Genomic DNA, 65151 nt, shown 5'->3' with positions numbered 1-65151 from the left:
GGGAGGAAGGAAAGGAAGGAAGGTAGGGGGGGAGGAAGGGAAGAAAGAAGGAAGGAAGGAAGAAGAAAGGGGGATGGAGGAAGGAAAGAAGGAAGGGAGGAGAGAAGGAGGGAGGGAGGAAGGAAGAGAGGAGAGAAGGAAGGGAGGGAGGAAGAACAGATGGAAGTAAGGAAAGGAAGGAAGGTAGGACGGAGGAAGGAAAGAAGGAAGGGAGGAGAGAAGGAGGGAGGGAGGAAGGACAGATGGAAGGAAGGAAAGGAAGGAAGGACGGAGGAAATAAGGAACGAGGGAGGGAGAAAGGAAAAGAGGAAGGGAAGAAAGAAGGCAGGGAGGAAGGAAAGGAAGGAAGGAAGGAAGTTGCCAAATATAATTACTTGCCCAATAAAGGGTTAAATGCCGCCGATAATAAAAAAAGAAAAAAGAAAAAAAGAAAAAAAGAAAAGTTGGATCTGATCTAATCGGCTCTTATCAAAGCTGAAGTGGTCGAGTTTGCATGTTAATGGTTTCAAATGACAACAGAGAGTCATTGATAGCATGGATGAGGGTTCACAGCCCACTTCACAAAGCTCCTCAGGTACAGACGGTAAAATATAATAAATACTACAAACATGTAGGAGAAGAAGAAGAAGTCTGTACTTTAACAACCTCTTCTTTCTTTCCTCCCTCCCTCCCTCCTTACTCCTTCCTTCCTTCCTTCCTTCCTTCCTTCCTCCTATCCTTCCTTGACCTGAGGACAACAAGAGGATTAAATGTGCATCTTGTTCACTGATCACTTTTTTAATTTTAACATAAAACTCCTTTCCTTCCTTCCTTACTTCCTTCCTCTTTTCCGTCCTTCCTTCCTTCCTCTTTTCCTCCCTCCCTCCTTACTCCTTTCCTTCCTTCCTTCTTTCTTTCCTCCCTCTCTTCCTTCCTTCCTACCTTCCTTACTCCTTCCCTTCCTCTTTTCCTCTCTCCCTCCTTACTCCTTTCCTTCCTTCCTCCCTTCCTTCTCTCCTTACTTCCTTCCTCTTTTCCGTCCTTCTTTCCTTCCTTCCTCTTTTCCTCCGTCCTTCCTTCTTTCTTTCCTCCCTCTCTTCCTTCTTTCCTCCCTCTCTTCCTTCCTTCCTCCTTCCCTTCCTTCTCTTCCTTCTCTCCTTCCTTCCTCTTTTCCTCCCTCCCTCCTTACTCCTTTCCTTCCTTCCTCTTTTCCTCCCTCCCTCCCTCCTTACTCCTTTCCTTCCTTCCACTTTTCCTCCCTCCCTCCTTACTCCTTTCCTTCCTTCCTTCCTTCCTCTTTTCCTCCCTCCCTCCTTACTCCTTTCCTTCCTTCCTACCTTCTTTCTCTCCTTACTTCCTTCCTCTTTTCTGTCCTTCTTTCCTTCCTTCCTCTTTTCCTCCCTCCCTCCTTACTCCTTTCCTTCCTTCCTTCCTTCTTTCTTTCCTCCCTCTCTTCCTTCCTTCCTCCTTCCTTCTCTCCTTCCTTCCTCTTTTCCTCCCTCCCTCCTTACTCCTTTCTTTCTTTCCTTCCTTCCTTCTTCACGTCAGACTTCTCCTCTCATGTCTGATCCTCATGCAGCTGCAGTAATAATCAGATCATCCGTCTCCGTGGTTACATTCTCAACTTTTCATCTATTCGCAGATGAATAAATGAAAATCCAGCAAATCTCTTTTACATCCTCTACAGCTTGTGAGCTAAAAGCAATTAAAGGCGAGTCCATAGGGGTCAAATTGACCCCTTTTGACTGTTCCTTCCTTCCTTCCTTCCTTCCTTCCATCTCTCCTTCCTTCCTTCCTTCCTCTTTTCCTCCCTCCCTCCCTCCTTACTCCTTTCCTTTCTTCCTACCTTCCTTCTGTCCTTACTTCCTTCCTCTTTTCCGTCCTTCCTTCTTTCTTCTTTCCTTCCTTCCTTCCTTCCTTCCTACCTTCCTTCTGTGCTTACTTCCTTCCTCTTTTCCGTCCTTCCTTCCTTCCTTCCTTCTCTCCTTCCTTCCTTCCTTCCTCTTTTCCTCCCTCCCTCCTTACTCCTTTCCTTCCTTCCTTCCTCTTTTCCTCCCTCCCTCCTTACTCCTTTCCTTCCTTCCTACCTTCTTTCTCTCCTTACTTCCTTCCTCTTTTCCGTCCTTCTTTCCTTCCTTCCTCTTTTCCTCCCTCCCTCCTTACTCCTTTCCTTCCTTCCTTCCTTCTTTCTTTCCTCCCTCTCTTCCTTCCTTCTCTCCTTCCTCCCTCTTTTCCTCCCTCCCTCCCTCCTTACTCCTTTCTTTCCTTCCTCCTGACCTTCCTTGACCTGAGGACAACAAGAGGATTAAATGTGCATCCTTCCTTCCTTCCTTCCTTCCTTCCTTCCTTCCATACATCTCTCCTTCCTTCCTTACTCTTTTCCTCCCTCCCTCCCTCCTTACTCCTTTCCTTCCTTCCTCTTTTCCGTCCTTCCTTCCTTCCTTCCTCTTTTCCTCCCTCCCTCCTTACTCCTTCCCTTCCTCCTTCCCTTCTCTCCTTCCTTCCTCTTTTCCTCCCTCCCTCCTTCCCCCTTCCCTTCTCTCCTTCCTTCCTTCCTCTTTTCCTCCCTCCCTCCTTACTCCTTTCTTTCTTTCCTTCCTTCCTCTTTCCTTCCTCCTGTCCTTCCTTGACCTGAGGACAACAGGAGGATTAAATGTGCATCCTTCCTTCCTTCCATCTCTCCTTCCTTCCTTCCTCTTTTCCTCCCTCCCTCTTTACTCCTTTCCTTCCTTCTCTCCTTCCTTCCTTCCTCTTTTCCGTCCTTCTTTCCTTCCTTACTATTTTCCTCCCTCCCTCCTTCCTCCTTCCCTTCTCTCCTTCCTTCCTCTTTTCCTCCCTCCCTCCTTACTTACTCCTTTCTTTCTTTCCTTCCTTCCTTCATTCCTCTTTTCCTCCCTCTCTTCCTTCCTTCCTCTTTTTCTCCTTCCCTCCTTACTCCTTTCTTTCTTTCTTTCTTTCTTTCCTTCCTCAACTTTTCATCTATTCGCAGATGAATAAATGAAAATCCAGCAAATCTCTTTTACATCCTCTACAGCTTGTGAGCTAAAAGCAATTAAAGCCGAGTCCCGACGTGACGGCTTGACACTTTACGCGGCTGCTCTGTCAGACTTTGGTAAAACAGGCCTGAGAATCTGCTCCGTAATTGGTTTGAACTATTTTTAGGTCTTGGGTCTGAGAGAAGCAGACGAGAACGTTCCTTTAATTAAGAGTTAGACTGAAAAAATGACTCGTGAAAATCCATCAGAGGTGAAGAAAGAGAGAGAGAGGAGAGAGAACACTCAACTTCCTCTAATTTAATTCACCCACAGTTTCTCTCTTTCCTTCTTTCCTCCCTTCCTTCCTCCATCCCCCTTTCTTCCTTCCTTCCTTCCCTCCCTCCTTCTCTCTTTCTTTCCTTCCTCTCTCTTTCCTCCCTGCCTTCTTTCCTTCCTCCGACCATCCTTTCCTTCCTTCTTCCTCCCTTCCTTCCTTGACTTGAGGACAACAGGAGGGTTAATTTGATGCAACACATAACTGGGATACTCTGAAAAAGCTCATTCATACTAGTAATACAATATTACTGTAAAAAAACATAGTTTAAACATAACTAAACAATTTCGTTGAAGCTTTTCTTGCCCACTTGGGAAAAGAAAAGCTGTTAAAATATACTTAAAGTCAGTCCAATGTTCTCCTTTTATCTCTGGTTTGCTCTCCACCGCCTTCAAAGAAACACTTCTGCTTCTTTAGCTTTTTGAAGCTGAGACAGTTTATCCAGAAAACAGCTGAAACATGTAAAAAATGTGCTGCAAAACCAAAACTAAGAGTTAAAAAGTGCAAATTCTATAAAGGCCTTGTGTTGTATGAAACCCATTTCATACAACACAAGCCCTTTTGAGTCTTCAGTATTAAATAATTCTTTCATTAACCCTCCTGTTGTCCTTGAGTCAAGGAAGGAAGTTAGGGAGGGAGGAAGATGGAAGGAAATTTCAAATGATACCCTAACCCTCCAAGCCGCTATATGACATGTAAGTATAAACTAACACTTCAAACAAAATAAACTAACTTAAAACCAACAAACAGGAAGTAAACTCTTACCTTATTTGTGTCGGTCGAGCTGAAGAAGAAGAAGAAGAAGTTCTTCACTGAAAGACGTTTGACTCTCCAGAACAGATCATCGTTAGAAATGAGGCTCGGCTCCGATGGACAAACAGCCCAAAGAAGAAGCTTGAAGCCTTTTTAAAGCTTTTCTAACAGAAGCAGCACTCAGATTCAGAGACTGTGGTTATTTGGGGAGGGGGGGGGGTAGGGTTGGGGGTTGGAGGGGGCAGGCACCTTTAGCCCCTTCGGTTCAGGTATTATTGGCTATCAGGTGACATCACAGCAGCTTATCATGGTTTGGTTCCTGTGCCATGGCTTGACCCACACAGTGGTCTTTGTCCTGGGACTGGGAGATGGGGGGGGGTTTAGGGGGGTGGGGGGGGGTTTATGACCTGGGGGGGTCAACCTGGTCTTATCTGATCCTCACAGGAGTTCAGATCAATGACTAGCAGCAGGTAAAGGAAGGAAGGGGGGGAAGGAGGAGAGGAGGAGGAGGAGGGATCGATGGGTCAGTGAAGCAGAGGAGCAATGGGTTTAATGACGGGGGGCTCTGATAGTGATAGTGGGGTATTGTTTGGGACAGGTGCATCTGTTGGTGTGGGAGGGGGCTTGAGGGGGGGGGGTTTATGTCTAATGTCATGTTGCACACGGGAAATGGATACAATTTCTGCTGTAACAAATTTGGTGGAAATGTAATGCAATTTCGGACATCCACAGGTGCATATCGATAAAATCAACTCAGAGGTTCTTTCTCTTCTTTCTGATGTTGTTCAGTTTAGTTTAGGTGTGTGTGTGTGTGTGTGGGGGGGGGCTAGAGATGTTTATGTCTAATGTCATGTTGCAACCAGGACAGAAAGCCTGCTGTAACAAGTTTGGTGAAAATCTAATATAATTTGTTCTGTTTGAGGGTGTTTGAAGAAGAAGAAGAACACTTCAGGAATAACTAATAAAAATCAATGTTTTAAAAAAAAAAAAAGAAAAAAGATTTGTGACATCACAACTGGTTTGGAGCCAATCGTGATCCAGTATGCAGTTTACACAAGTGTGATGTGGAAACCTTTACAAACAGTGAGAATGGACTTTACCGTTTTTAACCCTCCTGTTGTCCTCAAGTAAAGGAAGAAAGCGAGAAGGAAGGAAAGGAGGAAAGAAAGGAAGGAAGGAGGGGAGGAAGGAAGGAAAGAAGGAAGGAAGGAAAGAAGGAAGGAAGAGTCAAAACAGACAGGATCAATTTGACGACAGGAAGCTTAAAGCAGCTTTAGAGACGTATCGGGAGCAGTTCGGAAAATTAACCTGATTTTTATTGAACTGACAAGAAACAGAAAAGACGACTGATTTGGAGACTTAAATATGATTTTCATAAATAAACAGATTCAATTCTTTCACAGGTCTTCTTCTGTGGTGTTTAGTTTTAACAGTCTTCTTCTTCTGTGGTGTTCAGTATTAACAGTCTTCTTCTTCTTGGCTCTAATTTACTACATCATATTATAACTTATAGTGACGGATATTAAAACATGAAGGGAGGATTAAAGACTTCCTTCCTTCCTTCATTCCTTCTTCCTCCCTTCCTTCCTTAAAAACTGGAAATCATCTGATATATTTCCTTCCTTCCTTCCTCCTTTCCTTCCTTCCTTCCTTCCTTCTTCCTCCTTTCCTTCCTTCATTCCCTCCTCCTTTCCTTCCTTCTTCCTCCCTTCCTTCCTTAAAAACTGGAAATCATCAGATATATTTCCACTCAGCTTTAGTTCGTGGAGAGTTTGTGCGTCACACTCGGTCACTTCCTGCAAGATGACGATGATGATGATGATGATGATGATGATGGTGATGATGATGATGATGAAGAGCTCTTGGTGTCTTCCACTCTGGTCACAGTTTATTGCACATCCTCGTCAGGCATCTCTGTTTCAGATCTGTGGAGGAAGGTAGATCACAAACCAGGTAACTGAGACTGCAGACTGATTAACTTGCTGATTTTTCACTTTTAACCCTCTTCCTTCCTTCCTTCCCTCCTTCCTTCTACCTTCCTTCCTTCCCTCCTCCTTTCCTTCCTTCTTCCTCCCTTCCTGGTATTGTCCTCCGGGTCAACTTGACCCTTTCTTCCTTCCTTCCTTCCCCCTAACTCATTCTTTCCTTCCCTCTGCCCTTCTTTCCTTCCTCCTTCCTTCTTCCTCCTTTGCTTCCTCCTTTTCTTCCTTCTTCCTTCCTCCCCCCCCCCTTTCCTTCCTTCTTCCTTCCCCCTTTCTTTCCTTCATTCCCTCCTCTCTTTCATTCCTTTCCTTCCACTTTCAGACCCCCTTGAAAAAGAGATGGTCCATTAATACAAAAAAAATTGGACCTTTCATTTTTCATTTGAACTCTTTTATTCCTCCTGCTGCAACTTTTTAAAAGCTACATTTTACCGTTCACTGACTCCAAACTGTGTCAGCCGCCAGTCAAATCCATGTCTCAGCTGTCGACTGTCACCTTGTTTTTTAATCTAAAGTCTTTTTCAGAAATATTAATCAGTGGCTTCACTCGACGCTCGCCTGCTCCCAGTATATGTTGAACTGCACACCTTTCCTTCCTTGTTCCTCCCTCCTTTCCTTCCTTCCTTCCTTCTTCCTCCCTTCCTCCTTTCCTTCCTTCCCCCTTTCTTCCTTCCTTCCTTCATTCCCTTCCTTCTTCCTCCTTTCCTCCCTTCCTTCCTTCATTCCCTCCTCCTTTCCTCCCTTCCTTCCTTCATTCCCTTCTCCTTTCTTTCCTTCCTTCCTTCTTCCTCCTTTGTTTCCTCCTTTCCTTCCTCCCTCCCTCTCTCCTTTCCTTCCTTCCTTCCTTCATTCCCTCCTCCCTTCCTTCCTTCCTTCTCTCCTCCTTTCTCCCCTCTTTCCTCCTTCCTTCCCTTCTTCCTTCATTCCCTCCTCCTTTCCTTCCTTCCTTCCTTCTTTCCCTCCTCCTTTCCTCCCTTCCTTCCTTCATTCCCTCCTCCTTTCCTCCCTCCTTTCCTTCCTTCCTTCCTTCATTCCCTCCTCCCTCCCTTCCATCCTCCCTTCCTTCATTCCCTCCTCCTTTCCTTCCAGCTGTCGACTGTCACCTTTTTTTTTTAATCTAAAGTCTTTTTCAGAAATATTAATCAGTGGCTTCACTCGACGCTCGCCTGCTCCCAGTGTATGTTGAACTGCAGGTAACCATAGCAACAGGGCCCGATGCTCCAGGCTGTGTTGTAATCTCTGTAAACAGATATCTGCATATGAATGGAGGATCTGTGGGCAAAGGACAAGATTCTGCTTCCTGTTTCTGTTCCGGTGATTTTGATTGAAACAAGCTTTTGGTGGCGTGAAGAGAAACAAGTCAACGAGTACTGATGTTGGTTTCGGTTGGTTTTAAAGCTAAAGGTTTAAAGTGTCTCAAATCACATACTTCTCTTAGTACATTGTGTACTTACTTGTGTAGTGTGCAAATTTCGACAGGTTAGTATTGCTTCAAATCAAACACGGCTGTTGCGTATTTACCGGAAATGACAATTAGCTAGTTAGCATTAGCGTTAGCATTTGCGGTAACCCAATAAACCTACTGATGGCTTATATGTGACAACAGTATAGTGCAGAGGTGTCAAACCCATCTTCATTCAAGGGCCACATACAGACCAATTTGATCTGATGTGGGCCGGATCATTGAAGAGAAGGAAGGAAGGAAGGAAGGAAGGAAGGAAGGAAGAGGAGAGAAGACGGTAAGGAAAGATGGAAGGAAGGAAGGAAGGAAGGAAGGGAGGAAGGACCTTTTAACCTGTCAAATGTTTTTTTAACCTTCCTGTCGTCCTCCCGGGTCAAATTGACCCATCTGTTTTGACTGCTCCTTCTTTCCTCCCATCCTCCTACCTTCCTTCTTTTGTCCGTCCTTCCTACCTTCCTCCCTCCCTTCCATCTTTCCTCCCTCCCTCCTTTCCTTCCTTCGTCCGTCCTTCCTCCCTTCCTTCCTCCCTTCCATCTTTCCTCCCTCCCTCCTTTCCTTCCTTCTTCCTCCCTTCCATCCTTCCTTCCTTCTTCCTCCCTTCCATCATTCCTCCCTCCTTTCCTTCCTTCCTTCTTCCTCCCTTCCATCTTTCCTCCCTCCCTCCTTTCCTTCCTTCTTCCATCCTCCCTTCCTCCCTCCTTTCCTTCCTTCCTTGACTCGAGGACAACAGGAGGGTTAATCAAACTTTTATCTTTAATCTAAAAAGAAACAAACAAGCATGACAGCAGAATCCATTTTTACCCACAAAGCTGAGCCTCATCTTGAAATGACCTAATTACAAAACTAAGTGTGAAGAAAACAGAGAGGTGTTGTTGAGAGGGAGGACAGAACAGCTTGTTTCTGCTCCAGAGATCTGACCGTTAGTGAAGTCGGCAGCCCGACGCCGATACTGAACAACCTCCTGCACTGTGCTGCTGAATCCTCCCATGACTTATTATTTCTTTTCTTTGCCTGTGTGATGAAATGTGATGTTTGAAATGTGAACGCTGCAGATGATGAACGAGGGAGTTACAAACGAGTCTGGCAGATAAAACATGAGACTAGACACGTTTGGATGTTGTAGGAGTTCCTTCCTTCCTCCCTCCTTTCCTTCCTTCCCTCCTTCCTTCCTTTCTTTCCTTCCTTCTTCCTTTCCCTCCTTCGTCCCTTCCTTCCTCCTTTCCTTCCTTCTTCCTTTCCCTCCTTCGTCCCTTCCTTCCTCCTTTCCTTCCTTCTTCCTTTCCCTCCTTCGTCCCTTCCTTCCCCCTTTCCTTCCTTCTTTCCATTCTTTCTTCCTCCCTCCTTCTCTCTTGCTTTCCTTCCTCTTTCTTTCCTACCTTCCATCTTTCCTTCCTCCCTCCCTCCTTCTTTCCTTCCCTCCTTCCTTTCCTTCCTCCCCCCTACCTTCCTCCCTTCCCTTCTTCCTCTGTCCTTCTTTCCTTCCTCTTTTCCTTTCTCCCTCCTTCCTTTCCTGCCTTCTTCCTTTCCTTCGTCCCTTCCTTCCCCCTTTCCATCCTTCCCTCCTCCCTCCCTCCCTTCCCCCCTTCCTTCCTTCATTCCTTCCTTCCTTCTTCCTCCCTTCCATCCTTGACTCGAGGACAACAGGAGGGTTAATAAAGTTACCTTAACTTTAACAAGAAGTAGTCAGTAATTAAAAAAAAGGCTCATGACTAATTAAAAAACAGAAGTTGAATATTGAGCAGAGACTCAAAGTTGCCTTTTCATTCAGGTACTCTACTTCCTGTTCTCTAATTGCTTTCAAGGGTTTTTTTTTTTTTAATCTAAGTCAGTTTCAATTCAAATCCCGTTAAAAACTGAGTCTAAAAATACACACAAAGAGCTAATTAGAGCCGGAGGGAGGGCTGCTATGACACGGTGTGAGACCTCTCTCCGGCCCGGCGGCGGGGATGGTTGGCGTGTCAGAAGCTGTGAGAGAGAGGCGGCTCTCTGGGCGACCTCTCGAGCCTATTAGCTCGGAGGATTCATGGCTGCAGCTCGGAGGCTCCTGCTGAGCCGCGGCTCTAATGAGCTCTGATGCCGACTCCCAGGCAAACATGGCTGACACGTCCCCATCGGTACAGGTGAAGGATGAAGTGTGAAACCCCAATTATTTCTGACTCACACACACACACTCACAACTGTGTTTGTTGTGTTTAGAAGCAAACCGACATGACTTCCACTTTAAAGTTATGTTTGATTTTTTTTTTTGAAGCACTGAACAACAAATCCACTTGTGTGCTAACGCTGTCAAATGTGTGAATTAGCTGCTTCATAATTACTTTACCCGAGGAATATTTTGTTTTCTGTCCAATTTATTTCCCATTTAGTCTGATTCTCTGCAGACTCTCTCTTAAAGGAGACTTAATGCACTTCATTTCAAGCTCTGTATTTTCATTTTTTGGACTCCTTATTTATCTTCCACTCAGGAAACTTCACACTAGAAAACACTGATATGTCAAATATCACCAGAAAAAGGCTTCAATGCAAAACATTCATACATTTTCGGGGGGAATAGTGGACATATTCTGCACATCTCCAGCTCTATATTAATATTCTGGGTCTCTACTGGAATATCTCTGTATGAGCTTAAGTATCAGCTTAAAAACATATCAAGAGTGAAGGGTTTTATGTCTCAAACAGACCAGGAGAAGTTGATTCATGCTTTCATCTCAAGTAGACTCGACTACTGTAACGGTCTTCTGACTGGACTCCCACAAAAAAGCATTAAACAGCTGCAGCTCATTCAGAACGCTGCAGCTCGAGTTTTAACGAGAACAAAGAGATCAGAGCACATTACTCCAGTTGTCAAGTCTTTACACTGGCTCCCAGTCAGTTATAAAGTCTTTACACTGGCTCCCAGTCAGCTATAGAATAGATTTTAAATATATAAAATAATGTCAACGATGCATGAATAAGCATCAAAAACAAACTGGATGTCCTAATTAGCATTCCAAATATTTTAAAACTTTACTTGGCTGGCTCCCAGTCAGCTATAGAATAGATTTTAAAGTTCTGCTACTGGTCTACAAATCACTGAATGGTTTAGGTCCAGAATACATGAATGACATGTTAGTAGAATATAAACCCAGTAGAGCTCTGAGATCTACTGACTCAGGTCAGATAGTTGAGCCCAGAGCTCTGAGATCTACTGACTCAGGTCAGATAGTTGAGCCCAGAGCTCTGAGATCTACTGACTCAGGTCAGATAGTTGAGCCCAGAGCTCTGAGATCTACTGACTCAGGTCAGATAGTTGAGCCCAGAGCTCTGAGATCTACTGACTCAGGTCAGATAGTTGAGCCCAGAGTTCAAACTAAACATGGTGAAGCAGCTTTTACACAACTGGAACAAACTACCAGCAGAACTGAAATCATTTTTAAATCCAGGTTAAAAACACTTCTCTTCTCCTGTGCTTATGATTGAGCTCTTTTAACCTTCGTGTCGTCCTGCCGGATCAAATTGACCCCTTCTGTTTTGACTGTTCCTTCTTTCCGTCCTTCCTTCCCCCATCCCTTCCTTTCTCCCTTCCTTCTTTCCTCTGTCCTTCCTTACTCCCTTCCTCTTTTCCTTTCTCCCTCCCTCCCTCCTTCCTTCTTTCCTCCCTCCCTCCCTCCTTCCCTCCTATCTTCCTTCCTTCCTTCTTTCCTCCTTACTTCCTTTCCTTCCTCCCTTCCTTTTAGGTTAGGCCAACTGTTGCCTTACATTTAAGTTAATTACTGATCCAACTCTCTTCTATAACTTACATAAACACCATTTTAAATAATTAAATGTTTTTGGTTTTCCTTTATATTATTAAATTGTACAAGTTTCTAACTATGTCCATGTAAGTATTGTCATATAAGAGTAGGCTTAAAACTTTCCTTTGTGATAAAGCTTATAGTTAGGGCTCTTTGAGCTCTTAACTTATGCTGCCATAGGCTTAGATTGCTGGGGGACCCCCATGATGCACTGAGCTCCTCTCTCCTCCTCCCTCTCTCTCTCTCTCTATCCATCCATCTATATCCATTAACATTCATGTTCTATTAATGCATTCAATAAGCTAAACTTCTTCCCCGGAGTTGTCTTTCTGGTTTCTGGTGTCTGGCTCTGCTTTCTGGTCTCACAGGTAATCTGGGCCTGTAGACGTCCAGATGACAGATTCCAGTCCCGGACCTTCTAGCTTCATTGTTGATTTTCATTGTGTTTCTCTCCTCTATCCTTCCTCTCTCTCTCCTATCCTTCCTCTCTCTCTCCTATCCTTCCTCTCTCTCCTCTATCCTTCCTCTCTCTCTCCTATCCTTCCTCTCTCTCCTCTCCTCTCTCTCTCTCCTCTATCCTTCCTCTCTCTCCTCTCAGCCCCAACCGGTCGAGGCAGATGTTCTCCCACTGTCTGGTCTGTCTGGTTCTGAGGGTTCTTCCTGTTAAAAGGGAGTTTTTTCTCTCCACTGTGTCTCATGTGGGAATGTTGGGTCTCTTTAAAGTTAAAACCTGAAGAGTTCGGTTTAGAACCTATTATTAATATTATGTTGTTTTTATCAGTCAAGGATAAACCTTACCTGGCTATAGTTGAGGCTTAAACAAATAACAACCTATAAATTAATGTTAAATAGTGAAGCTCATAAACTGAGAGCTGTACAGTTTATAACACACTTAAGGTCTGAATGGCTGTGATGTTTTTTTAGTTTTTTTTTTTTCCAGCGGATCATCTCTGAGCCGGCAGCCCGAGGCGACTCTGAGGGAAGCTCATCGATCTGTGAAGCCTCAATAAAGCTTTCACTTCAAAAACCCACGGAGAGACTCCAGCGTGAGCCGAGCCGAGCGGCTGATGTGGATTTGCTCTGACAGCGCGTTCAGAGTGGCTAAAGTTCTTCACCTCCAACCGCCATCGATCGGCCGCTTCACTTCCTCTACGGTAACACTTACTTCTGGAGAAGGAGATTCTTCTGACCCGCCGGCAAACCTCAGACGTGTGTTTCTCTTACCAGAGGTGGAAGGAAGGAAGAAGGAAGGAAGGAAGAAGGAAGAAAGGAGGAAGGAACAAAGGGAGGAAAGAAGAAGGAAGGAAAGAGGGCGGAATGAGGGAAACAGGGAAGGAAGGAAAGGAAGGAGGAAGGAACGAAGGAAGGGAGGAAGAAGGAAGGAAAGAGGGAAGGAAGGAAAGGAAGGAAGGAAGGAAGGAGGAAGGAACGAAGGGAGGAAAGAAGAAGGAAGAAAGGAGGAAGGAACAAAGGGAGGAAAGAAGAAGGAAGGAAAGAGGGCGGAATGAGGGAAGGAAAGAGGGAAGGAAGGAAAGAGGGCTGAATGAGGGAAGGAAAGAGGGAAGGAAGGAAAGGAAGGAGGAAGGAACGAAGGAAGGGAGGAAGAAGGAAGGAAAGAGGGAAGGAAGGAAAGGATGGAAGGAAGAAGGAGGAAGAAAAGGATGGAAGGAAGAAGGAGGAAGAAAAGGAGGGAAGAAGGAGGAAGGAAAGGATGGAAGGAAGACGGAGGAAGGAAAGGAGGGAAGAAGGAGGAAGGAAGGGAGGAAGAAGGAAGGAAAGAGGGAGGAAGGAGGGAAAGAGGGAAGGAAGGAAAGGAAGGAACACTTACTTCTGGAGAAGGAGATTCTTCTGACTCGTCGGCAAACCTCAAACGTGTGTTTCTCGTACCAGAGGTGGCTGTCGTCACAGTATCTGAAAAAAAAACACCATAGAAGAAGAAGAAGAGAATTACAGTCAACAGCTGACATCACATCAACTCAACCTCTGTTTTCATCTTTGACTCAACTTTCTTTCCTTCCTTTCCTCCCTTCATTCCCTCTTCCTTCCTTTCCTTCCTGTCTTCATTCCCTCTTCCTTCCTTTCCTTCCTTCTTCCTCCCTTCCTTCTTCCTTCTGAAGAAGGAAGGAAAGAGGGAGGAAGGGGGGAAAGAGGGAAGGAAGGAAAGGAAGGAGGAAGGAAGAAGGAAGGAAAGGAAGGAGGAAGGAGGGAAAGAGGGAAGGAAGGAAAGGAAGGAGGAAGGAAGAAGGAAGGAAAGGAGGGAGGAAGGAGGGAAAGAGGGAAGGAAGGAAAGGTCTATGCAACGATTTACTGATATATGAATGTTTCTCCCTTCCTTCTCTCCTCTGTCCTTTCCTTCCTTCCTCCCTTCCACTCCCCGCCCTCCCTCCTTCTTTCCTTCCTTCCTTTCTTCCTTCCCTCCTTCTTTCCTTCCTTCCTTCCCTCCTTCGTTCCTTCCGTCCTTTCTTCTTTCCTTCCTTCCTTTTCTCCTTTCTTCTTCCTCCCTTCCTTCCTTCCCCCTTTCTTTCCTTCCTTCCTCCCTCCCTTCTTTCCTTCCTTCCTCCCTCCTCCTTTCCTTCTTTCTTCCTCCCTTCCCTCCTTCCTCCCACCTTCTTTCCTTCCCTCCTTCTTCCTTCCTTCTTTCCTTCCCTCCTTCCTGTCCTTCTCCCTTCCTTCCCTCCTTTCTTCCTTCCCTCCTTCCTTCTTTCCCTCCCTCCTTCTGTCCTTCCCTCCTTTCTTCATTCCCTCCTTCTTTCCATCCCTCCTTCCTTTCTTTCTTCTTTCCTTCCCTCCTTCTTTCCTTCCTTCCTTTCTTTCTTCCTTCCTTCCTTCCTTCTTTCCTTTCTTCCTTCCTGCCCTTCTCCCTCCCTTCCTTCTCTTCTCTGTCCCTCTTTCCTCCCTTCCTTCCTTCCTTCCTTCCTTCCTTCCTTCCTTCCTTCCTTCCTTCCCTCCTTCCTTTCTTTCCTGCCCTTCTCTCTTCCTTCTCTCCTCTTATATGACTTCTAAATGAATCCTAATGTAGAGAACATCACATATGAACCTTTTCATGCGGGTCTTGTAGCTGAAGGGTCTGCAGAGACACTGAGAGAAGAACTTGCAGAGCTCGAGGACGCACGGCTGCAGCTTGTGAGCTCCGACCGTCGTCGTGCTGCCGGAGACGTCGTCGTACGTCAGCTCCTGTCGTCTCCAAGGGCAACCTCTCAACACACACACACACCGTTAAACTAAAGTAATGAACAAGTTAATCACACAGGTTAAACTTCCTGTCGTCCTCCCGGGTCAAACTGACCCCGCCTGGTTTAACTGTTCCTTCTTTCCTTCCTTCCTTCCTCCCTCCCTTCCTTACTTCCTTACTTCTTTCCTTCTCCTTTACTTCCTTCCTTCCTTCCTCCCTCCCTCTCTCCCTTCTTTCCTTCCCTCCTTCCTTCCTCCCTCCCTCCCTTCTTTCCTTCCCTCCTTCCTCCCTCCCTCCCTCCCTTCCTTCTGTCCTTCCTTCCTCCTCCTTTCCTTCTTCCTTCCTTCCTCCCTCCCACCCTTCCTTCCTACCCTCCTTCCTTCCTTCCCTCCGTCCTTCCTCCCTCCTTTCCTTCTTTCTTCCTTCCTTCCTTCCTTCCTCCTTTCCTTCTTTCTTCCTTCCTTCCTCCCTCATTTAATTCCTTCTTCCTCCCTTCTTTCCTTCCCCTCTTCCTCCCTCCCTCCCTTCCTTCCTTCCTCCCTCATTTAATTCCTTCTTTCCTCCCTCCCTTCATTCCTCCCTCCCTCCCTTGACTCGAGGACAACAGATCACTCAGGTTGGTTCATATGTAAAATAAGAACACAAAGACTTAAAATAATTAACCTTTAAAAGCTCACGGAGGTGACGTGGAGAGTAAATCTGTCAAATAGTCTCATTGTATTATTTGTATGGCGTCGTTTCACTATTTAAATTTAAATCCTCCATTTACAGGAATCACTGGTGCTGATGCATGATAATCATAATTAATGCATTGCAGGTACACAGGTCCCCTAATTACCATAAAAATACATATTCAAATGTGAATGTTAATTAGATGCTTCTCTACTTTCTGCAGTTATTTGAAATCCTTAACAGGTTTTATTCAGAGCAGAGAAGCTGTGAAGGGAACTAATTTCTTCTTCCTAAACTTTAAAAGCAAATTAAAACTATAAAGATGGTTAGGGAGGGAGGGAGGGAGGGAGGGAGGGAGGGAGGGAGGGAGGGAGGAAAGGAGGAAGAAGGAAGTAAAGGAGGGAGGGAGGAAGGAAAGGAAGGGAGGAAGAAGGAAGGAAGGGAGGAAGAAGGAAGAAGGAAGGAAGGGAGGAAGAAAGGGAGGAAGAAGGAAGGAAAGGAGGGAGGAAAGGAGGAGGGAAAGGAAGGGAGGAAGAAGGAAGGAAGGGGGAAGAAGGAAGGAAAGGAGGGAGAAAGGGAGGAAGAAGGAAGGAAAGGTGGGAGGAAAGGAGGAAGGAAAGGAGGGAGGGAGGAAGGAAAGGAGGAAGGAAGAGAGGAAGAAGAAAGTAAAGGAGGGAGGGAGGAAGGAAAGGAAGGGAGGGAGGAAGAAGGAAGGGAGGAAGGAAAGGAAGGACTTTCCTTAACAGGTTTTATTCAGAGCAGAGAAGCTGTGAAGGGAACTAATTTCTTCTTCCTAAACTTTAAAAGCAAATTAAAACTATAAAGATGGTTAGTCTTCATCTTCATCTTCCTCGCTGGTTTATTTCTTTCTCTTTAAATGATTAATTAGTGTCAGTCAGGCGGGATTACAGTAGAAGAAACAGAATAAACTGATTGTGTGTTTTTGTAGAAGATGTTTGCTGTGTCATAAAGGTTTTTAAATTATATATTAACCCTCCTGTTGTCCTCTAGTAGGAGGAAAGAAGGGAGGAAGAAGGAAGGAGGGAGGGAGGAAGGAAAAGAGGGAGGGATAGAGGAAGGAAAGGAGGAAGGGAGGGAGGAAGGAAGGGAGGAAGAAGGGAGGAAAGGAGGGAGGGATAGAGGAAGGAAAGGAGGAAGGAAGGGAGGAAGAAGGAAGGAAGGAGAGAGGGAGGGAGGAAGGAAGGAAGGAAAGGAAGGGAGGAAAGAAGGAAGGAAGGGAGGAAGAAGAAAGTAAAGGAGGGAGGGAGGAAGGAAAGGAAGGCAGGAAGAAGGAAGGAAGGAAAGAAGGACAGAGGAAAGAAAGCAGGGAGGAAGGAAGGAAAGAAGGACAGAGGAAAGAAGGAAGGGAGGAAGGAAAGGAAGGACTTTCCTTAACAGGTTTTATTCAGAGCAGAGAAGCTGTGAAGGGAACTAATTTCTTCTTCCTAAACTTTAAAAGCAAATTAAAACTAAAAAGATGGTTAGGGAGGGAAGGAGGGAGGGAGGGAGGGAGGGAGGAAAGGAGGAAGAAGGAAGTAAAGGAGGGAGGGAGGAAGGAAAGGAAGGGAGGAAGAAGGAAGGAAGGGAGAAAGAAGGAAGGAGGAAAGAAGGAAGGAGGGAGGTAGAAAAGAAAAGAGGAAGGGAGGAAGAAGAAAGTAAAGGGGGGGGGAGGAAGGAACGGAGGAAGGAAAGGAAGGACTTTCCTTAACAGGTTTTATTCAGAGCAGAGAAGCTGTGAAGGGAACTAATTTCTTCTTCCTAAACTTTAAAAGCAAATTAAAACAAAAAGATGGTTAGGGAGGGAGGGAGGGAGGGAGGGAGGGAGAGAGGGAGGGAGGGAGGAAAGGAGGAAGAAGGAAGTAAAGGAGGGAGGGAGGAAGGAAAGGAGGGAGAAAGGGAGAAAGGAAAGAGGCCTTCCATCCTTCCTCCCTCCTTCCTTCTTCCTCCCTCCCTCCTACATTCCTTCCTTTCTTCTTTCCTCCATCCTTCCTTCCTCCCTCCTTCCTTCCTATCCTTCCTCCCTCCTTTCTTTCCCTTCCTACCTCCTTTCCTTCCTTCCTTCCTTGAGTCTAGGACAACAGGAGGGTTAAGGTGACATAAATAGCCTCTTAGCTGCTAATATGAAGTGTGGCAATACTGAGGTCAAAGGTCACATCCATGCATCATACAATAAGTCCATAAATAGACGTGATGATGTAGATAATTACGTTACTGTACGATAAGCTTATACGTCTGTTTTGAAACTTTATTTTAACCCTTAAACAGACAACGTGCACCAGGAGATACAGACTCTTTAACCTTGTTGTCCTCCCGGGTCCTTCCTCTGTCCTTCCTTCCTTCATCTGTCCTTCCTCTGTCCTTCCTTCCTTCCTTCCTTCCTCTGTCCTTCCTTCATCTGTCCTTCCTTCCTTCCTCAGATCTAAGTTCAGCTGTTAGGGTAAATGTTCCCTCCTTCTGTCCTTTCTTCCTTCCTTCATCTGTCCTTCCTTTCTTTCTTCCTTCCTTCCTCCTTCCCTCCCTCCCTTCCTTCTTCCTCCCTCCTTCCTTTCCTTCCTTCTTCCTCCCTCCTTTCCTTCCTTCTTCCCTCCTTTCCTTCCTATCTTCCTTCCTTCCTCCCTCCTTCCTTTCCTTCCTTCTTCCTCCCTTGCTTCCCTTCCTTCCTCCTTTCCTTCCTTCTTCCCTCCTTTCCTTCCTTCCTTCCTTCCTTACTTTAGGTGCAAATGACATAACTAGTAAGGGCTGTTTAAGGGTTAAGAAGACTAAATGACTTTGACTTGTCAGAGACTCAGAAGGCCATTTATGTTTATATTAACGTTACCTCCTGGTGTTTATATGTGTGTGTTTCTTCATGTATTATGTATTTAAATTTGCATGAAATGTGTCATATGTGATCATTTCTCATGCATGTTTGTTTGTGAGGACAGGAGGACAGGAGGACAGGTGGTTAACGCATAAATCACTTCGAAAACTCGCATCTATTTTCCAATTTTAACACAAATTAAACAAAAAAGCTGCAAAAATCCAGACAGGAAATGAACTGCAGACATGCTGTGTGTGTGTGTGTGTGTGTGCGACAATGAATCAAAGCTTTTTATCCCTGGTGAGAGTCTGTGTGTGTGTGTGTGTGTGTGTGTGTGTGTGTGTGTGTGTGTGTGTGCAGCTGGGCGACAAACGCTCATTTTACTGCAAACTAATGACTCTGTGACAAATTGCCCAGGATGCTCTGGCCTTCTGTTTGTTGCTAGGCAGAACTCAGTGGGGGGAGCAGCAGCTGTCATCCACTGAGACATTACTGCCATCTACTGGTCAGACTGGGAACTGCAGCCATATGTTACCTCAGTGTCTTTACTGGTGGCTCTTTATTCTGTCACTTTCATGTCAATTTAATGTAATTGGGTTAGGGTTAGGGTTATATTTTTAATCATATTTGACACATTAACTCAACAGGACTTTGATTTTTACATATTATTTTTATTTTTTTATTGTAACTAATATCATAATGACGTTTCTAAGTAGGTTGCATTCACACTGCTCTAAATTTAAGCCTTACATAATATCTATTACCTCTCCAGCTGTGAACCACACGCAGCTTCTATTGTTGTTTGTGTTTTGTCACCTCGAGTCTCGCTGATCATGTGACACACACAGATACTTGTCCTCAATTTGCTTTTAACCTTTGCAGCTTAAACCCATCAAAGCTTTAACATGGAAGAGAGGGGGTGGGGGGGAGGAGGGCTGTGCCTGCGTTACCATGGTTACCATATCAGCCTCCTTTAGCATCAAATTCTCCTCTTAGTGTTTCTCTGTGTTGAGCTGTGGTGGAAGTATAGTAACAAAAAGACTTTGGGACTAAAAACACTGTAACGTTGAAACATAGAAGGTGAAGATTTGACTCATTTGGACGTTGAAGCTTCATATTAGCTTCAGATTAAACTTTTAAAGTACCCATCAAGTACCAGTACCAATCCAAGTCCCCTTAAGAGCAGACGGTCACACTGAGCCTGATTGCATCCTGATACACAACACAGGACAACTAGAGCTGGATATTGTTTAAAAAGTTACGATACCAGTACCAATCCAAGAACCCTTAAAGTGATCCTGATACCAGCTGAGTCCTTCATTAGATTCCCATTAACACATGTAGGTCTCTGTCTTTCATCGTGTGTAACAGTGTGTAGTGTAGACTCACTTTAGAGCGTTTAGGAGGCATCTTGGCTGCTAAGCGCGCTCTAACTCAAATTCACCACGACTTCACCACCACAGACGGGTCGTAGCTGCTGTGGCAGAGGACCAATCACATGATGCATTAACCTCCCCTTCGTCCTCATATGTGGACGTTACATTTTGGGTTAGCTGAACCTTATTCTTACTTTGACCTGTAGTCTTGTTTGTGGCATTTATGCTTAATAACATCTGTAGTTTGATACAAATTACACTAATTTAAGCTAAAACAAGCTATGGCACTGGCACCTTTTCCATTACAAAGAAGTATCTACTCAACGTGGGCAGGGTCGTCATAGCACGGCTCCGCGAAACTGCGGTGACTTCGTTTTATACGCGACACAAACACATAAACAATGGAGGACATGAAAGCGATGGTGTACTTGCTGCTGTATGAGGCTTTCTGTCACACACAAAGCAACAAAATTGAGCCGTATGACTGTAACGATGTTGCCGGTATTTAAAAATGCTGGGCTTGATTCTTGTCTGGGACGGCTCATGACTCTTCCAGTGAAGACTCTCTGACCAATCAGCGGCCGGCAGTCTGTTGACGTCACATTTAGTATCGGCTCGGCTCGCTTGGAACCTCAGCAGAGCAGGTACTAAAAAAGTACCAGCTACCAGGTACTATCCCTAGTGGAAACGCAAAAAAAAAAGGGTCGAGGTGAGCCGAGTCGTGCTGGAACTGTGTATTGGAAAAGCGCCATTAGAGGGAGGGGAGTCATGGGGGGACAAAACCTGAACTTCCACAACAATCTACAGTGCTGTTTACTGACGAAAATCCCACTTTTCATGCCGTGTTAATTTATAATGTACCAGCCGATGTTTTACCTGCTTTCTCTGCTTCCACAGACTTGCTGGGTGTTGTAGGTCTTCTTGTGACCCTCTCAGCCACCGTAGTTCCCACAGGTGACCGGCTGGTCGGATGAACCGTGGAGGTCCTGTGTTGCGTTGTTGTTGTTCTCGGCCGTTGTGCAGCTGTGATCGGCGGGGTCGGACTAATCGCTGGTGGGATCGTTACAGGTTTGGTCGTACTATCTGGAACCGACACAGTGGTGACTTGCAGGGTTGTGGTTGGTGGCGTTGATGTCGTGGGAAGAGTTGTTGGTTTTTCTGTAGATTGTGACATCACTGGTGTGGTTTCTCTTTGGGTCGTTGCTCTTTGTGTCGTCATTTGTTGCGTTGACGATCTTTGCGTCGTTTGCGTAGTTGCTCCTTGGGTTGTTGCTCTTTGCATCGTCATATGTTGTGTCGTCAATCTTTGTGACATCACTGGTGTGGTTTCTCTTTGGGTTGTTGCTCTTTGCGTCATCATTTGTTGGGTTGTCGCTCTTTGTGTCGTTTGGGTTCTTGCTCCTTGGGTTGTCATGTGTTGTATCGTCTCTCTTTGTGTCGTCATGTGTTGTATCGTCTCTCTTTGTGTCGTTGTTGGTTGTATCGTCTCTCCTCTTTGCGTCGTCGCTTTCTGCGTCGTCCGCGGTCTCTCTGCTGTAGTTTGACTCGTGTAGTTTCTTACAACGGTCGTAGTAGTTTGAGGAGCTGTTGTCTGCGGCGGTGCGGCGGTGATCGTCGCTTCATCCGCAGCTGTCGGTGAAACTGAAGAATCAAAAATAGACAAAAAAGAAAGTTTGATTCACTGCCTGCGATAAAGCGGAGGTGGTGATAGAAGTAGTCAACTGTCTGAAAATGTAAAAATCCTCTCCACACTTTTATTATAATAATCTTGGTAGATACCTCATTGACTGATACATGTCTAAATGTATATAACTGATCATTTTTGTATATTTTTTAACCTTTTTAACCTGCTTTTAAATGTTGCAGATTATTATGAACATTTCAGGTGAGCTCATTTTGAGTTTGAACTCCAAATCAAGTGATTTAGATCATCTGGATAAATGGTAAATGGTAAATGGACTGTACTTATATAGCTCCTTTCTAGTCTTTACAACCACTCAGAGCGCTTTACATCACGTTATTCACCCATTCACACACATTCATACACTGATGGCAGGAGCTACCACGCAGGGTGTCAACCTGCAACCTTCTAACTTTTCTGATCAACCACTTCATTTCAGTTATTTTCATTATCCATTAATCTATTGCTTATTGATTAATCAAGATTAATGAGCTGCTAACTGTTTCACAAATATGACATTCCCAAATGTCAGAGGACTAAAGAAACCAGAAAATATTCACATTTGAGATGCTGGAATCAAAGAATTTGGAAACTGTCTTCTTATTATTAACCCTCCTGTTGTCCTTGAGTCAAGGAAGGAAAGGAGGGAGGAAGGAAGGAGGGAAGGAAGAAAGGAAGGAAAGGAGGGAGGAAGGAAGGGAGGAAGGAAAGGAAAGGAAAAAAGGAAGGACAGAGGAAGGACAGGAAAAGAAAAAAGGAAGGACGGAGGAAAGAAGGAAGGAAGGTAGAAGGGAGGGAGGAAAGAAGGAAGGAGGGAGGGAGGAAAGGAAAAGAGGAAGGTGGGGGGAGGAAAGAAAGAGAAAAGGAAGGAAGAAAGGGGGATGGAGGAAGGAAGGGAGGAAAGTGAGAGGAAGGAAAGAAAGAGAGAAGGAGGGAGGAAGGACAGACAGAAGGAAAGAAGGGAGGAAAGAAGGAACAGTCAAAACAGACGGGGTCAATTTGACCCGGGAGGACGACAGGAAGGTTAAAGAGATTAATCTAATGGTAGACAACTTATAAATTAATCAACCAGTCCTTGCTGCTCTACTTTGTAGCACAGTGTTATTGTAATTTATAGAAATCAAGGATAAAACTGTGCAAATAAGCAGAATTATCCTCCTTCAAATCTCTCAAGTCTCTTCTTTCTTTATAACACAAGAAAGAAAACTGCTTTAATTCACATTTCTCCTCCCTGTTTTTTTAATGACTCAGTACTATTTATAAACTTCTACAACTTTCACGAAATCATTCTGGATAAAATTAGGTGTTAATTCTTTGCACATATCAGATTTAACATAGAAAGTCGGAGCTTCAACAGACTGAATCAAAAACGAGCCGCGGCCCTCCTGCTGAGACTCACCATGTGCGGTAGAATGAACTCTGCTGGTTAACATGGAGCTCATCCCAGATGGCGAGATGTGACTCAGATTCGTGGGCAGTTGGTGCCATTCTGATGTAGAAATAGATAATATAGTAATTAAAAGGCTCTTAGTGATGAAAACAGATACTCACATATTTGCTTTTATACAAACTTTTTACTCACCGAGAGGAAGTCTGATCGAGGAGACGTTAGCTACGGAAAAAGAAGAACATGTTTAGTGAGGCAAAATAACGGGATCATCCCTATGTTCCCCGGGTCCTATGTTCCCCTCTTTGTATGTGACCAGGGAACATAGGGATGATCCCGTCTACAGTTAGCCAGTAAGCTGTGTTAGCTGCCGAGTTAGCAGCCGAGTTAGCAGATGAGTTAGCCGCCAAGCTAGCAGCCGAATTAGCCGCCGAGCTAGCAGCCGAATTAGCCGCCGAGCTAACAGCAGAGTTAGCCGCGATCGGGGAACATAGGCCTTGGGGAACATAGGACCTGGGGAACATAGGTACGCTCCCCAAAATAACTATAAATTAATAACTATGGGTAGAAATAAAGAGACAATCAAAATATAAAAAACATTAAAAAATAAACCCATACCACTGTGCAGCTGGAAACATAATAGGTGATTTAAAAGATGTCACTGATTCAGCCTTTTATTAGTGTGACATCAGAAAAAACAAAAATAAAATAAAAGTTGAAGATACTGAAAAACTGTTATATTGGACATCTGTCTTCCCTTCCTTCCTTCCTTCCTTCTTGTCTTCTCTTCCTTCCATCTGTCTTTGCTCCCTTCCTTCCTTCCATCCATCTGTCTTCCCTTCCTTCCTTCCTTCCTTCCTTCTTTTCCTTCCTTTTTGTCTTCTCTTCTCTTCCTTCCATCTGTCCTTGCTTCCTTCCTTCCTTCCATCCATCTGTCTTCCCTTCCTTCCTTCCTTCCTTCCTTCTTTTCCTTCCTTCTTCTCTTCTCTTCCTTCCATCTGTCCTTGCTCCCTTCCTTCCTTCCATCCATCTGTCTGTCTTCCCTTCCTTCCTTCCTTCTTGTCTTCTCTTCCTTCCATCTGTCCTTGCACCCTTCCATCCATCTGTCTTCCATTCCTTCCTTCCTTCCTTCTTTTCCTTCCTTCCTTCCTTCCTTCCTTCCTTCTTTTCCTTGCTTCTGTCTGTGCTCATTTCCTTCCTTCCTTCCTTCCACATTGTGGCAAAAAAAGATGCTTTAATCCTCAAATAGCTTATAAAAGCATGAGGCCCACTGACTATGGGAGGAAGAAGTAATGCCGGCACACTGTTTTCTTTACACCACCTGCAGCATTTTGTGTGTCTCAGCTGGTTAAGACATAATCTTTATAAATATGGCATCCTGGAGTCTAAATATGACACAAGACATCTGTGCTTTTGAGTGTGAAATACTGCAGAAATCAGATAAATAAACCCTTCAGACACTCAGTTTATCACAAAGTGGTTTTCATATAAAATAAATAGTGAAATACTGCCATCTAGTGGTGAGACTGCATACTTTCCTTTCTGCCTTATAGAGCAGAGGTGTCAAACTCATTTTCATTCAAGGGCCACATACAGAACAATTTGATCTCATTTGGACCAAACCATTAAAAGGAAGGAAGGAAGGAAGGAAGGAAGGAAGGAAGGAAGGAAGGAAGGAAGGAAAAGAAGGAGGAGAAGAAAGAGAATACAGGAAGGAAAGCTGGAAGGAAGGAAGAAAGGGAGCAAGGACAGATGGAAGGAAGAGAAGACAAGAAGTAAGGAAAAGAAGGAAGGAAAAGAAGGAAGGAAGGGAGGGGAAGACAGATGGAAGGAAGGAAGGGAGCATGGACAGATGGAAGGAAGAGAAAACAAGAAGGAAGGAAGGGAAGACAGATGGATGGAAGGGAGCAAGGACAGATGGAAGGAAGAGAAGACAAGAAGGAAGGAAGGGAAGACAGATGGATGGAAGGAAGGAAGGGAGCAAAGACAGATGGATGGAAGGAAGGAAGGGACCAAGGACAGATGGAAGGAAGAGAAGACAAGAAGGAAGGAAAAGAAGGAAGGAAGGAAGGGAAGACAGATGGATGGAAGGATGGAAGGAAGGAAGGGAGCAAGGACAGATGGAAGGAAGAGAAGACAGGAAGGAAGGAAGGAAGGAAGGAAGGAAAGAAAGAAAGGAGCATGGACAGATGGAAGGAAGAGAAGAGAAGAGAAGAAGGAAGGAAAAGAAGGAAGGAAGGAAGGAAGGAAGGGAAGACAGATGGATGGAAGGATGCAAGGGAACAAGGACAGATGGAAGGAAGAGAAGACAAGAAGGAAGGAAAAGAAGGAAGGAAGGAAGGAAGGGAAGACAGATGGATGGAAGGATGGAAGGAAGGAAGGGAGCAAGGACAGATGGAAGGAAGAGAAGACAGGAAGGAAGGAAGGAAGGAAGGAAGGAAATGAGCATGGACAGATGGAAGGAAGAGAAGAGAAGACAAGAAGGAAGGAAAAGAAGGAAGGAAGGAAGGAAGGAAGGAAGGAAGGAAGGAAGGAAAAGAGGAAGAAGGAAACTGGGCCGGATTGGACCTCTCCTCGGGCCGGTTCTGGCCCACGGGCCGCATGTTGTTGTATTGTTTAAGAATAAATACTGTGTGTGTGTGTGTGTGTGTGTGTGTGTGTGTGTGTGTGTGTGTGTGTAACTGCTGTAAACAGACCTGTGTGTGGACCTTCAACGATGGTCTGGTTGAAGAGCGGAGTGACGGAGCCGACCTCCCACAGCTCCGGCAGCTCTCTGCCTGGACAAAACACACACACACACACACACACACACACACACACAGACACACACACACACACACTTCAGCATCATCATCATCACACAACTACACACAATTATACACAGAAGAAAAGAGGTAGTGCATCTTTCTATAATTATACTCTGAAATGATGGAATAGTCTACCTAAAGCAGGGAGGTCAAACATGCGGCCCGTGGGCCAGAACCGGCCCACCGAGGGGTCCAATCCGGCCCCCTTTCCTTCCTGTGTTCCTTTCCTTCCTTCCTACCTTCCTTTTTTCCCTCTGTCCTTCCTTCCTCCCTTTCTTCCTTCCTCCCTTTCATCCTTCTGTCCTTCCTTCCTCCCTTTCTTCCTTCTGTCCTTCCTTCCTTTCTTTTTTACTTCCTCCCTTTCATCCTTCTGTCTGTCCTTCCTACCTTTCTTCCCTCCTTCCTTTTGTCTGTCTTTCTTTCCTTCCCTCCATCTTTTTAATGATCCAGCCCACATTAGTGTCTTTTTCTAGTGTCTCTTTTTTAAAAACTCTTTTCACTAAATGTTTTGTCCATACAATATTCTACAGTTTACTGTAATGTAGCATACCTTCTGCATCTTAGCTTAAAAGATGAATAAAATGATTATTTGATTATTAAAATAGTTGCAGATTCATTTTCTATCAATTGAAAAATTCATGAATTGATGATTTGTTTTAGTTCTATATTGAAATTGTTATATTGCTTTTTCATCAAATTGCATCACAGATAACAAAATTAAAGTCAATATGAGAACTTTTGCATTTAAAAAAAAGACCAGCAAATTAATAGAATAAAAATAAAAACTAGCTAAATTAAATGTATAAACTTAAACAGTTCAGTTTCATCTGAAAAATACACAAAATGACAAAAACAATGACGATATTAAAACTTAAATTAAATCAGAAGAAAACTGAAATATTAATCATTTTATTAAATATTGCAACATTCATTTAACTTACACAGCTTTCATCACTGACGCAGGTTTTCATAATATTTTAGACCAATGATCCAGTGAGCTCTACTTACCCATCTTACCTGCCATCACACAGATGTAGATACAGGCCGAGTTGTTCTTCTGGCTTACTGACATAAAGAAAACAAGACAATATACCATCAGGAGAACATCACATATAAAGACAGGCCTCGAAATGTGTAAAGTGAATTCAGACATTATCTTCTAAACACATTAAATAGGTCATAAATGTATTTCTAAAAAAGGTGTAAAAAGCATTTCAACCATTTAGATTTGAATTGTGGAGCTAGGCTTCACAAACTGTGTTTCAACATTTCTGTGTTCAGGATTTAGTGATTAGCATAAACCCTCCCCTGCTGCTGTAGAGGTATAAATACATTCAGCACACACTACTACTACTACTACAGTTAGCCAGTTAGCTGAGTTAGCCGCCAAGCTAGCCGCTAAGCTAGCAGCTGAGCTAGCCACCGAGTTAGCCGTCGAGCTAGCAGCTGAGCTAGCAGCTAAGCTAGCGGCAGAAAGCTCTCAGACGTAGCATCCATGTTTCTGGTAGAGGTGGTGACTTTGATTGACAGGTGACACTTGGTAGGGGGCGGGGCTTCAGCGGACTCGGTGGCCACGCCCACAGCGTTTGGGAGCAGAGAAAGTGGTTTTGGTTTGGTTTGGTTTTTTTTTAATCATTCAAATTTGGCAGGGTGGTTAACAACACACTTTTCTGTGGTATGTCAAACTCAGAACACATATTTATTCTTACTTTACACAGACTTTAACACCCACCTGATAATATGGAGGAAGATTTAAAGAGCTCATGTAGATAACTTGTTGAGTTTCCCATCACGTCCAACAGGATGGCCGTGAAGTCTGAAGCAGAGAGTTAGTTAAGCTTGTTGAGTTTTAAAACAGATTAATAACATAAAATGAGATATATGAATGAAATATACCTGTTAAATCGTTGGTGTCATTTGTGACGCAGTAGCAGAATCGCCTCCTCAACATGTTGCTTTCTAAACCTCGAATGCTGGAAACTATAAAACATGCAATAAAGTAAGTTCAGAGAGTTTAAACCAGCCTTTGAATCATGTGACAGGGTGTAGATATGGCATGGACATATTTCTACCATAATAATGAGTGTTAACAGTAAGATTTGTGCAGAGTTGATTGTTGAAAGAAAGAAAGAAAGAAAGAAAGAAAGAAAGAAAGGCAGGAAGGTAGGAAGGAAGGAAGGGAGAAAGGAAGGAAAGAAGGAATGAAGGAAGAAAGGCAGGAAGGAATGAAGGAAGGAATTAAGGAAATAAGAAAGGAAGGAAGGAATGAAGAAATGAAGGGAGAAAGGAAGGAAGTAATGAAGGCAGGAAGGAAGGAAGGAAGGAAGGGAGAAATGAAGGTAGGAAGGAAGGAAGGAAGGAATGAAGCTCTGATTTATACTGAGGATGAGTTTATTACATGCAGTTACCGATCTGAGCCACTAGATGGAGCTACTGACACAGTTATAGGTATTAATCCAGTGAGTCCTGTTACTTATGATTCAAAGTGAGGAAGGAAGGAAGGAAGGAAAGGGGTAAGGAGGGAGGAAAGGAGTAAGGAGTAAGGAAGTAAGGAGAGAAGGAAGGAAGGAAAGGAGGAAGGAAGGAAGGACGGAAAGGAGTAAGGAGGGAGGGAGGGAGGAAGGAAGGAGGGAGGAAGGGAGGAAAAGAGGAAGGAAGGAAGGAAAAGAGGAAGGAAGGAAGGAGGGAGGAAGGAAGGAAAGAAGGAAGAAAGGACGGAAAGGAGTAAGGAGGGAGGGAAGGAAAGGAGGGAGGGATGGAAGGAAGGAAGGAAAGGAAGAAAAGGAAGGAAAGGAGAGAAGTCTGAGTAACGGAGAGGGTCTCCAGTGGTTAAATATCTTCATGTTAGATGGAAGGAAGAAAGAAAGGAAGAAAGGAAGGAAGGAAGGAATGTTAGTTAAAGGAGAACATTTACTGTTGTAGACCAGCAGGGTGAGTTTATGTAGAGCAAAGAAAAAGAGGAAGGAAGTAAGGAGAGAAGGAATGAAGGAAAGGAGTAAGGAAGTAAGGAGAGAGAGTAGTTACTGTTGTAGACCAGCAGGGTGAGTTTATGTAGAGCCAGAGAAAAAGAGGAAGGAAGTAAGGAGAGAAGGAATGAAGGAAGGAAAGGAGTAAGGAAGTAAGGAGAGACGGAAGGAAGGAAAGGAGTAAGGAAGTAAGGAGAGAGAGTAGTTACTGTTGTAGACCAGCAGGGTGAGTTTATGTAGAGCCAGAGAACTGTAGGACGTCACGCTGAGGAGAGAGAAGAGCTGCCGAGAGCCTGAAACACACGAGAGGAGAAGCATGAACATTATCTTAATATACGAGACTTCCTTCCTTCCTCCTACCTTCCTTCCATCCTTCCTTCCTTCCTTTCCTTCTCCCTCCTACCTTCCTATCTACCTACCTATTTTCTTACTTCCTTCTCTCCTTTCCTCCCTTCCTCCCTCCTACCTCTACCTTCTTTCCTACATTCCTCCCTCCTACCTTCTTTCCTTCATCCTTTCCTTTCCTCCCTTCCTTCCTCCCTCTTTTTCTTCCTTCTTCCCTCCCTCCTTTCCTTCTTCCTTCCTTCCTCCCTCCTTTTCTTCCTTTCCTTTCCTCCCTTCCTTCCTCCCTCTTTTTCTTTCTTCCTTCTCTCCTTTCCTTCCTCCCTCCCTCCCTTCTTTTTTCCTTTCCTTCCTCCCTCCCTTCTTCTTTTCCTTTCCTTCTTCCCTTCCTCCTTTTCGTTCTTCCTCCCTTCCTTCCTTAAGTCTAAGCAGCTCTGCTTTTAGTTTGACCTCCTCTCTCTCCCTCTCCCCCCATCTCTCTCTCTGTCTCCCTCTGTCCCCCTCTCTCCCCCTCACCCCCCCCCCCCTCTCTCTCTCTCTCTCTCTGCCCCCCCCTCCCCCTCACCCCCCCCCCCCCTCTCTGGTGGTTTTAATAATGACACATTAAAGATTTACAGCTCAGCATCGATCCTCTCCAGAGTGATATTATGACAGCTCACCTGATTGGCTTGAATTTATTAAAGTATTGACGAGGGGCGTGAGGTCGATGGCTGCCGGGTCGATGAGCTCCGCCGGGAATTCTGGGAAAACAGGAAAGACACACGGAGCCAGCGTGAGTTTATTCTGGGTTTAATCTTTATCATGGAATCAGCCGAGTCAGCAGAATGAGACTCGATCATTGAAAGAAGGAATGAACCCCCTTCCACCCATCCTTCCTCCTTTACTTCTTTCTTCCTCCCTTCCATCCCTCCTTCCTCCTTTACTTCTTCCTTCCTCCCTTACTTTACTTCTTTCTTCCTCCCTTCCATCCTTCCTTTCCTTCTTTCTCCTCTCCTTTCTTCCTTCCTTCTTTCCTTTCCTCCCCTCCTCCCATCCATCCCTCCTTCCTCCTTTACTTCTTTCTTCCTCCCTTCCATCCTTCCTTCCTTTCCTCCCTTCCTTCCCTCCTCCCTCCTTTCCTTCTTTCTTCCTCCCTTCCATCCTTCCTTCCTTCCTCCTTCTCTTTCCTTCCTTCCGTCTGTCTTTACTTCATTCCTTCTTTCCTCCCTCCGTCCTTCCTTCCTTTCCTTCCTCCCCTCCTTCTTTCCTTTCCTTTCCTCCCCTCATTCCTTTCCTTCTTTCTTCCCCCCTTCCTTTCTTCTTTCCTTTCCTCCCCTCCTCCCTTCCATCCCTCCTCCTTTACTTTACTTCTTTCTTCCTCCCTTCCATCCTTCCTTTCCTTCTTTCTCCACTCCTTTCCTTCCTTCCTTCTTTCCTTTCCTCCCCTCCTCCCTTCCATCCCTCCTTCCTCCTTTACTTCTTTCTTCCTCCCTTCCATCCTTACTTCCTTCCTCCTTTACTTCTTTCTTCCTCCCTTCCATCCTTCCTTCCTCCTTTACTTCTTTCTTCCTCCCTTCCATCCTTCCTTCCTTCCTCCTTTACTTTACTTCTTTCTTCCTTCCTTCTATCCTTCCTTTCCTTCTTTCTCCACTCCTTTCCTTCTTTCCTTTCCTCCCCTCCTCCCTTCCATCCCTCCTTCCTCCTTTACTTCATTCTTCCTCCCTTCCTTCCATCCTCCCTCCTTTCCTTCTTTCTTCCTCCCTTCCATCCTTCCTTCCTCCTTCTCTTTCCTTTCCTCCCCTCCTTCCTTCCGTCTGTCCTTCCTTCCTCCTTCTCTTTCCTTCCTTCCGTCTGTCTTTCCTTCATTCCTTCTTTCCTCCCTCCGTCCTTCCTTCCTTTTCTTCCTCCCCTCCTTCTTTCCTTTCCTTTCCTCCCCTCCTTCCTTCTTTCTTCCTCCCTTCCTTCCCTCCTTTCCGTCTTTCTTCCTCCCTTCCATCCATCATTCCTTCCTTCCTTCCTTCTGTAAAATACTTAGCTGGTATCAGAATCACTTTAATGGTGCTTGTATTGGTGCTGGTATCGTTATTTATTAAACATTAACAGGCCTAATTATGTCTATATAAATGCTATCTAAATAAAAATGTTTGCTTAAATTAAAAGTTGAATTAAAACAGAATGAAAAGTTAAGATGCAGTAAGAATCTATATCTCTCTGTAACTTTGACTTCATCTTCTCACTTTGTTAAAACCAGTGAATAAAGAATAAATAAAGAGTTTGTGATCAGACTTCTTATATTAATCTTTGACTTTCAGCTGAAACCTAAAAACATAAAAATCAGAATAAAGAGTAATTATTGAAACTAAATACCTGTAGAGTTCAGGAAGTCTCTTCTGTGTCGCTCTTCCTGTCGTCTGGATACGAACGCTGACAGGAAACAAACAGGAAACCAGATTTTAAAAAAGTTAAAAATAAAATGTTTCTGTGTCTCTTTTCTTTTTTATTCCACATTTTTAAATCTCAAATCCAGGATCATTGAGGCAGGAGAGTTCAATCAAACAATTTGTGTTGACTGCAGAAACATTTTATTATAGTGTTGAGCTCCATCTAATTATAAACCTGTCTGTAATCTACTCTGTAGTTTTAATACAATAATCCAATAAAACAGTAGTTACACTAATACACTCACTTATTATCTGTAACTGTTTGACAGGATGTTATAATATAATAAATATAATAAGTCTCCTTATAATAAAACTATAATGTGTTTATAAGCAGATATAAAGACATTAAAATGTGTCATTATTCACTATATTATTCACAGAATTACTAATAACTAATAATTAATAACTTCTCCAATAAGGACATATTTTATTTTATTTTATTTTATTACAATTATGTCATCAGCCTCCTTTTACCTCAGGAGGAATTATAGTTGATAACAAATACATTAATAAACATTTATAGTTACTTACAATAAAGTGCGTTATAAACTCTTTATGAACTGTGTGTATTAGATTAGAGCGTCAATTATTGTCTGAATTATTATAATTAATTTAAAAGTGTTAATCAATGTTTTCCAAAGTTAAACCTGCAGCTTAAATGTGCAGACTACAATAAACCTAAATATATAATTTATTATCACAAGAAAGCAAAAAATATTGACTTTTAAGAAGCTGGAACAAAAAAAATAAAAGGTTGACGACTTAACATGAGCAAAGTATTAAAACAATTAAATGAAATAAATCTGATTTTTTTATGAACTTGCATCAATAAATGTAACATGTAATATTTCATGATTTGGGGAAAAAACTTTCTTAATGACTCTTTCTTTCTTTGTTTCTTTCTTTGTTTCTTGAAATTAAACTATTTACTCTTGGAGAGAACAGAAGATGTATGTTCAGTTCTTACCTTGACTGAAGAGGACGAAGAGTAAAACTGTACAGACACAGATGACGAGACACAAGCCGGGAAGTTTTATAGATTTCTGTAAAGTCGCCATTTCTCCACAAAAGTCCGACTGTGACTGAAATAAAGAGAAAAACACAAAAAACTAAATTAACTCTAAATCCTCCTCTTATCCGTCTGTGCTGATGTTGCAGGTCAGTGAACATTAAAGATTTTTTGAGTTTTTGTGTGAAAAGCATTTTCAGATCTCTACACGATGATGTCATCACAGAAACCAGCCGAGCTCGAAGCCTCTGATTCCTGCAGAGTGTAAAGATTCACAAACCCTCTTAATGATGTAAAGTTTTGTTGGTTGGAGTTTTACTTGGATGTAGAATTAAATCAGAGATGCAACTAATGATTATTTCCTTATCACTATTAATCTGATCATTGTTTTCTTAATTAATTGATGAGTTGTTTGGTTTATTAAATATAATTATAAGAGTCCAAACATTAAAAAAACAGAGAATATTCACATGTGTATAATTTGTAGTTGTGTATTTTCTGTCTTTAAGTCTGTGCGGCATTTTGTGAACTTGTTTATGAAAAGTAGAAATATTAAAGAATATAAATAAATATAAATAAAGGATATTATTGTGTCCGTATTGTAATATATATTAATAAAATATATTCAAAATAATTAACTATCAAAAACAGTTCATTAATTTCCTGATGATCAATAATCAAACTGACTAATTGTTGCATCTCTAAAACATATAGTATAAAGAAGAAATAAAATATAAATATCATATATACATATTAATATAATATATTAGTAAAATATTAATATTGAAAAAAATAAAAAAAACAATTATAATATATACATATCAATTTCATAGAAAATAATAGAAAATTAATATTGGAAAAATAAAGAATAATAAAAATACATATTCAATAAATGAAAAAAATATACTTTTTTCCCCACTACTGCTACTATTTCCACTACTATGAATGCAACAATACATCATAAAGTAAATATCATTAAAAATGACAAAGTCCTGAAGGTTTCAGAGGAATTTAATTGATAAAATTTTGCTTTTTTTTCATTAATTTTGTAAATTTGCAGTTAATTAATCTTCTTCTCTTGAATAGATCTTTATTTTTACTTATGATTTCACAAATTTACATTGAAGACAAAACACAAAAGACTCTTTAACTTAACTCTCTGATGCTTAACAAACTCAATCAATCTCTAAAGGATTATTTTATAACTTTATATTTTTATATATTTTCTGTATCCTACTGAAGTAAAGCCAGCTCACCTCCTCCTCGAGTCCGCCGGTTGTCCAGCAGCATCAAACCTCACCCAGTGGATCACACACCTGCGGTCAGATAAGGATTACACCATGCCTGTTTTCCCTCCTCTGAACAGCAGAGGTTGGCAGCAGGCTGGCAGCTTACTCAGCTCAGGACAAAAAAAGAAAAGAAAGAAAAAAGAAAAGAAAAGAAAAGAAAACAGGGTGTCTGGCTGCAGGCTGGGCGCTGATCCCTAAAGCTGTCCACTGCAAAAAGAGTCAAATACTCGGGTAAGAGTATTCTGAAATTCACAAATCTGAAAGTCTGCAGGATAAAGTTGTTGAATTAAACTTATTCTGTAACTTTTTTGGAGATAAAAAAAAAAAAATGCATCTCTGCTAATTAATGGCTGTTGGTTAACCTTTGTGTTGTCTGTTTAGACTGTTCCTTCTTTCCTCCCTTCCTTTCTTCCTTCCTTCCCTCCTTCCTACCTTATTTCCTCCCTCCTTTCCTTCCTTCTTCCTCCTTTTCTTCCTTCTTCCTCCCTCCCTTCCTTCCTTCTTCCTCCCTACCTTCCTTCCTTCCTCCCTTACACTTTTATTATATTATATTATTATTATTATTATATATAATATTTTGAGTGCATGAGTGCGTTCACACTGAGAAGTATGGAAACATGCAGCACTATGAGAACCTGGATGGTTTTCACTCAAAACAGTCACAAAGTTGAGTGTGTAACTATGGACACTTCTCACCCTCAACGGTCGCCATCTTCGCTCCGTAGCAGAAGGGGAGGGAACACTTTTCAACCAGGAAATGGCAGCTGAGGAAGTTGTAACTACGGTAAACATTGCTGTGTTATACAAATGTAAGTTCTACACGTGGTTTTTACACTAAACTCCACTATACTGTTGTCAGATATAAGCTATCAGTAGGTTTATTGGGTTAAGTTAAGTCTGTAATGATTTGGTAACATAAACGATAATGCTAGCTAATCGTCATTTCTGCTAACTGTCCGATGGTCGTGTTTGATTTGAGACAACAATGAACTGTCGAAATTTGCGCACTACATTAGTAAATACACAGTTTACATAGTGAACTACTAGAAGTGTGTGATTTGAGACACAGCACATAAATCAATACAATGATGATTGTGGACAAAATACCTGTTTCAACTTTCTCTATTATTTTTACTTTTAAATGCAATATTGTAAATATCCTAAACCCTTTATTGTAAAATAACATTTGTGTATGTAAAAGAAAAGTGCTTTCAGTTCATTTCTGCTGGGATTTTCATCACTTAAACATTCTCAAAAATGACAAATGTTTATGAAAATTGAGCTGTCAGAAGTTAGATTAGATCATAAGTATCATTTAGCCTATGTAATACGTTTCTAATATGATTAGACACAGCAGAACTTTTAATTGATTTTACCTGTATTACCTGTTGAGAGGGACATTTTTTGCAGTGTTGGTAAATGGCCGTAATAAGCCGCTGGAGTGACATACGAGCCGTGGGGAAGATCAGTGAATAAGACGAGTGAAAGCGAGTCTTTAATGACGAAGGGATTGGTGGGCACTTTGGTCGCCTTGGCATTCACATTCGGACACATTCAGGCACACAGCGGTAATTGGCAGAGGAGGAAACAGGGCTGCTTGGGGCCTGGGAACAGCCGCCTCCGGGGAAAAGATACTCAGACTTTCAGCTTATAATTATAACAAGAAAGAAATAAAATGGACTATGGAGGAAAGAAATAATTGGCACATATATTTTGTGGCTGTGGTCCCGCTGTGGGTTGGCAAAGAGAGTCATGTACACGCTTTAAAAAGATGTGATTCAGAAATACTAATTAACATTAATTTTCATATAGGACAGGCTGCGCTGAGATTAGAAACCTTTTGTAAATGCAGCATGTACATGAAACCTGAGTCATCTTCTTCAAAGCTGCTTCGATTATGTGTTTTTATTTAGCGTCTTAAGAGACAAAGAAACATATGTTCTAACACAGTTCTTCATCTTAAGTGCTGATTATTCAACTGAGCGACTTTCATGCTCACCCAAGCTGTAGAAGTACTCAAACTGTGAGGAAAGTAATATTGAAATGAAGCAGATTTTTACTTCCACAAAACTACAACTACCATTAAAAGAACTATGATGAACCCAGGTAGCATTATGTGGCACTGCTGGGTTTCTTCTGGTCTGGACAAAGTGGATGGTAGTAAGATTTCACTTTGGTTCAGACATACTGTAGACTGTATAAAAGAAATGGACGTAACATCCGTGACGTCACCCATTGGTTTGTGGACTTCTGCTCGGAAGCCAATAGTTTCTAATCTGGGCAGCACCATCTTGAAAATTTCAGGTGCATGCTGGGAAAAATAAAAACATGGATTCTACTGGGCATGAGGCGGGGCCATGGGCGGAGCGGGGGGGTGCTTTATCATCAAATATAAAATCAGGGAGGCCAAAATGTCCCAAATGAACATCATACTGCATTGAAGAAGGCTTTAAACTAGCGATTGAGACCATAAACACATTTTGAAAACGTTTACTGAGGTTAGAAATCAAGTGAGAAGTTGGTGAATTCTCCATTGACTTGTATAGAGATGGTCGCCCCCTGGTGGCCTTTTGACAGAATGCAGTTCTCAGTTACTTCCTGGTTGGCTTCATTTCAGAGGACCAGAACTCCCCGCCTGGGTTCAGACTATGTGCTTGGCATGAGTTACCGTGGTTACATGTCTCAATCCAGCAACAAGGCCCTCAGAACAATAGTAATGAGTATGAAGTGCATTTTACTTGATTTCGTATTTCAGTAAATGTGATTTTTGAGGCTTTCTTACTTCTGTAACAGGATCTGGATGTAATGGTTTGACTTCGGCAGCTTTCTGTTCATCTCCTAGGAGACATGAGATTTTGTGCTTTTTGCCTTGAATGGTCAGCTGATAGGTGGGGCTCTTTACACAATGTCCACACATACATGTTTCAGTTCAATACTTTATTAATAACTGGTGCAATTGAAAAGACAAAAAATAAAAAAATCATGTAAGAATACATTTGCATATTATATCCTCAAAACAAAATATTCTAAGTGGTCGAATACAGAATAGAAATGGTAAGTTTTGTTTGTTTTTTTTTATTTATTTTTTTTCAAACTGGAATGAGAAAAATGATGCACAGCTCTGAAGGCCACTAGTGTAAAGTTGTCCAAACTTCCCTTAAAATTAAACTTAAGAACAACAAGAAAAAAAAGTGTTTCTGACCTAAAACAAGCTGCTGTCAGTTCGCTCACACAACTCTGTCCGTAACATCCAACCCGATCTCACAGAAACACGTAAAATAACCATAACCCTTTTACCACGGGATTTCGTGATGGCTTCACGTAATGTGTCAAATTCACGTGTCGGTTACCATGGAAACAACACCAATGTAAAGTGAATTAGGATCCTCTATCATAGTGGACACATGAATTCCCTGGGTCAACAATGTCATGCAGTAAGTGGAGGTTAATATTAATTTCTACTCTAGAAATCTGTTATTTTATTGTTATTTATAATCGTCATTTCACTGAATTTACTATCGTGTATTGTAAATATATATCGTGTCATTTTAGTGTAATGAGGTAGTTATTAAAGATGGATTTTTCCTTTTACATTATTTAAAAAATGATCATGATAACAGTTTGACAGGCTATTATTAAATATTGTGAATGTAATAGAGCGTCATCATCATCTGTGTTTAATATTTTTGAGCTGTTGCCTGTACATTGCTGTAAGGCTTTTAAATAGTAGTTTAATAATCATGATAATACATCGGTATTGTTTCTGTGGTGGTGACATGTAAATTTAACGTATTACATAACACCACAGAATCCCGTGTTAAGAGGTCGTGGTCATTTTACATATTTCTGTGAGATCAGGTTGTTCATATCAACTTTATTTTATGTTGATTTCCTGTCAGTAGAATGACTGCATTTAAACTAGAACAACACATCTGATTTTAAACACCCTGCTCTCCTCCTTTTTATTTTATTTTATTTTGTTATCCCTTTTCACTATTTGTGCTGTTTTGGATTAGCTAACGTAACATCTGGCTAGCTAACGTTCCTGTCTTGTGTCTTTTGGCACCATCTTTCTTAGACATGGGATGTTAAATAAAAAGTCATAGAAATTAAAAACATAATATAATATAAGCACGTGTGTACTGTGCAAGCACTGCTGTTATAGCTAACTGAAGCTAACCAGCTTTAGCAAGTTAGCAGTTATTAGCAGCTAGAGCTAGCTACTGTAGATGGGCTCAGATAACTTGTGTAGTTTTGGAGTTGGCATCTTATCACAATGAGCTTTTTATGTGTCTGTCCCAGGTCAGATATCCACTGAAGGTTGAAAATTGAATGTTAATGAAGCTGAGTTTGTTCCTCAGCAGATTTGTGTGATTTTATTTTATTTTTCTTGATTTTTCAGCTTCAAGAAGCCTATGTAAGATGAATTAATTCCAATATTGAGTTGCATTGCTGACATTGTTTTGTATCTTACAGCATATTTAATACAGGTTTCTGCTACTTTATGAGCGAAGTAGTATTGTCAGTTTTAATCACTGCCATGGCTTTCTATTAAAGGATCATTCTGGTGTTTTTCTCTCCTTTTCTTCTTGTCCACAAATCTCATGTTTGAATCCAAACCAACAATGAACTGATCTACTACCAAGTATTGTGTGTGTATCCAAAGCCTGATAGATCTCATTCCTCTGTGCTGCGGACCTCCATTGTTGTCCAAAAACTATTAAAAACGCTTCAGTGAGTCACAGTGGAATGTGTCCAAAGACTAATAAAAGTGATTTTCAGTCTGTGGAAGAGAGAGAAGAGAGGTTCCTCTTTCCTGAGTTACAATCAAATCTCTGTTATTAGTCTTTGGAGCCATTTCTAAACAAATGAATGTGACCAACTTCTTCATAATGAAGGAACATGGCAGCCAGTGCAGCAGTGTGGCCCACTGATAAGTTTTGTATAGTTTTTTGGACAACAATGGAGATCTACGGCACAAATATATAATAAGATATACCTGTAAGTTATCAATTCATTAAGTTTGGAGCCACATGAGATTTGATGACAGTAAGAAAAATATAGAAAATCTTAGAAAAGTTAGTGGAAAAAAGTTGAGTGGAAGAAAGATGCTTTAATAATATTTTTCTTTTTATAATACTCAACATTATCAGATAAAAAGAAATGTCCTCCTCTTGTTGTCATCTCGTTCCTCCCTCATGCTACAGTGCAACTTGAAATGTAAACAGACCTTTTCCATCTGTGAACTTTAAATAATTAAGTATGATTTCGTTGGGAATCTGACCTGGTGGCAGATATCTAGAAATAACCAGTTTTCTAAATGATGGTCATGTTTGCTTCTCTTGGTCATATAGAGGCATCAGTACAGAATTGAGGCTGTTTCACAACCAGTTAAAAACTCCTAATAGCTGCTTTAATTCTTAAATTTGCGCTTTTAATGCACCTTTACTGTTTATCTAATTGACGTATTTAACTATTATATTAATTTTACTTGTCTCTATGTTCTTTTGCATTATGTAAAGCATTAAACTGCTAAATAAATAAACGTTGCAGCTAATTGAACCAATTAGCTGCAACTGCAGAGTCTCTGGATGACTCTGCAGAGTCTCTGGATGACAAGAGACAAACAAGGAAAACTAGTTTTGCTGTTAAATCTGGATTTTTATGCCGACTGTCAATCAGTTTCTGACATGCATGAAGAAGTGCAGCATGTAAAGATAGCTGTGATTTCAGTGGATATCTGCACAGTGACTAGACTAACAGCTGTATCCAGTCAACATTATGGTTTAATATCACTTGTTTACAATCACTCTTTAAATGTTCCTCCATAATGACACTATAGCTGTGGTTGCTAAGATTTGAGATATGACTGCAAAGCTCGTATGCCTTTAAAGATCAGCGTCATGCCAACATTTAAAAAAAAATGCACGTTTCCTCAGAGTTTGATGAGAAGATGCATATCAGTTCAATCTTAGTACAACCAGAGCCTGGAAGTTTGGGAAACTGCTACCTCAGCTTCATCAATAACATATTTTTGGTCCTGTCTCTTTTTGGCAATGAACAAACCTTTAAACAATGTCAGACGTTTCTTGTCTTGAGTGTAAATGCAGACTTCCATACAGATATTACCAACAGCTTTGTGATGCATTCTGACAGCATTAACAAGAAAAGCATGACCCCAAAAATTATATGAATAAATGCATTGAAAGGAACCGTACTGTAAAAGGCCAAGGCACAAATAATTTGTAGCAATCAAAATGTCCATAAAATGACAGATAATGCAGAATGTGTGGATCAGTGCATTGCTTCGTATGCAGTTACAGTGAATACAACCGTACTTAACAGAATCATCACAGCAAGCACTATTGCCCTCTTGACTACATGGATGCCGTAAAGTGCTCCTTTTCACATACAGACGAGTTCACACAGGGAGAGCTGAAGAAAGTAACAGTGAACACACACATATATACATGTAAGAGGGCAGAAATGTGTTTGTTTTTAGGTACATATGTGCTTCATATAGAGACCGGATTATGGCTTTGAAAGGCAGGAAGGATTTTGAATCTGAATTTTAAAAATAGTACCGATATGTGATACTGTAAGTAGAAAATGGACGAAAATTAAGTTTTAAGAGTATTTAGACTTGAGTAAGCTGTTTTCCTGCAGGATCACTTAACTACTGCTGTACTTTGGTTTAAACCAAAAATGAATATTTGGAAGATATATATATATATATATATATATTTTTTTTTACGTGTTGTCGGCCATTTCTACATTCTGATAGGGAACATGTACGATTAACAAAATATTGTAAATTTGTTTCATTGTCTTCATAAAGTAAACATATGTTTCAGTCCCAGAGCTTAAACAAAACACTCTCACAATGTGTATTTGTTTTTGTAGTGCTTGATAAGACTTCCAAATCCCTAAAATGAAGAAGGCTTTAAACTAGCGATTGAGACCATAAACACATTTTGAAAACGTTTACTGAGGTTAGAAATCAAGTGAGAAGTTGGTGAATTCTCCATTGACTTGTATAGAGACGGTCGCCCCCTGGTGACCTTTTGATAGAATGCAGCTCTAAGTTACTTCCTGGTTGGCTTCATTTCAGAGGACCTGAGCTCCCCGCCTGGGTTCAGACTATATGCTTGGCATGAGTTACCATGGTTACATGTCTCAATCCAGCAAAACGGCTCTTAGAACAATAGTACTGAGTATGTAGAGCATTTAATAGTTTTTGTCATACTTGATAAGCCTCGCAAATCCCTAAAATGCATTTTTCAGCTCACTGAAACAATATATTTAAAGTTTATAAAACTGTGACAGTAGAATTGGAGAAAATTTAGGGTTTTGGGGCTTTTTTTGGTGCTACAACCAAACTAGAGTGTGAATCTTTAAAAGTAGTATTGAAGAATTGTTTTAGTACCTTTTTGTAATCTTGACAAAACCAAAAAAGTGATGAGTGGATGTTAAAAATGACTTAATAGTGTGCAAATTACATCGGGGATGCAGCTAGAGCAGATAAAATAGTCTCAATTTAAAACAAGCAAGAGGAACACGAGGAGAGAAGAAGAAAAACAGCAACATGCTGATTGTCAAATTAACAGTTAAAGGGTCATTCCCAATAAATTAGACTAGTTTCTGCACTATTTCATAATTTCAACGTATGAATCATGTTTGCAAAGATATTAAAACACACAAACACATTAATTACTCAAACTGGTCCAATTAAAATCATACACTCACTCTGGTGTCATTTAACCTCTCACTCTCATTTCCCAGCAGAGATGTGTCGGATGGTTCATGTTCAAATCCTCCGGTGACCTCATCAAGTCATTAACAAAAAAAAAAAAAGGAATATCATGTGACCACAAACAGCACAAAGCCTTTAACAGGAAGAAAATAAAACATTACAGTATCATGTCTGAGACACACATGTCATTTGATATTAAAAAAAAAATGTGGAAAAGAAATGAAATTAAACTGGAATTATTTTTTACACTGTAAAAAGTAATGCTAGCACTCCATTTGAAATATTGAGGGAATTGATTTTGTGTGTACTGCAAAAACTAACAAAAACCCAACACAACAAATCATTAACAAGTCATTTTTTCTTTAAGAAATGGAGAAAATTACACATTTCTAACATCTCAGTTTCAGCCATATTTATAGAAATTAAACTGGAGTCTTGAAAGCTAATTAAACATGTTAATTTGTATTGAAAATAAGGAAAATAAAAAATATTTCTACGCTCCAAGCAAGGAAAAAATGACGTGTTAAGTTGTCGTTCTGTGCACATAAATGAATCGATAGCAACAGTAAACGTTTCTTTTTTTATTCTTTTGAATTCCTGAGAAGAAGAATAACTTCAGCTTTATGTATTTGAGTTAATAAACAAATATTAATCAGAAAAATATCAGCAATTCATCATCATCATCATCGGTTGTTCTTTGCTAGCATCACTTTTTTCCCTTTTTTTTAACGTCAGTGTCTTGGAAGACAATTTATTCACTTTTAACAATTTACAAAATTTTTAAAAGTCTTAAGTTTTAACAGTAATTTGCCGTGTAAATATAAATATACCAATGATTTGTACTGTATATAGTTATTTCCAGTGATATTATTCCTAAACTGGTGCATGCCTGTAAATTTAGAGAGGAAGCAATATGAGTTTTAAATTTATGAATGGAAGCAATAAGTGTAATTCACAGATGATTTTACAAAAAGTAGTTTCTGTAAATGTAACTTGGTTTTTTAAAATGTACAAGGCAACATAAACACTGGAGTTAAAGGATAATTACCGTTTTTTTACAACCTGGACCTTATTTCTAGCATAAAATACAATCATTTACTCACCCAGACAACTTTGGTGTCATTTGGAGTCGTTCGGATGAAATTAGCTCCAGTGTTGCGCCGCGTATATCCGTATAATGCGAGTACACGGGACACCTAAGCGCAGCCTCTATATACATTAGTGCTATTCCCCTCGGGATCATCCCTATGTTCCCCGGTTCCTATGTTCCCCGCTTTGTATGTGACCGGGGAACATAGGGATGATCCCTCTACAGTTAGCCAGTTAGCTGAGTTAGCCGCCAAGTTAGCTGCTGACTTAGCCACTGAGTTAGCAGCCGAGTTAGCCGCCGAATTAGCCACCGAGCTAGCAGCCAAGTTAGCCGCGATCGGGGAGCATAGGACCCGGGGAACGTAGGTAGGCTCCCTTCCCCTCCGAGCCCGTGGTGGCATGTGAGATCAGGAGATACACGTCTGGATGTGTCAATAAGCGTCTGTATCACAACACTAGCGGATTTCCACTCAATGATAAACCGGGCTGTGGTAGAGAGGTTCGGAAATGACATCATCCAGATCAAAGGTTAGCAGGTCAACCTACAGACCCCAGATGTTGATAACATGCCACCACGGGCTCGGAGGGGAATAGCAGTAACGTATCATAACTAAATATTGGTGAAACTAGTTTGGTGGCAGATAATGCGTTATACAGAGGCTGCGCTTCGGTGCCCTGTGTACTCGCATTATACAGATATACGCGGCGCAACATTGGAGCTAATTTAGTCCGACCGACTCCAAATGATACCAAAGTTGTCTGGGTGAGTAAATGATCGTATTTTATGCTAGAAATAAGGTCCAGGTTGTAAAAAAAATGGTAATTATCCTTTAAATGGAATTTGAGTTATTATTTTGAGACGCTGAGACGTTAAACTTCAACAAAATCAGACTACTGAGCATTGACATTTAAACCTCAAGCTGATATAAAAAAAAATCAACAAACAAGCAAAAAGAAAAGAGTTGTAATAAAAAAAAAAATTAAAAAAACATTCCAACCTTTTACATTTTTTCTGTGCAGCTGAAATAAAAGTCGAGTCTGGATTCAGTGAAACGAGCTGAAAGCATCACAAAAAGCTACAAAAAACAGTATTTTACAAAAGCAAAGACTGTACTGTGCACTAAGTTTTTTTTCTTTAAAAAAAAAAAGAAGATAAAATCACCACAGAAAGGAAACAAGAGTTCAACATTCATAAATCCTGTGTTTGTTTGGTGTGTGGTGAAGATGACGTGACGCTGAAACACTAAATAAGGATGTTTTTCTTGCTTCAGAGGCACAATGAATGAATGACCGCAGGGATATATCGTTTAATATCGTGTTATATGTCGTAATAATCGGTGTCTGCATCGTAAGATAATTCATTGCATAATATATAATTAAATGGGATTCCTTAGCAGAAGATAAGTAATAATAATAATAATAGTAATAACTCTCGTATAGTAAGTAAGAATAGATAAGAAGTGTTTGGTTCACCTTGTTCAAACGTCTCAGACTCGAGTTTCTTCCACAACAAGATTCAAACCTGCAAAAACTGTTTGTTCATTTAATGTCCTTCCTTCCTTCCTTCTTTCCTTTACTTCCCTCCCTCCCTTCTTCCTTCCCTCCTCCCTTCCTTCCTTCTTTCCTTTCCTCCCTTCCTTCTGTCCTTCTTTCCTTTCCCTCTCTCCCTGCCTCCTTCCTTCCTTCCCTCTTCCATCCTCCCTTCCTTCTGTCCTTCTTTCCTTCCTTCCCTTCCTTTCCTTTCCATCCTCCTTTCCTTGTGTCCTTTTCATTATTAGTTATAAATAATGTAATATGCACTTCAGACAATAAAGTTGCAACTAAAGATCATTTTGTTGTTGTGCTGCCTGTTTTTATGGATCTGTCCAAAGTATTTGACACAGTTGCTCAATCATTGCTCCTGCAAAGGCTCTGCAGAGTTGGCTTTGATGGAAATAATTGGTTACATATAATATTTATCTGGCAGATTTCAATGTGTAAAGTCAGTGGATGTCCAGTTAGATTACTTTCTGATAACAAAAGGCTCAGTTCTCGGTCCTCTTCATTAAACAGCCATCAATACTATCTTTATATGCCGACAATGTACTAATGTATGTTGTATCTCTGTTTCTGTACAACAAGCCACTGAAGACCTGCAGCTCTTCTTTAATGCTCTACAAGAAGCTTTGAATAATCTTAAACTAGTGATAAATACAGATAATCCAAAATGCATGCGGTCATAGGAGTCATTTGTATATATCTACTACAAACAGGTCAAACATCGATAGGCCTCTTGGCTTGATGACAACTTTACATTCATATAGACTTAAGTTGTCAGTAAACTCTTGGCTTCTCTTACAGAAACAGAATAATCTTCCCTTTGATCTGTAGAAAGAGGATTGTTGAGGCAGTTTTTTTGTCAGTATTGGATTATGGTGAAGAAATATATAGAAATGTTGCTCCGACTGCTCTTACACCTCTTGATTCGGTCTATCAATCGGCTCTTGGATTTATTACAGGTGATAATCATAGTACACATTCAGTGTTTTTTAACAAACAGGGCTGGTCTTCTTTAGCAGAACGGCTTAATAATCATTGTGAGCTGTACTCTGACTAAACATCTAATGAGTGTCTGGTCTGAGGAAGCATTCACCCCTAATTTGTCATGGACCCTGATTCTTCATTATGATTTCTTCTAGAGCCTTTTTTACTCGCTAGGTTTCCATCAACATGTTTGATTTGATTTTTACAGAAAATCAGTTAAAGAAAATTTGATTTACTGCATGTGTTTGTCCAGCAGGTGGCGATAATTCCCTAGTTGGTTCCATTAAACAGTTGCAGAAGAAGACGATGCAACGAGATCACGTCATAAAAAGAGCAGCAATCAAAGATCAAACAATGGAAAACATGATGGAATATGATATTTCCTTTTTTTTTTCTTCGTCATTTACTCACTCAGTTTGTTTACAGCAATTTGCTCTTAATCCATAGAGCTACTTTTACACCTCAGATAATACTTTATTTTGCAGTATTTTGACTTTTTTTTTCTGAACTTCATGCATTTACAATCTGTTTTTTTCATGCTCATACTGGAAAATAAATAAATTAGGTGGAGGGAAACACCATCATTGGTTGGTATTTTCAATTTAACTGATGATCCATGCCGCATTTTTAAAAGGTCAAACTTCTTTTTTTCAGTCACTGGGGGGGGAAATTATGTGTTGCAGGGCTATCAGTCTTGTTTGTTTTTTAACAAGTGCTCCTTCTGACCAACACACTGCATAAGAGTCTGTTCAGATCTTTAAGGCCCATTTATGCTCAACGTTAAATACGGATACAGACGGAGCCTTCTGTCCGTGCCCTGCGTTCATTTCGTCTGTATTTCTGCACGTTTCCATAAAGCTTACAGATACGGACCAAACGGAGCAGTACCACCGGAAACCATGGGGGGGCAGTGTTGCTGTCACTACTCGATATGTAGCTCTAGTGCAAGGAAGTCAAACATGCGGCCCACCAAGGGGTCCAATGTGGCCCACTCTCCTTCCTGTCTTCTTTTCTTTCCTTCCTGTCTTCTCTTACTTTCTCCCTTTTTCCCTTCCTTCCATCTGTCCTTGCTCCCTTTCTTTCTTTCTTCCTTCCATCCATCTTTTTACTGATCTGGCCCACATGGGATCAGGCTGTATGTGGCCCTTGAATGACAGTGAGTTTGACCCTCCTGCTCTAGTGAGACACGAAGAAGAAATAACAATGGAGGAACTTTTTGAGGAAAGGTTGTGCGAGTTGGTTAGAAACTTTAAACATATCGTTTTTGTCTTCTGTGGAAGGGGAACATTATCAATATCTCCTCCACAGTCGCCATGTTTGTTTTTGAGTTTGTTGTTGTTTCATAAACGTTTGATTCTGTGCTGCCCCCTGGTGGATGTATTGGTTAACATCCATACCAACGTAAAGGACGCATGGAAGTATGTGAGCAGTGACGGTAACATCGTTTGAAAAGGACAGATACATTTTCATAAGTAGGTTGAGCATAAATGGGCCTTCAGTCAGCTAGCTTGGTATGAACCGAAACTTACCACACACACACACAAATCAATACAAAAGTCGTCTTTTTTGGCTTTTACTGCAGACTAATGAAAGAAAACTGCTCTTGCTCTCTAAGCAGCTCAAAGTAAACCCTTAAAAGATGCTTTGAGCTCTCGTTGAAGCCTGTTGTGGAAGACTCTGAAGGTGCTTTAACATGCTTTAACTGTGTAATAATCCATACGTTCAGATATAGTTGGTTGTCAGATATTACATTCAGTATCAGTGTCGTCCTAAATCTAAAGTAGTTAAATGTATTTTAGACCTATATGTGATCATCTGTATAGCTTCATTTTTGCAATAAGTGTTGCTCAGGCTCCTGTTTAAGTTTCGTACTCTGTGTGTAATGGACATAAGAAACGTCGGTCTTCGCGTCAGCCGATCGTTCTTGACTTGACTTCCTCTCTTTCGTCTTTTCTTCCAATAAGTGAGCGTGTGAGTGTTTGTGTTCGTAATTGGACATTCGAGTCGCTTCCGCTGCTGCGAGTGAACTACACGGTTTTTTGTAAGTTGTGTTTTGTTTTTGAGGAAATGTTTAAAAGAAAAAAAAAAGCTGTGTTTCAATGGAAAGAAAGTAAATTCATTTTCCTGCTGCTGGAGTTCAATCAATCAGTTCCAAACATACTTATTTCATTATAATTGACTGTTTATAGCTGATTTATGGATGTCTGAAGCACCCATGACACCTGATGGCAATTGTCTAAAATAGGTGATTTGACTTGTGAATCCTCTTAAGATCTTATAATCAAGTGTCCTCCATCTTAATCTAGACTGTAATTACTCTTATTTTGAAGTATTATCTCTGGATTTAAGTGAAAAGGAAGGATAACCATGATGGGAAGGCGGTCATGTGTACTTGAAATACTACATCAACTGAGGTCTACTTCATTACTGACCCAGAAGATACTGTTGTTGTTCTGTTATTCTGCAGCCAGCGGTTTGTATCATTCAGGCTATTTTCATGATCACACAGTTTGTTTCCCCTGTCAGCCTACAACATCAAACCAACATTTAAATCCAGTGTTTCCACTATAGATGAAAACATGTGAAACTTGTACAGCGAGGAAGTGACAGTGTGGTCATGTTTGTAGTTCTGTTTCTGAGCCGGATACAGTTTGTGTAAAATCTGGATTTAAATACTGGTTTCAACCAAAGCAAAGATGTTCTCATGATGGGCTGAGACTAAACACCTGTGTGATCATGAAGAGAAATAAAACAGTAGTGCTGAGGTCAGACTAATCTGTAATGGAATTTGTATTTAACAGAGTTTAGACTATAAAACCACAGATGAGCTCTGAAGATAATAAATACCACTGGAGAAATGTGTGCTTTAATCACAAATCATGATCTGAATCCAGTGTTCAACAAGAGGTCACATGTCAGTCATGTCTCTCAGGGTCTGAATTTACTGAGCATGTAAATATGGTTTATATTTATAGTTGAAAATGCTCAGGGCCAAAAATCACATAATAGATTTATTGTGTCGTTGTTGCAGTAATGCCCCTCAAATTTTAAATTAAGATGTTTCAATATTTATATAATATAACTTTTAATGTGACCATGACTTTCTATTGATCCTGAGAGAGAGAACTTTTGGGCCAAATCTGAACTACAGTCGACATTCAGATACAGAAACTTGACTTTTGTTGTTTGATCCTTCTCTGATGTCAGATGAAGGAGTTTGCCACATAATATGAGTAAAATACAAAAGTTAAATCAATGTACTGAATCATATTTAGTTAATGTTCTTACTGTTATGTAAGTATGTAGTACAGAGCATCCAAAGTCCCATAAGATTCCTTTAAGTTATTATTTTGGGCACACAACATTACTTCTGGGCTTCCGTAATCTAGTTTGTGTTAAATTTAGAAATGTTGATTTGATATTAATAAATCTTTTGATCATCTGTTGGAGAACTGATGAACTGAACTCAGCAGGAAACTTTTACAAATTAAAAAAGAGGATTTTAAAGGTGTTTTTTTTTTATATCCCTGAATTCATGTGCCAACAAAGCAGCAGAGATTTAGTGTTTCAATTTTTCATATTTCTTTTTTTGTTGTTTTGTTTTTTTAAAGTGGAAAGTTTGTATGCATAAAGTGGTGAAGGTACGACTCAAGAGCACAGCGGTGAGAAAACAAACTAATGAACAAAAAATTAAAAAAACTAAAGCGAATTAAAAAAAACAACTGATGACGAGAATTGATCCTCAAAGATTTTACAGCACAATGTGAGAAAAACACGACTGTCAAGCTAACCAGTGTTTCGCTAACCAAGTCTCTCTTTTCTCTTTCTTTCTCTCTCACACACACACACACACACACACACACACACACACACATACACACACTCAGATACACACACACACACAAAACAAACAGACAGGAGACTTTTGGTTCCAGTATCACCCTCCGATCAGTCCGTCACCCCCTTAGGATGGTGCACTATCATGCAAACCATGCAAAAAAACAATGAAAATGTATTCATATAAAAAAATAAGTGTTACAAAAATGGCATAGCAAGTATATGTTACCATTCAATCTCTTTTTCCATTTTTCCTGATATCCTGAACTTTGCAGTGTCTACACTAAAAATCGCATGCGTCACATGCAGTGCGGTTGGCTTTGCAGCGATAAAGCTTTTGGGTGTATATAGTATGTATATTAATGTTCTTTTTTTTAATTATTTGAGCTAAATTTTTGCGAAGAGTGCGCTGTACAGAGTTTACTTTACAAACTGTCTGGTTTCCCTTTTTTTTTTTTTTTTTTCCTGGGCAGTCGATGCCATGGCTCTCTGTCTGGATGGTGGTCGGTTGATGAGATCGGCCTCTCTTGATGACCTCGCTCGCGACCGTGCAGCATCAAGGCGGATTACAGTAGACCCACCTTTTCCTCCTAATGGTTCGGTCCAGAGGTGTGGCTTTGACCCAAACTGCTTTGGGTTTAGAGGCATGGGTTAGATTTAAGGTCTTAACTCGTTAGTCGTGGATTTATGTGCGGTCGCGGACGATCCCGCCTCCTCTCAGGGCGGTGTGTTCCACACAGCATCGCCGAATCCCTCCCCCGTGGAGGAGAGCGGCAGGGGCCCCCCGCTGGGCGTGAATGGGTCCGTATCCGTGTCCGTCTCGCCCTCCGCCAGGTAGCTCGGTCTGGCTCTCGTCCAGCTGGCGTCCCCGGTCGCCACCATCGATAAGTTCACCCCGTCCTCCCCTTCCCGCTCCCCCGAGATGCTGAAGCCGCTGGGCGAGCGCTCCAGCTCCTCGTGGTTCACTGACAGCATGGAGAGCGGCGAGTCACCCTCCCGCCCCCCCCCTGTGGTCCTGCCCAGCCCCGCTGACAAGTCCTGCAGGGAGCTGATGGGCAACACGGTGGGACGCTCGGTGTAGGTGGGGATGGCGGCCGGATGTTGGCGTTGGTAGAAGTGTGTCGGTGGCGGTTGGGGATCTGGAGGTAAGTGGCCTCCTCCGGTCAACCCCACCCCCTCCCCTCCTCCCCTCCCTCCCCTGTCGTAATATGGGTTGACCTTGCTGACGGGCATCTGGTACGACATGTGCGGGAACGCCTCGGCGTAGTTGAAGAAAACCCGTCGGATCTCGCCGCTTCCCGTAGTGTCACAGGCCTCCAGGGTCATGTGGGCGGCGCCGGCAGAGTCTACCTGCAGGTGCTCGGTGTGCTGGATGTGCATGTCCACCAAGAAGTCCAACTTCTTCTCCATGTCCTCCACCTGAGACAGAGACACATCACAGCAGCGGCAACTCAGAGACATCAAACTGCGTCTTAAAGCGGCTCCAACCAACGTTTGCACCAAGAAAACACCAAACTGACTACAGACAGTTAGAGACGAGCTGGTGAACATAGTGGAGCTTTTCATCCATCAGGTGAACACAAACATCTCATAATGTTAGGTTGAATTTGGGAACACGTTCGTTATATGAACATTAGAAGGTGATAATACATCAGTCGTTTTTACAGATTGTTGCGCTATGCTAAAATGGCCACAACTGCATGTTTAATGGTTTAAATGTATATGCTAAGTCTCACTTGTGGTTGAATTTTGGTTTTAAAAAGCTGGCAAGACTTTACTGTCTTTGTACATGTATCGTACGATAAGTCCATATATAGACATGATGATGCTGATAATTACATTATTGTACGATAAGTCGATAATTACTGTGACAGGCCGACCTCCACTCATTCTGGCTTGTGTCCAAATAAGGTGGAGCTCCGAGTTTGATAATTGTTCAAACTGTATGAATATTATTAACCTAACACTATTTCCATCAGGTTGTTAGTGGTTATATAGCTAATGGATAAAAGCTTTATGTAAACAAATATAAATCTACTTTACTCACTCTTGCAGCTGTATATTAGTAACACCTCTCGCTACCATTGCTAAAAGTTGAGCTCCACATGATAACGGCTAACACATTTACTGAGATCACAGTGTGATCATAACCAACCACAATATAATTCACCCATAAAATGCCACAAATGTCTGCCTCACCAGCAGATTATCACCCATAATCTGTGAAATATGAATATCTGTAGATGAACCAGGACTCCTCACCTGTCTCTCCACCCTGACAAATCTACCCATCATGCTTTGGTCTTCGGCATCTGGCATGGAGGCGGCTTTGGCTATGTCGGACTCTTGCCTGGAACACAGGGACACTGAGTAGACGTGGACTGCACACACATTCGTTTAGAGGAAATGAGCAAAAGATTCACCTGGAAAGTTTAACTGTATGTTCAGTGTTACTGAAAACGGTCCAAAAATACATCAAGTCTACGTAATAATACGGAAAAATGAAAATATATTGAAGGAAGGCGGTACAAACAACTAACTTTTATACATTTATTGTGTTTTTAGTGTTATGTTTGCCATATAATTATCATGTCTTTGTTTCCATGGTAATTGTGAGGTACCTGGGAGACTGATTGGGCGGGTAGGCAAAGGGTGTTTTCTGAGTTTTCTTGTTTTTGGGGGTGAGGGGGGGTCCAGGGGCGAGAATCATGTCAATCCTTAAAGGAAAAGAAACAGGTTGAGCAGGTTGAGACAGAAGATGAGATTCACTGACAGTGGGTGCTTTCCATTTTTATTAAATCTGCTCCCTGCTGATGTCACTCCTCCATGAGTCAGGTATTGATCGAGATCCGCTGTTACTGAGGATTTTCTAATCACTTTAATGTGTCTCAGACGAGATGAGGGGCTCTGAGTCACAGATTTATCCTTCTCAGTTTTTAACCATAGACCAGGGGTGTCAAACATGCGGCCTGTGGGCCAGAACCGGCCCGCCGAGGGGTTCAGTCCGGCCCACTTTCCTTCCCGAGTTCTTTTCCTTCCTTCCATACTTCCTCCCTTTCTTCCTTCCATCTCTCCTTCCATCTGTCCCTCCTACCTTCCTTTTTTCCTTTCTTCATTTGCTCCTTCCTTTCTTCCTTCCATCTGTCCTTCCTCCCTTTCTTCCTTCTGTTCTTCCTCCCTCTTGTCCTTCCTTCCGTCTGTCTGTCTTTCCTACCTTTCTTCCCTCCTTCCTTTTGCTTCCGTTTGTCTTTCCTACCTTCCCTTCTCATTTCCTTCCTTTCTTCCTTCTACCCTTCCTTCTCTCCTTATTTCGTTCCATCTTTTTAATGATCCAGCCCACATGAGATCAAATTGGGCTCTATGTGGCCCTTGAATGAAAATGAGTTTGATACCCCTGCCATAGACTGTATAGATTTATTTTGAAGTTAAGGACAAATCACCAGTACAATATGAAAGAGAAAGGAGAAAGCCCCACAAAATACGTCTCTACCTAAAGTTAAAACGAAATCTACGCTCTTTCTTTCAGAACTAATGATACTTTTCATAGTTTGTGTTTGTTACGTTTTCTGTTGGCTTCACACTGCAGTAAACCCATCATCATTGGAGCAGCAGTTATCAGGTGTTAATGAATTATTTCTTTTGCCAGCCGAGACGCTCTGCTGGACAGATTGAGGACGTCCTGTTTTGGTTGATTAAATTCCTCCATAAAGACACCAGTGAGTCAGTCGTTAGCTGAATGGAAAGCACCCAGTGTAGAAAAGCCAAAATAATCCAGAGGAGGAAAAGTCTCTCACCTCGTCTGGAGGTATTTAATTCTACAGAGCATGTCCAGGTGTCCAGCAGAGTACTGCTCGATCACGTCTTTGACATCATAAGGCCTCAGAGTCTCCTTAAACCGCTTCTTGTTCAAGAGGAACTGCATGATCCTGTAAGAGGAAGGAAATACTGTGAATAACTGTTTGAACATTAATGTAAAAATAATATTTTTAACCAAACTTAAAGACTGTGTAAAGTGAATTCAGACATTTTCCTCTAAACACATTAAATAGGTCATAAATGTATTTCTAAAAAAGGTGTAAACAGCATTTCAACCATTTAGATTTGAATTGTGGAGCTAGGCTTCACAAACTGTTTCAACATTTCTGTGTTCAGGATTTAGTGATTAGCATAAACCCGCCCCTGCTGCTGTAGAGGTAGAAATACATTCAGCTCATACTACTACTACTACAGTCTACAGTTAGCCAGTTAGCTGAGTTAGCCGCCAAGCTAGCTGCTGAGTTAGCAGCAGAAAGCTCTCAGACGTAGCGTCCATGTTTCTGGTAGAGGTGGTGACTTTGATTGACAGGTGACACTTGGTAGGGGGCGGGGCTTCAGCGGACTCGGCGGCCACGCCCACAGCGTTTGGCAGCAGAGAAACAGGCTGATTTTTACACAACTTTGAAGCCTAATTTCATATATTTGGCGATTTTTTTAATCATTCAAATTTGGCAGGGTGGTTAACAACACACTTTTCTGTGGTATGTCAAACTCAGAACACATATTTATTCTTACTTTATGTGGACTTTAAAGACAGATTGGATTAAACTGTCCTCATCAGACCCGACAGCTTCCAGTTCTTCTAAACCCTCTCGACCTCTAGACCACCCTGCCGCCCACACAGCTCCCTCTATTGTCCCACTTTCAGTCGACTCGACCCCGACTCTTTCCGGAGTCAGCGGTGGCGGCTGCTGCTCGAGCACCAGTGTTTGGCAGAAAGTGTCGGGGTCCTGAAACCAAAACCCTCCAGGTCTGAGCATCCCATTCAGAGACCCATTCAGCCCCGGAATAATGGCGTGGAAGGAAGCAGCACTTTCACAGGGTTAATCACTCATCTGGCTGAGCCCTCGCACTAGATTGAGTTCCTGCATTGTGTCGGCTGTGTGGCCTATAGGTTTACCAGCACTGTCAGCATGTGTGAGTCACTCTGTCTGCATCCAGCATCCACACTGTCTGACTACCAGCTGTATTCTGCACATGCTCAGCCTTCAATCAGATATATCTCAAATAATCACCTTTGTCCCATTATCTCCTAAACTGAGGTTATCCTTTCGTTTTTTTGTCGAAGTAACTTTAATTAAAAGATAACAGGTACTTGTTTCTATAAATTCCTTTATATGGGTCAGTGACAAATAAGAGTTGGTAAGATGAGCAATTCAAAAAATATCTTTAAAACTAGTTTTAAAAAGCAGCACCAGGTTTGTTAAAATGTACATTTAGTATTTTTGTTGGTTTTATATCATTTCAAATGACATTTGCACCATTTTTTACCAAAAGTAAGACTGAATGCTCCTAAAAATGTCAAATGGTGTAACCACAAAAGAATGATACATATTAAATATTTTATCCACCTAGGAAGAAAGATAGGAAAGAAGGAAGGACGGAAGGAGGAAGGAAGGAAGGAAGGAAGGAAGGAAGGACGGAAGGAAGAAAGGAAAGAAGGAAATAAGGAAAGAAAGATAAAGGAGAAAGAGGAGAAAGATAGGAAGGAAGGAAATAAGGAAAGAAAGCAAGCAGTCAGGTTCCTGATCTCCATGGTTACCCAGAGTAAATGTAATATTTAGAACAATAGTATTCCATTAGCTTTATTTAATATAAAAGTTATAATGTAAGATCATGCCTAACTAGTTGACCAATCAGTAAAAGCAGATTTGAGGCTCCTGACCTGACTGCCCTGATGACCAGCTTCAGCGTGGGGATCATCTCCTCCATGAGGATGTCTGGGGGGAAACCCCGCTCCTCTAAGGCTGGATCTGCCAGCGCTCCCGCATCTGAAACAAGGAAAAGAAATTACCAAAAAACAGCCAGAGTTACAGGAGGGTCAGTAGGAGTCTCATCTGGTAATAATGAGTTAGTATGTCGTAATAATCTGATTATGAGATCATTTTATGGTAACTATAAGATCCTGATGCCAAAATTATGCTAAAAAATCTCAGGTTCTTATTAATCCTCACTGTTTGAATTTGAAAAATTAGCTCTTTGGTTCGAGACTAACCAAATTTCCATTTATTCAATGTTATATTTATACAATATTTCCCCTAAAACTGTAAATATTTTAAGATTATCTCTTATTATGATTGATGGTTTTAATGGTTATAAGGAAACCTACAACCTTGACTTTCAATTAAATCCATAGAAATGACTAAACCTTTGTTATCGTGCTCTTCTTATTATTATTAACAAACAAAGTTGGGGCTGTAAATTACGGGAGACTCCCGGGAGAAAAGACAAAACGGGAGGAGATGAGTCCAAAATACAGGAAACAGGAAAAACGGGAATGTTGGTAGCTCTGATATTACTAATATTCACTCATCATGACATAAAATAGTCCATCCTAAGTAAATCTACTGCAGTAGAGTAGTAGTTCCTCTCTCAACTAGTGGAAGATGTTGTGAACAGCTGATTATGCATGAAAAAAAAGTCATATACCGTGAAACCGCTTTTATTTTGAAAAATACTGTGAAATGCATTTTTGGTCATACCGCCCAGCACTAGTAGCTGCCAACACTGCCGTTTTCCCTGGTTTCTCCCGTATTTCAGACTCATCTCCCGTAATTTGACAAGCCCCAACTTTGTTTATTAATAATAATGAGAAGCTCACAATAACAAAGGTTTTATTTTGAAAGCTCAGACAGGAAGCCGCTGCAGCTCCATTAGTTTAACAGAAGCTGAAACATAAGGTGAAATGTTTTAACTGTAAATAAAAGTGCAGAGTTTCCAGCCTGCGTCAGACGATGCTGAGTTTACTGACTGATTATTAAAAACCAGGAAGTGATGTGTGAACTGTCGTCATGGTAACCAGCTCAGCTCTAATATCTCTGCACATTTTCTGCTGTGTGTTGCGTTAAGCAGCAGATAAAAGGCTGCTGCTGGGAGAGAAAATTAATTAAGCTGGACGGACAATAAATGCAGCATGTTTCTAAAGTTTTAACAATCGTGATTTCAATTTTGACCCCAATAATCTTTTTCCTATAATCGAGCAGCCCTAATATAAGTCCAGTCCATTTACTATCGCCTTGATCTTCGTACCTTCGGAGCTCTGGCGGAGCGCGTAGGCCTTCATCCGGAAGGCGGTGCGGAAACGTTCCCGGTTACTGAAGCCGGCAGGTTTGGGCTCCTTGGACGGACTTTCCTCGATGGAGTCGGCGTGCCCCGTTAGCTTCCTGCCCATCCCCACCGACGGCCGCGCGTTGGTAAGGCGAACACGCTCCAGTATACTCAGTTTCTGGCTGAAATGAGAGAGAAGAGACACAGTTCACTTAACAAAGTGGAAACAAGTAAGCTAAAATAAGAAAGATGGATTTCCTCTAATGACCAACGTCGGCTTTTGATTGATACAGACGCCCAAATTTTAAAGTCCAAAGTATCGACCTGAAACCCTGAACACTCATTTAACCCTACTGTTGTCAAGGAAGGAAGGGAAGAAGGGAGGATGGAAAGGAGGGAGGGAGGAAGGAGGGAAGGAAGAAAGGAAGGAAAGGAGGAAAGGAAAGAGGGAAAGTAGGAAGGAAGGAAAGGAAGGAGGGAAGGTAGGAGGGAGGGAGGAAGGAAAGGAGGGAAGGGGGGGAGGACAGAAGGAAGGAAGGAAGGACAGAAGGAAGGAAGGAAGAAAGGGAGGAAGGAAGGAAAGGAGGGAGGGAAGGAGGAAGGAGGGATGGAAGGGAGGAAGGAAGGAAGGAAGAAAGGAAGGAAAGACTGAAGGGAGGAAGTAAGGAAAGGAAGGACGGAGGAAAGAAGGAAGGAAGGACAGAGGAAAGAAGGAAGGAAGGACGGTAGGAGGGAGGGAGGAAAGAAAGAAGGAAGGAAGGAAGTAAAGTAGGCCAGATCGGATCCCTCGGCGGGCCGTTTCTGGCCCACGGACCACACATTTGACACCCTTGCTCTACAGGAATCCCTCTCTTCTAGTCAGGAGTTAAAGTCTTCGCGGTCTGCTGCTCTCCCAGCAGAAGGAAGCCTCAAAGAGCTGCGAGGAGATTGGTCTCCTTTATTGTCCGACGGCTGACAATATTTGGCAGCACAAAGCCGAGAGCTGGCCGGGTAAAATAAGACTCCTGTGTGCCTTGGAGGAGGTGAGAGAGGCAGGGTAACCGGAGCCGACACAAGGCCTCTGAAACGTGGAGCGTTCTCAGCGACTTTGCTCCCACAGCGGACACACAATATGAGTCTCTATGTTGCCTCGGGGGTGGAGAGAGAGAGAGAGAAAAAAAAAAAAAAAAGAAGGGACGGCAGATTACGGCGCTGAGAGGCTGCAGAATAGGAAGCTTTAAAGGAAGAGAGAATGTCTTTCTGACTGCTCCTCCACAGAATAAAGAGCAGAAAATTAGACGTGATTATCCCGTGGCGCTCTGTAAACGAGGAAAAAATAATGCTGCTTATCTCCCACAGCTTCCACACACACACACACACACACACACACACACACACACACACAGGTTTACTGTACTTGCTCGAACCTTCAGTAAAAGCTTTATAGAAGGAAGGAAGGGAGGTAGGAGAGAGGGAGGGAGGAAAGAAGGAAGAAGGGAGGAAGGGAGAAAGGAGAAGAGGAAGGGAGGAAAGAAGGACAGAGGGAAGAAGGAAGGGAGGAAAGAAGGACAGAGGAAAGAAGGAAGGGAAGTAAGAAGGACAGAGGGAAGAAGGAAGGGAGGAAAGCAGGACAGAGAAAAGAAGGAAGGGAGGAAGGTAGGGGGAAGGAAAGAAGGACAGAAGGAAGGAAGGAAGGGGGATGGAGGAAGGAAAGAAGGAAGAGATGAAAGAGAGAAGGAGGGAGGGAGGACAGACGGAAGAAAGGAAGGAAGGGAGGTAGGAGGGAGGGAGGAAAGAAAGAAGGAGGGAGGAAAGAAGGACAGAGGAAAGAAGGAAGGGAGGAAGGTAGGGGGAAGGAAAGAAAGAGAAGTAGGGAGGAAAGAAAGGAAGGAAGGATGGAAGGAAAGAAGGACAGAAGGAAGGCAGAAAGGGGGATGGAGGAAGGAAAGAAGGAAGAGAGGAAAGAGAAGGAGGGAGGACGGAAGGAAGGAAGGAAGAGAGAATGTCTTTCTGACTGCTCCTCCACCGAATAAAGAGCACTCTGTAAACGAGGAAACACAACCAGGAAAAAAAAATGCTGCTTATATCCCACAGCTTCCACACACACACACACACAGAGGTTTACTGTACTTGCTCGAACCTTCAGTAACAGCTTTAAAGGATCATTCTGGTTTGTTACAACTTATTATTACACAAGCAGACGGAGGAAAGAAGGAAGGAAGGGAGGGAGGGAGGGAGGAAAGAAGGACAGAGGAAAGAAGGAAGGGAGGAATGAAGGAAGGGGGATGAAGGAAGAAAGGGGGATGGAGGAAGGAAAGAAGGAGGGAGGAAGGAAGGAAGGAAGGAAGGAAGGAAGGAACAGTCAAAACAGACGGCATATTTTCAGACAGTCTCTCTTAGAAGGCAGTCATAGTGTTCTCAGTTGTTCACATGAAAAGTGACAGAAATAGTCGTTTTAACAATGAAGTTCAGAGTCTGACTCCTTTCTGAACAATCACTGAGTCAAAGTCTGCTTGTCCATTTTGGAAAGTCACAGAAATATCCAGCATGTCTGAAGGAGTAAACAGCTCAACATTTCAGGTGTTCACACTTTCAGTTTCAGGCCATAAAGTGGTTTAAATTATCTGTTGGTTTGTTTCCAACCGGTTCGGATCGTCTTGGATTGTCGATACTGTATACTAGATAACTCATAATAATGCAGTACTTTTACTGTAATACTGCAGTACTTTTACTGTAATACTGCATACTACATCACTATAATACTGCAGTACTTTTACTGTAATACTGCATACTACATCACTATAATACTGCAGTACTTTTACTGTCAGCAGCAGGATAAGGTGTAATTCAGTCATATATCCTCCGTCTCTCTCTCTCTTCCTGACTGTTGGACTCTGCTGGTCCTGACGGAGGTTCATTACATCGTTGGAGCGTTCTGCTTCGACGCCTCTCGGCCTCCACCGAGCCTCCACGTCCAACCTGCAGGATCAACTTACTGCAGCAACAACAGCAGTCCTCATACAGAGGGGACGCTTCAGTTCACTTAGACTGAGTCCACACTCATATACGTTCATGTTAAAGCAGTGTTTTAATCTGTGCTCATACCAACACACCTGAAAGCACCAGACACACAACGCTGCTGGGACTAAAAGCTTTCCTCCTGTGCATGTAGATAGTGTTGGCATTATTAATGGATATCAGCAAAGCCTGTAATTCATTACCAATGTTAAATTAATCACTGGTAGTCGAGGTTGATGTTGTTTGTTTTCTAATGGAAAAAGGTCAGGACGAATCAGGACACATGAGACTGATGAGACACAATTAGGAAGCGACTGTAGGTGTTTTATAAAAGTCTCTGTTTCCACCCGTCCAGACTAAAACACTGAAAACACAATAAGTAGGCAGGAGAGTTAATGAATGAATTGACTTAAATGCCAGCGACACTCTGTGCTACTGAGGTAAGTGGTACAGCTTAGCTCAAAGGCCGAAAAGGATGGAAGGATAGAAAGAGAGAAAGAACGAAAAGAAAGAGAGAAAAATGAAAGGACAAGGCTGGAAAGAGAAACACAGAGAGGAAATAAAGACAGAGAGATTTTTCAGAGGATCAACTGCTGGGAAATTAGCAGTCTGACATTATCTTGTTGCTCTAAACGAAGAGGTGGACGACGGCCAGAGTGTGAGTGTGTGTGTGTGTGTGTGTGTGTGTGTGTGTGTGTGTGTGTGTGTGTGTGTGTGTGTGTTCACCACTCTGAGTGATTTTAGACCTTGTATCTGAGTGATCCAGTGTTACTGAGTGTACAACAATGTAAGAATGTACTCCATTACAAGTCAAGCATGAAAAACACTACCACAGTAAAAGTACTGCAGTATTATAGTGATGTAGTATGCAGTATTACAGTAAAAGTACTGCAGTATTATAGTGATGTAGTATGCAGTATTACAGTAAAAGTACTGCAGTATTATGAGTGATGTAGTATGCAGTATTACAGTAAAAGTACTGCAGTATTATGAGAGATGTAGTATGCAGTATTACAGTAAAAGTACTGCAGTATTATAGTGATGTAGTATGCAGTATCACAGTAAAAGTACTGCAGTATTATGAGAGATGTAGTATGCAGTATGACAGTAAAAGTACTGCAGTATTATAGTGATGTAGTATGCAGTATTACAGTAAAAGTACTGCAGTATTATGAGTGATGTAGTATGCAGTATTACAGTAAAAGTACTGCAGTATTATGAGTGATGTAGTATGCAGTATTACAGTAAAAGTACTGCAGTATTATAGTGATGTAGTATGCAGTATTACAGTAAAAGTACTGCAGTATTATAGTGATGTAGTATGCAGTATTACAGTAAAAGTACTGCAGTATTATAGTGATGTAGTATGCAGTATTACAGTTAAAGTACTGCAGTATTATAGTGATGTAGTATGCAGTATTACAGTAAAAGTACTGCAGTATTATAGTGATGTAGTATGCAGTATTACAGTAAAAGTACTGCAGTATTATAGTGATGTAGTATGCAGTATTACAGTAAAAGTACTGCAGTATTATAGTGATGTAGTATGCAGTATTACAGTAAAAGTACTGCAGTATTATGAGAGATGTAGTATGCAGTATTACAGTAAAAGTACTGCAGTATTATAGTGATGTAGTATGCAGTATCACAGTAAAAGTACTGCAGTATTATGAGAGATGTAGTATGCAGTATGACAGTAAAAGTACTGCAGTATTATAGTGATGTAGTATGCAGTATTACAGTAAAAGTACTGCAGTATTATGAGTGATGTAGTATGCAGTATTACAGTAAAAGTACTGCAGTATTATGAGTGATGTAGTATGCAGTATTACAGTAAAAGTACTGCAGTATTATAGTGATGTAGTATGCAGTATTACAGTAAAAGTACTGCAGTATTATAGTGATGTAGTATGCAGTATTACAGTAAAAGTACTGCAGTATTATAGTGATGTAGTATGCAGTATTACAGTAAAAGTACTGCAGTATTATAGTGATGTAGTATGCAGTATTACAGTAAAAGTACTGCAGTATTATAGTGATGTAGTATGTAGTATTACAGTAAAAGTACTGCAGTATTATAGTGATGTAGTATGCAGTATTACAGTAAAAGTACTGCAGTATTATAGTGATGTAGTATGCAGTATTACAGTAAAAGTACTGCAGTATTATAGTGATGTAGTATGCAGTATTACAGTAAAAGTACTGCAGTATTATAGTGATGTAGTATGCAGTATTACAGTAAAAGTACTGCAGTATTATAGTGATGTAGTATGCAGTATTACAGTAAAAGTACTGCAGTATTATAGTGATGTAGTATGCAGTATTACAGTAAAAGTACTGCAGTATTATAGTGATGTAGTATGCAGTATTACAGTAAAAGTACTGCAGTATTATAGTGATGTAGTATGCAGTATTACAGTAAAAGTAGTGCAGTATTATAGTGATGTAGTATGCAGTATTACAGTAAAAGTACTGCAGTATTATAGTGATGTAGTATGCAGTATTACAGTAAAAGTACTGCAGTATTATAGTGATGTAGTATGCAGTATTACAGTAAAAGTACTGCAGTATTATAGTGATGTAGTATGCAGTATTACAGTAAAAGTACTGCAGTATTATAGTGATGTAGTATGCAGTATTACAGTAAAAGTACTGCAGTATTATAGTGATGTAGTATGCATCACATGGAGATATAGTAAAGCACAAGAGATGTACTTATGATCGTTATCAGTTTTCACTTCCACTGATTTGTATAAATTAAAGGTTTAATCCACTCAAAGTCATTGTGCTGTTGAAGGATGTATTTTTAAAGAACTTCCAATTGTCTCAAATGTGAAACATAAGAAGAGAAAAAGAGGATCATCATCATCATCATCATCATCATCATCATCTCAGTCGGTTATAAAGTCGAGATGAATCTCTTCAACAAATCAAACACGCTCTGTGACACTTTCATCATGTGTTTTGATGTAGAGGCTTCATTAATCTCTTTCAGCACGGTGGAGCCAAAAAAGAAGACCATCAAACCCAAAGACCCTCATCTCTGGAGGGCGGCGGGGAGGGAGGGGTTGGGGGGCTTTAATTACTTGATCTAAACTGTCATTCAAACTGAAACATAACTAATGGGCTCACTAATAGGTTTCTAGAAAAATCTCTGGGCCTAAATGTCATCAAAGTAGCTGATGTGGAATGCAGCGCTATTAAGGAGCGGGAGGAGTTGAAGGAACGGGAGGGGTTGGAGGAACGGGAGGAGTTGGAGGAACGGGAGGGGTTGGAGGAACGAGAGGAGTTGGAGGAACGGGAGGGGTTGGAGGAACGGGAGGGGTTGAAGGAACGGGAGGGGTTGGAGGAACGGGGTTGGAGGAACGGGAGGAGTTGGAGGAACGGGAGGGGTTGGAGGAACGGGGTTGGAGGAACGGGAGGGGTTGGAGGAACGGGAGGGGTTGAAGGAACGGGAGGGGTTGAAGTTTTATATCACGATTCGCATATTTACCACAGCCATTAGCCGCCAGATTTATTCGACTGGTGAATTAATATAGGAAGCTATTTAAAAGCGGACGGGGCAGGCAGGGTAAAGGAGGGATATTCTAGGAAACCTTCATTAGTCTTTCCAGCTTGTAAGGCTAATTAAAGCCTCTTTTACTCCGGGAGCAGCGCTGTGTGATTTACAGTATTTCATAGAGCGTTGACCCACCTCGTCATGGCCTCCAAGTGATCCTTCCTTTGGATGGACAGAGAGGAGAGAGAAAGTAGGAGAAGTTAACAAACTTTTTTTTTACAGGGCAGAGGAATATGTTTAACATCCTTCAATAAGCTTCTTTAAAAGTCAGGTGATAAATCCGACATCATGCTTTCTGTCTTTAAAAATCCACAAATCTACAGGAAATGAATGATTACAGCTAAAAGTCAAGGATGTAAGTGTTCCTTCTGTCTTTCCTTCCTTCCTACCTACCTTCCTTCCTTCCTTCTGTCCTTCCTTCCTTCCTTCCTACCTACTTTCCTTCCTATTTTCCTTCCTTCTGCCCTTCCCTCCCTCTGTCCTTCTTTCCTTCCTTCCTTCTGTCTGTCCTTCCTTCCTTCCTACCTACTTTCCTTTCTTCCTTCCTTCCTATTTTCCTTCCTTCCTTCTGCCCTTCCCTCCATCTGTCCTTCTTTCCTTCCTTCCATCTGTCCTTCCTTCCTTTTGTCCATCCGTCCTTCTTACCTTCCTTCCTTCTGTCCTTCTTTCCTTCCCTCCCTACCTTCCTTCCTTCCTTTCATCTGTCTGTCCTTCCTTCCTTCCTTTTGTCCTTTCCGTCCTTCTTACCTTCCTTCTGTCCATCCTTCCTCTCTCCCTCCCTTTCTTCCTTCCTTCCTCCCTTCCATCTGTCCATCCTTCCTTCCTTCCTTCCTTCCTTCCTTCCTTCCTTCCTTCCTTCCTTCCTAAGATCTACGTCCAGCTGTGTTGTCATGGATACTGACATGATTTATGAGGGAGATCACTTCTTATAAAGCAACATTTATCTCTCATTGTAAAATGTATTCATTAGTTCATGTAGATGTTGGAATATAAAATAAAGATATTTGATGAATAAAGTGAGTTTAATTGGTACTGTGACTCCATTTAAGCCCACATCATGATTCATTTACTAAATATAAAAATAAATATTGATTTCAAAGAATTAAAAACAACAATATATATATTCAGTAACATGTTGAATATTGAAAAATGAGTAAAATCTTAAACGTGTGACTTCAGATGTAACCTCCTTTGTAACCATCAACATTTTCATCAGTAACTGTAATTTAATGACACATATTTTAAACTGCAGTTATCCAATTAGAGCTCCATATTATAAATAAATACCTCTGAAATGTAATTATGGTTTAAGTAATTTCATTTGCGTCTCTTTCTCAAACTACACCACCAAGGCTAAGTTACGATCTCATCAGTTGTACCTGTTATAACACAACGTTCAGCATCCAGATCTCCATGGAAACCACAGACTTCGGTTCAGGTTAATGATAAGCATGCAAACTAAAAAGAAAAGTTTGAACAAACAAACAAACATAAATAAATAAATAAATCATGACTGATGTCCACATACAGAACAAATTAACAAACCAAACCAACATAATTCATATTCATGCAGCAGACACATGTGCAGAGAGTCAGGCCTTGATGGAGGTTTGTTGGGTTTTTTTGGGGGGGGGGTTTGTTACTTACCTGAAACAGGGAAGAGATATTATAGTTTCATAAAATCTCCACGTGGCAATAAGATCTTCCCTGATTGGATTGGTGGAATAATATCGCCAGGCAGACTTGAAATGAAACAGAGAAGAAGAAGACAACAGTTTAAAGTTAACAGTATGATTCAGCTTTAATTAGACCGAACATGTGACGGAGGCTGCAGATGTTGATGCTGATGTTTCAGGTCGTATATCTCACCTGGATGAGTCCGGCCGCCGGATGTCTGCGCTTCTCAAAGTGCTTCTGTCTGTGCTGCTCCTGGACCTTCAGAGCCAAACCTGAACCCAGAATACCCTGCAGACACAAAGCACAACAACTCTGATGACTCTGGATCTGACACAGTACTGTAAACACCACTAAGTCCTTCAAAATAAAAGCTTGCCTCTTGGGTCCCACATACCAGGGCTTTTCAACTATATTTTTAAGGGAGCAACATTGTCAGAAATCTAAGCTTGTCATGGAAAAACTGATCTAATTGTACTTTTCAGTTGGGTTTACCAATAAGGACTAAATACTTATAGACACCCATACATACATAGGTTATAAAATAAAACACGGAGGCTCCGCTGCTAGAACAGGACGGCCACACGTTTGTTCTCTTCACTTTTCTCATCACACGTCAATCGCTGCACATCCACATGCACTCACTTCTGTTCTACTCTTTTAAATTTATGATGATAAACTCGGATATTCTCTGATTTTGTTTTTTTTATATTCTCTGAAACAGGCACAGTTTCTTGCAAAGTCTGGATGCTGGTGATTCTGAGCTAAGATAACAAGATAAACAGATGGCTTAGAGTCAATTTATGTTTATTTCAGCATCACACTTTGAAGATATGGTGCTTTTATTTTGAAAGCTCTGTTTCTGCACACTGTGGTTATAAATCATGATTCTTATGGTCTCTTTTGTTGCAGTCAGGTTCTAAAGTAGTGTTTTAAAATCACATTTAATCATCTGTCTTTGCAGTCAGATAATCTCAACATGTTTTTAAATGTATTGTTAATAGTTTTGTGCATTTAAAAGCTGAACCTGTGCAGGACTCAGTGATGTAAATGAATATTAACACAGGAGTGTACCCACTGCAGGCAAAGCGAAGAAGGACACTCCAATCAGAGCAAAAGTGCCGGCTAACAGCCTCCCAGCCCAGGTCTTTGGGGTTTTATCCCCGTAACCGATGGTGGTCAGCGTGATCTGCAGAAGAGAAGAAAGAATATTACACTTAAAGACTGTGTAAAGTGAATTCAGACATTTTCTTCTAAACACATTAAATAGGTCATAAATGTATTTCTAAAAAAGGTGTAAAAAGCATTTCAACCATTTAGATTTGAATTGTGGAGCTAGGCTTCACAAACTGTGTTTCAACATTTCTGTGTTCAGGATTTAGTGATTAGCATAAACCCGCCCCTGCTGCTGTAGAGGTAGAAATACATTCAGCACACACTACTACTACTACAGTCTA

The 65151-nt window shown here is 41.5% G+C and overlaps 2 protein-coding genes across 2 annotated transcripts in view; both read right to left on the bottom strand.

Annotated features, from left to right (window-relative positions):
* Nucleotides 1-5922: 5922 nt before the first annotated feature.
* Nucleotides 5923-33891, bottom strand: LOC128369783 (uncharacterized). The gene is made up of 16 exons (XM_053330860.1): nucleotides 33876-33891; nucleotides 31849-31875; nucleotides 30808-30864; nucleotides 29121-29201; nucleotides 28329-28412; nucleotides 27050-27133; nucleotides 26886-26969; nucleotides 26162-26218; nucleotides 25043-25123; nucleotides 22542-22571; nucleotides 22359-22448; nucleotides 20359-20869; nucleotides 20155-20240; nucleotides 14296-14452; nucleotides 13087-13169; nucleotides 5923-5966 (listed from the first exon to the last, which is right to left on the bottom strand). The coding sequence occupies exons 1-16, from the start codon at nucleotides 33889-33891 to the stop codon at nucleotides 5923-5925; spliced, it is 1572 nt and encodes a 523-aa protein (XP_053186835.1).
* A 15207-nt stretch (nucleotides 33892-49098) lies between these two features.
* kcnq3 (potassium voltage-gated channel, KQT-like subfamily, member 3) overlaps nucleotides 49099-65151 on the bottom strand; it is a 22845-nt gene continuing 6792 nt past the window's right edge. The window contains exons 6-15 of the mRNA XM_053330859.1: nucleotides 64773-64883; nucleotides 63890-63985; nucleotides 63668-63762; nucleotides 62156-62182; nucleotides 55447-55646; nucleotides 54083-54188; nucleotides 52176-52307; nucleotides 51003-51098; nucleotides 50644-50731; nucleotides 49099-49800 (exon numbers count right to left, since the gene is read on the bottom strand). Of these exons, the coding sequence (XP_053186834.1) occupies nucleotides 49099-49800; nucleotides 50644-50731; nucleotides 51003-51098; nucleotides 52176-52307; nucleotides 54083-54188; nucleotides 55447-55646; nucleotides 62156-62182; nucleotides 63668-63762; nucleotides 63890-63985; nucleotides 64773-64883 (1653 nt within the window). The remainder of the gene's footprint in view (nucleotides 49801-50643; nucleotides 50732-51002; nucleotides 51099-52175; nucleotides 52308-54082; nucleotides 54189-55446; nucleotides 55647-62155; nucleotides 62183-63667; nucleotides 63763-63889; nucleotides 63986-64772; nucleotides 64884-65151) is intronic.

This window comes from Scomber japonicus, chromosome 12 (genome assembly GCF_027409825.1).
Source record: "Scomber japonicus isolate fScoJap1 chromosome 12, fScoJap1.pri, whole genome shotgun sequence".
NCBI classification, from domain to species: Eukaryota; Metazoa; Chordata; class Actinopteri; order Scombriformes; family Scombridae; genus Scomber; species Scomber japonicus.
This window is presented reverse-complemented; position numbering and strand designations above follow the sequence as displayed.

What these genes read in the sequence shown, in the direction of transcription:
- LOC128369783 (XM_053330860.1), bottom strand. An exon ending in CACCCTGCTGGTCTACAACA is followed by an intron (nt 27,134 to 28,328) that starts GTAACTACTCTC and finishes CATGTTTTATAG; the next exon opens with TTTCCAGCATTCGAGGTTTA. An exon ending in CACTGTGTCGGTTCCAGATA is followed by an intron (nt 20,241 to 20,358) that starts GTACGACCAAAC and finishes TCATCCGACCAG; the next exon opens with CCGGTCACCTGTGGGAACTA.